At 47.4% G+C, this 71,425-nt stretch overlaps 4 protein-coding genes across 6 annotated transcripts; 2 read left to right on the forward strand and 2 right to left on the reverse strand.

Moving 5' to 3' along the window:
• The first annotated feature begins 4,033 nt into the window (after window positions 1–4,033).
• Window positions 4,034–19,805, forward strand: LOC135822543 (protein Wnt-4-like). 3 transcript variants are annotated; one of them, XM_065335336.1, is made up of 8 exons: window positions 4,034–4,468; window positions 5,235–5,427; window positions 13,148–13,236; window positions 14,894–15,058; window positions 16,487–16,665; window positions 17,404–17,550; window positions 18,016–18,105; window positions 18,559–19,805. In XM_065335336.1, the coding sequence occupies exons 2-8, from the start codon at window positions 5,366–5,368 to the stop codon at window positions 18,976–18,978; spliced, it is 1,152 nt and encodes a 383-aa protein (XP_065191408.1). In that variant the 5' UTR covers window positions 4,034–4,468; window positions 5,235–5,365; the 3' UTR covers window positions 18,979–19,805. The 3 variants fall into 3 exon arrangements, with proteins under 3 accessions (XP_065191408.1, XP_065191409.1, XP_065191410.1); XM_065335337.1 differs by lacking the exon at window positions 4,034–4,468 and adding an exon at window positions 4,523–5,021; XM_065335338.1 differs by lacking the exon at window positions 4,034–4,468 and adding an exon at window positions 4,523–5,017.
• Window positions 19,806–27,844: 8,039 nt separating this feature from the next.
• Window positions 27,845–38,610, reverse strand: LOC135822544 (formylglycine-generating enzyme-like). Its single transcript, XM_065335340.1, has 10 exons — window positions 38,257–38,610; window positions 36,879–37,036; window positions 35,512–35,586; window positions 34,719–34,801; window positions 33,585–33,707; window positions 32,745–32,805; window positions 32,143–32,196; window positions 30,709–30,822; window positions 30,523–30,582; window positions 27,845–28,367 (listed from the first exon to the last, which is right to left on the reverse strand). Exons 1-10 carry the CDS (start codon window positions 38,582–38,584, stop codon window positions 28,266–28,268), a joined length of 1,158 nt encoding a protein of 385 aa, XP_065191412.1. The 5' UTR covers window positions 38,585–38,610; the 3' UTR covers window positions 27,845–28,265.
• A 434-nt stretch (window positions 38,611–39,044) lies between these two features.
• LOC135822545 (uncharacterized) lies at window positions 39,045–50,304 on the forward strand. Its single transcript, XM_065335341.1, has 9 exons — window positions 39,045–39,239; window positions 39,339–39,428; window positions 42,044–42,147; window positions 42,849–42,981; window positions 43,452–43,528; window positions 43,755–43,853; window positions 45,194–45,378; window positions 48,651–48,708; window positions 49,269–50,304. Exons 1-9 carry the CDS (start codon window positions 39,209–39,211, stop codon window positions 49,509–49,511), a joined length of 1,020 nt encoding a protein of 339 aa, XP_065191413.1. The 5' UTR covers window positions 39,045–39,208; the 3' UTR covers window positions 49,512–50,304.
• Window positions 50,305–52,774: 2,470 nt separating this feature from the next.
• Window positions 52,775–55,087, reverse strand: LOC135823669 (dentin sialophosphoprotein-like). The gene has a single exon (XM_065336518.1). It carries the CDS (start codon window positions 55,085–55,087, stop codon window positions 52,775–52,777), a length of 2,313 nt encoding a protein of 770 aa, XP_065192590.1.
• Between the last annotated feature and the right edge of the window lie 16,338 nt (window positions 55,088–71,425).

Below are 71,425 nucleotides of genomic sequence, written 5' to 3' on the forward strand. Positions count from 1 at the left end.
GCAGGCAGGATGTTCGACGGTAATGTAGTGAGGTAACGGTGGCTGGTACCACAAACGACAGTTTGCGCACCTGTAAATGACCTCATAGCATTAGCAAATACGTTACATGTACAGTGTATGTACATTATTGCATTTACTGCGCAATATGCTGGTCCACACTTTCCGAAGTTTCGTAATGGGACAGGCACTACTCAATTAGGCCCCGACGAGGACTACAGCACTCAGTCAACAGTGAATTATCTGCACAGCGGGCGGGTGGAATTCACTTCACTCGCCTGACTATACCAGTGTGGCATTGGTGTTGTGCAGCCACGACCAGGCATGTCACACCAGTGTTGCTGTGCATGATGTTTGGCACGATGACCAAGCAGTGAAGCAGTGAAGCAGTGGTGTAGCACCAACAGGAAGACTAACACTGTGAAGAGGGATAGGCATTTCACGTTACTACTACTAGTAATACTACAAATGTTGCTAGTTATACAGTAGTTATACAGTATACACCAGGGAGGTATTTTACGACTCCCTGGTATACACCTTAGCTCAGTGGTTAGAGCATCGCTGGCCTCAAGAGAAGGTCCCTGGTTCGAGTCCTGGTGGGGACAGTCACTTTTTTTCTTCAAACATTTCCCCTTTTCCGTTGCCTCAACTAGTGAATGAGTTATACCGTATAAATTAGACATGATTGTTACTTGTGGTTGGAGTGCTTTATGATGCTGTTCACGCACAGTTATTAGTTTCAGTCTCTGTTATACCGTCAGTTTTGTCCTACCACTACCAGCACTGCTACTGGTACATGTAAGTACAAGAAAGTAGAGAACAAGACGAGAGTCCAAGCGAGAAGTGAAGCTATCCTCCATCGAGCCTTCCTTCCGGGGAGCCTAGGCACAGGCTAGCGTTATTGCCTACTGGCTACTGAGAATGTACACTTGAGCAGGGAGTAGTACAATGCCTGTTGGAAGTTTTGGTATTGTACTACTCCCTTCGCTTGACCCACAGTACGGTTCAGCACGCAATGGAATCATCCATGCAGCCATTGTAGGGGTCACGTTTATAAATCTCACTAAATCGGCTAATTAACCGTTACCCCTCGTGTCACTTTGACGACAGCACCTGTATTGTTGGCGTCAATGAAACAAATTGGACTTCTATATTGGCTGTCTGAGGAAGAGTACAATGTACTTGTTGTACATGTAAGTACATAACAAGTTACATGCATGTAAAATTAATACTAGTAAATACCACAACGGGTAGGTGATGTACATGTACACGACTGTACAAGTTCTGCCGGCAATAATCACTCCTAACAAAGCCATGAGGAAATTCAACTTCATCATGCGGTAGTGGGTATTTTAGTGTGGGACGTACCGACGTATTACCAGTGTGACAGTCGTTCATTATCAAAGGGTTGTCGGAATTGTGCCGATACTTTTCGTGCCAAATACGAGAGAGATTCGAGGGGTAACAACCATGCTGTCATCACCATGGACTATACTATTATGATGCAGAGCTGTTACACACATGTACAGCTGTACATGTATAGGCAGAAGTGCCAGGATACACGGCACCCAAGGCCCTGTCCATCACATCTCAAGAAAGGATCCACTGGAATAACTATAGTTTCCTGTAAAACCAAGCAACCATCGGACAACTGATAACAAGCAACACTAACTGTTGAAGCAGGGAGTACCCCCTATTTTTGAAGTACTGGTATACCTACCATCTACACCCTGTACCCTGTCTATAGATAACACCAAAAAGAGTACAGAACTCCATAACTGAGCAAGTCCTGGAGTATACATGTATGATTGTACTCTTGGTTACACTAACTGTCTTGCTCTTGCAGACGGAACGCTAGGAAAGGTTGATTACTGGGACATTCATTTAACAATGTACATGACATGTAATTGTAAGGTCCCTGTTTACTCGCCCTACTCCACACGACTCTTCACGGCACCTATCGGTGATACGTGTTGAGTATACGTTCTACAAGTGCACACAATGAAAACTAGATTTGCATGTCCCCAGAACACCTTGTCGTCACTCGGCCCATTGTTCAAAAAGTAACTTTGTCACCATCTGGAGCGGACGGGTGCAACTGGCTATTGAACTTACTGCAATCGGCGTTTGGAGAGTTGTGAACACACTACATGTACTTCGAAGCATAATAGTCGATTGAATAATACTACAATGTAGTACATTGTAGTCGATTGTTCACTTTACTGGTTTCCATGTGTTACGAGTACAATGGAACGGGGTTTCAAACTTTCAATACAATAGAGTGGCACATGTACTCAAAAAGAATTCTGCGACTCTAATCTCGAGCGATGTCTTGTCTTGTAAACCCTATAGTGGCCGTACAATGTACTGGCGTTAGCACGTTGTATTTGTACTTCATGGGCTCATGTGTGGAGGCTGCAGGGGCTGATAATATCAAAGACTTCCAAAGTACATGTACTGATGTAGGTGACTGAGGTTGACCAGTACTGTACCAGTATATGCATATTATTATGTACATGATTGTTCTCGCATCATATCAACTTTGTCTTCAATGTGAGTTAGAGCTCTGTACTAGTAAGTCCTGACCACTCTGGGTCATGTTCTATTCTATTTTATAAAAAATATAATCACGCTCACAAGCAGAGACAAAAATTGCATAATGAGAGCATAGTGATGGTGAGGCAGGCGCGTTGCCCTCGACCGCCGTGGGGTCTGGGTATCCTGGGAACATGTGCTTTATAACTAACTTCATTGCGCTGACTTCGCAGTTTTGCCCGAACATCTGGTCGCATCAGGCCTTTCGGCTGGGCACATCACGAAAGTGACGGCGTCATGTTAAATGTGGCGGTCGAGTGCGACAGTGACGGACAGCTGCAGACAGTCGACAGCCAGTTGCTGCCAGCGTCCCATGACTGCTATTTGCCGTCTTATCGAGATTCTGAGTGCTACCTTCCCGCATTGCAGAACCCAGTATTTCAATATCAGAGGAATGCTAAAACTCCCGGGATAGGTCGCAGGATGCCTGCATGTCCAATGTACATCATATAAGCACTGAAACAGTGAAAGCATTTGAGAATACGAATGACAGGGGCATCACAAGCGCAAATGCCCTATGCAGTCAGGACGGAATGTCAATGCGAGCAAATTAAGTCTTCTGTCTTCTGCGCAGGCAAGATGTCAGCACATCCGCTGCTCGTCCAGCCTAAAGGACATCTACAAGGCAGAGAGGACCTGAGACTTAACCGATCGTCTCTCCCAGCATGGCGCTTCGCATCTCCCCATGCAAGCTCAGCTGTCTCCGCAACCTTCAGTGTATTCTGTATGAACCGCTGAACGTCGTTATAATGTTGATCATAGCTATCGCATACAGAATGACGAGCATCGTCAGAATTGATGGCACCGGCATCCGCAGTCTATATGGCCACTGCAAATAGGTCGCGCAGAGTTGTACCTCATTCACGTCCAGCAGAAACCTCGCTGGGCAGTAGAGAATGCTCGGTGTCGATGCACCAGTGCACACACCCCACGATGCGGATGGAATGAATCTCAACTCGCCCTGGCCTTGCCAAGGCTATTAGTATTACTAGGCTAGGGACAGCTCTCGCTCTCTCATCATCGGGACACCACTCCCCATGCTCCAAGCACACATCGATCTCTCACTGCATACCTCATAGCTCCTCGACCACCTCTGCAGTACAGTCTACCGTGGAGTGGAGATGTGTAAGCTACACTGTCATTGTTTGAAGGTTCAGATCTACTGTCACTGTGTCACTGGTACTGATACCAGACTAGATGGTTGAGGCCTGGGTCATTCATACACCCCTCCTCCCTGGCCTGGGTCCCCTTCCCGTATGCACTTCCAAACCAGGCTCTCGCTGAACACCCTTATCTCAGCGACAACGCACTGTACAACCACTGGCAGCACGGTCTCAGCAGATCACCAGCAAGGCTGGTGGCATAAAACGGTGCGATAAAGTGTTGGCGATGGGAATTTGCCACCATGTTACACTAGCACCTAGCCTACACGTCCCTAGCCCTGGCGCATGGCCTTGCTGACCTCAAGTAGTACTGTCGCTCTCAGCGCAAGCACTTTATAGGGGCTCAATCAGTCTCGGAAAATTTCATTTCCTATATGCATGCAGGCACTGGAGCTTAGTAAGAACAGCTCAGGTGAAGCGCAGCCTGTGAACGGTGTCGTGGCCGCACTGTGGTATTGAACCAGTAGGCAGTACTAGTATCAACATCCATCACCATAAAAACCGTTGAAGGTGTCGTTCATCGTTGGGAATGAGTTGTCACATTTATTAGTATTAGCATTGAGTTGTGCTGGTGGCCGTGGGGTGGTGTGCAAGTGCCACTATCTGTGCAGAGTGTGCGCGTCTGACAATCACGCCGCAGACTGCTAACGCCTGCAGGCGAAATCGTCCTTCGGAGCAGCATCCACAAGCCAAACGGCTGGGATCATCAGAAGGTGAGTTGGTCCCGTGGGGCAGCCAGGTGAAGTTCATTATTTATATTCTGAAGTAGCCCCTTCTCTCGGGCAATCTCCAGTTGATTTCTAGGTGTTGGCTGACTCCAATTCTACGCCTTATTAATCAGGACCGTCAACTGTCGACCTGTCCAGAACATCGAATAGTTTCCTCTGGGACGTGTCACGGAGCTCGAAAGGTTTTAGCTAGCGCCACGGTTATGAGGACTCGGCTCGGCAGGGAAACGTACTTGATTCATTTCTCTTGCTTATAACGCTGGTGAAGAGGGGAGCAAATTGCAATATAACCCGACCGTGGCTACTCTCGCAGGACAAAAGTTAGTTTGGAGTCTTACTCTTAGTCGTGTCATCGTGCCCCCTATCAGGATATCCCCGTGTACTGCCCTTCTGCCACGTTTGGACAACGGAAGGCGCCACGGGCCGCCCATACACGCAGCACTGGCTGTGGGCTACCAGCACATACAGACAGGCGGTTACCCACAACACTGCCGCGGGCTGCTAGTACTAGTAGTAAGCGCCATCGACCCAACAGTAGGTACGAGGCGACATTACCACCGTGTGCGCATGAGGCCAACGCTTGTATTTGGTGACCCTCCCAGTCAGTTGACCACCAACCACCACACTGCTTTTCTCTGAACGCCTGCGTGTAGAGTGTTTCAAGTCTAGGCTCTGACGAAATCTTATAACTACTTACAATAAGAGAGACGGGGTGGTTATTCTGGCAAGGTGTTTGTTGGTGTTGGTGCAGCCTTGCCTATCAGAACGTGGACATCTGCAGAGGAACAAGGACAGCACCTCGGACACATTGTTGCCGAGCACCATTGGTAGAACGTGTCGTCGCTGTAGGGTTGTGAGAAAGTTCTCTTCAAGACCAACGCCATGGATCGGCTGTGTGTCATTTACTTTGCTTTCTTGAGCTGGATGATGAGCGGGACAGAGAGGTGAGCGGAATGTATAATTATGATCATGGCATGTTAAATGGTGCATCCCTGGACGGGTGCATTAGAACACACACGCACACACGCGCGCGCACACGCATGCACACACACGCACACGTACGCACACACATACATCAAGAGCGTGAAGCCTGTGTGTATCAACATTGAGATCCGCGCGTAGAAATAGTAAGAAAGGGAACAACTGTCTGTGCTGAAACTGTGTTGCACACGACCGCATCGTGCAGAACAGGTACAGTAATGCACTTTACTAGGTAATTAGTAACTAACTTACTGGGTGACCTTGCCTAAAGCTCACTACAATAGGCCCATGTACAATGTACATGTACTGTGATCCGCGCTTATTATGTTCTACATAATTCCTTGCAGCGCACGAAATTCCACGACTTCTGTGCGCTGAATCACCAGAACCCGTGATCGGCACTGTACAAAGACGCAGGAGAGGAAGTCAATGCAGATTACATCGAAAAGACCACATGCGTGTCATTGCCCCAGTTCCTTATTACGACCGAAGGAGGCAATTGTGAACTGGATCACGACTTCCCCAAACATCTTTTCTGGGCCGAGCAGGTGCGGGACAGAGTGGAAACTCGTCAGTGAACATCCAGCCCACCACCAAAACACTGCGTGAATGATCTATTTTCAGGAGTAGTTTACTGGGGGACATTGTGTACATGTGTGGCGTTCGGCTGACATTCATGGCTGACAGTCATGTCGAAATATCTCACACCAGCAGATGAAACATTGATCGAATCGTGGAGGTCCTGGCTCCAGGCAAATTGGATTGGTAGCGCGAGCATGCGACTCCAGTTGGACTAATAGGGATGAAAGCAAGATGAATGGTGGTATAGCCACCCGCAAAGATACATTGTCCTCTCCTCAGTCAATTCCACGAACTCCCTGTGGATGCTACCGGTATTGCTACTTGTAGTATAATGGAAAACGTTAGAAACGTACTACGTAGCGTTGGTCGTAGCGCATAGCTGCCTCCATGCGTGTAGAATTGAGACCTGTACCAGGCAGTGTCAGTACTCGCTCGTATGTACTGATGGGAAACCAGCGATTGTGTGTTTGAGCTAGCATGTGCTAGAATGATTACATCCAGATGTCTACACATCTACCGGTACATAATCATTGACACACAATACATACACATAATGATGTATTAGTAGAACACTCTAGATCTTCTCAAGTGAGATGGAGTCCGAGTGGCTGAATCGGTGAGAGAGAAATGCGTTCCAACTTTTAAGTTTTAAGGCGAAAGGAAGCTGCGATGTCGCCGGAATGCACGTGTTTCCTGAAGGCACACACCCGCCTACAGCGCTGCTGTCTGCTACGAAGCCCACCAGTACAACTCGCAGAATGTTGTAGCAGGAAGGGGAGAGGGGAAACAAGTTTATGCCCTCGAGGAGAAGTCTCCTCGTGACACAGTCAGGATTTGGAAATACAATGTATGTGTGGAGGGGTCGATCGCTGGTCGGAATCAAAATAAACCTGCATGATCCATGCATGACCCCGTGTACTTATTCAGCGTGCCAGTCAAGCTTAGAGTTCGCCATGTTGTGCTCATCCAGGATTTAGAGCCCTCTTGATTTTTTCAAGTCCTCACTCTCCACTCTCTTCAGTGCTTGCTCACACCAGATTTGATTGACACGTGTGCATGTATGGGCGAGGAGTACTTGCGGAGGGAATGCTGGAAGGAGAAGCCTAAAAAAATGTTTGCCAACACTCCATAGTGGTGAGAGCTGAAGCAGTGCCACAACACGTGTGGTCACGTTGTATGTGGAAGAAATCCCTCTCAACAATTCTTCGTGATTGTAGCGTTACGTGAAACCCATTATCTTCTCTCCCTGCTACCAGTGTAATGCACAATGTCATGTACTGTACATACTCCTGAAACCGGTATGCTTGCATGTGTCATCGGCTGGAGCAGAGGGTGACGGAATCACCGCCCCTTGTTTGGATCTTGGCTCGGAGAAGTGAGCAGTTGAACAAATTCACTGTGTCTGCTGATTCTAAGAGAGGACTATTGGGTAATTTGCATCGACAGTACACCTACATTGACACAACTAATTGCTTTATTATACCGATCGGTTACTGGTAATCGGGCGCCACTGAATCATAAATCAGAAATATTTGCTGCCAGGGACAGAGAAACATGCGACACAAGTGATAATTGATGCGAAACCGATAACTTAGCAGGGCAGTTAGAAGGTGGGGCTTCTCCTGGATCCCTAGTTTTTACAGTAAAAATGCACTGGTCCAGTCTGCTATCGAGCCGTTTTGCAGAGGTATGTAGATCTACACAGCTGAGCACCCGAGCCAGCCCCAAGATGGCGTTAGAAACACGATACCCAGTGTCACGAACATGATGATCAACCTCCGGTCTGGGTCCGTAATCCATCCATCTTTTGGTTGGGATTTCACTTGCAGGCCAAAGTGGGAGGTAGATTCTGCCGATAGTCACACGATGCGAGCTATCAGACACCAAGTGGAGCCTCTTTAGAAACCTAGAATCTTGAATATTCTATACCCCGGCATAGTCAAGTATGTGTAGCTGTAAACGCTGTTGAGAGTTTGCACGCCGCGCGGGCTACACCAAGAAAAACTTAGATTTAGTTAGAAGGCAGCAACGTAGTTTTTCGGTTCATGGTGCCATTGGTGGCCTTTATACCCCCTCCCCTCCCTCCCCCCCCCCCCCCCCTAATTATTCTCAGAGGTTTTCGGTTGCTGGATCGAGTCACACAGTCAGTCTGGCACATGTCTTCGTGGTCTGGTTGCTTAGTTATTGTGTGATGGGAGAGGCCATACAGCTCAGTCTCCCAATACAAATCCTATGACTATGAGTAGGACTACAATGCAGGGAGTCGAAGGCATTCATTTTGATGACTCCCTCACTCACGGCCTGACTACATGTAACCGTTACAATGACTATGTAGACTATTATAATAATTATAAGCATGGCCCAGATATGGCCTGTTCGCCACGGAACTACAGTGCCTTGTGCTTGGTATCCAAAAGCGGACGCGAGCACTCCAGAGCGCGCCACGGCGCTTTGTCTTCGCTGGAATGTAGGAAATGCCGTAGCAACGAGAGAACAACGCCAAGAAAGACACTGCTCTGAACAAGCACCGGCGCACGGGGGACTCGGAAACAAGTCGACAATACTTCCTAATCTTGTCACAAACAATAAATTCAATAAATAGCGACAAATGATAGGAAGAGCCCAGTCACTTCATTCCTGGCCTTGAGTTTTGTTGTGATGAGCTCCTACTACTCAAGCCGAGCCTTGTTGATAATCAGAGAAAGAGCTTTTTCTGAAGTAAATCTACTACGCGTGGGTGTTGCTAATCCTGACGGTGGCAACACTGGTGTCCACAGTGCAGGGCTCTGCCGCATCTCCAGCATAATTATTGTAATTTGCATTGACCTATTGCCTGTTGCCAGTGTTGGACCAGTTGGTGAACGCCATGCACATCTGGAATCGCAATGGTGTGTTGTGAAACATCCATGAAAGTAGAAGGCAAAGGCTTACGCCTACAACCGTAGATCTACGCCGAAACGAATCTCTTGAGCAATCGCGCCTTGTGCCACAATCCCGAAACCAGTGCTTGAGAAGTAACGTCGGAAATACTGCTGTATGCTACCCGCATGCTTCACGTCACACTCACAGTGGCACAAGAACGGTTGACACTGACAGGGACATGATGTCGACAGCTCTCACGCCTAAGCAGAAGAGCCTAAGCTAAGAGGGATTTCAATCTCACAGTTCATTGTACAGCGTCCTGCAACGATGCAAAACCGTAAAAGAGTGTTGGCCGTCACAATGGCGATGCATGGTCGTAGTGACTAACGATTACAAAATGGCGAACAAGGTACAGGAAATAGTCAGTCCCAGGCTTATGTAGAGCCAAATCATGTCATAGTCACACAGCGCCCGTGAGAAGTGGCCACAAGATGGAAAGAAGACGGAGAACGGGTCCATTTCAGCGTCCACGAGGTGTGAGCAAGTCGTGGTCGACGAAGGGTGTGAGCGCTGCAGCGATAATTGAATTTGTCACACACGAGAGAACGCCTGTAGCGCCTCAGGACACACCAAAGTCATTGTAGTCCGTAGTACACCACTCCAGCACTGTGGCCATAGGCATAGGGTTCACAAACATGGTGCACCCGGTCGAGGTGATGGTGCTACATCTGCCGATTGCCTGAAACCGCACTACACTACTCGTGCAGTCCCTATAATTATTATGGCTACATGATCCTAGTGAGCTCGGGTCCTGTCATGGCACTGGGTTAGGACTTTAGGATGGTCACAGCGACATTCAGGTTCTCCTATGGCGTATCAAAAGTAAATTAATTAGTTCGCCGGGGCTGTGAAGCCACCGTGCTAGCCATGGACGGGAAATAGCATTGGCAGCGAGTCGAGAGGTGATGCACAAGGACTTAGGTATACGGTGGATCTACATGTACATGCATATCACGCGCGGGGAGTAGTAGATGGTAGGCTTGTAGTTGTACCGTACCAAGAGTACGTTACCCGAGTGGGTTATAATTCTCTTGCTTGTACTTGAAGATAGTCCCTCGCCTTGTGTGATCAAATGACCAGGGCCGAAGAGATTCAGAGGAAGTGCTTGAGCAGCGCGATTGGTAATCATCTCAACTCCAAACCTAGAGTTCTGGACCCACTGCTATTGTAAACAAGGAGGTATCCGCACTGCATGGCAGCTCACGGTACGGTGCCTTGATCAAGTAACTCTCATTCTTCCCCAGCAACAAGACCCTGAGTATGTATGCTGCTTACTATAAGAGTCATACTCACACCAGTCTGTAGTCTAAGTCATGCTCTACGAGACAGAGAGACTGAGAAGTGAGAGGTTGTGGCGTGACCCAGCGGACGACGTCGCTGCATGTATCACATTCCGGGTGCTGACAACTTCCATCTGGCCTACCATCTGGTCAGGTCAAGAGGTCGGTGCCATGCAGCCAATCCTCGACCCTGTCAGTGGAGTGTGCATGCTCAAGTACTGCTCCAATCTCTCAGTGACTGATGGCCTAGACCAGGGACTGGCAGAGAACACATACCACGGCTCCCTGGCCTGGACCCATTGGATTCAGCCGGGCTCTGAATCCTGAAAGGGTCCAAGACACTGTACATCCGGCACATGCAACACATCGCGTGAAAACATTGGAAACCATGTCTGACTCTCCCTGCCAGTACAACACCTGGCCCTGTGCCTGGTGGATTTGTCTGACAGGAATCTCAGTAGGTCTACAGTACACTACAGATCACCATGATCACTGCTTTAATGCGTGGACAGGTCATACCAAGTGTTTTTATAATTAGTTCCCAGTTTATTTACACTTCGTCACATGTATGCAGAGATGGAGAGCATTCGAAACTGTAGAAACCGCCCAGACTGTAGTGTAGTGAATTGGCAGCATACCGGTATGCAATATGTCGACACTGTCATTGTCCAGTCACCTGGCACTGGTAGGAATACCATCACATAGCCCATAGCCTATACTAGGCTATAGGCATAGGGAGTACACAACATTCCTGTGTGCTGAGGACACTAGTGTCCATTCTGATTGAATTACTGTTCCCCCGCCTAAAGTATAATGCACCAATATGATTGACGCTCTCACAAGTTGGTGCCACTGGCTATAGTTATCACAAGGGGCTGAACCAGATACTAAAACAAAACCAAGTCTGGAGGATTGAGAGCAACTCTGGTCCTCATTGTTCCCACCAATTAATTAGGACACCAGTCGCCCTGATCATGTTCAGGCAGGTCACTGCATGCTGAGATAGGCACATGCCCGGGCTGAGCCATGTGCACAACAAGATCACAACACTCACACAATACATGTCCTATTGTGGATAGCTATAGTTATTGTACCCGGCATAGCACACACACACACACCACTATGATCATCCATCACTTCCTGCACACATTGCAAAGTGCGAAAAGCTTGTACATGTCTAACATGCGACTTGGCATTCATCACTGAACACACATAATTATTATCCTCTCCTGGGAAGGTACTACAATTGCAGAACCTGGGGGTATTGTTCAAGTACTGTTGATGTTAGGCATGCTGGCCCGGACAATCATTTGGGCAATACCAGTTGTGCAAGAGTGGGTGCACCTCACGGCTCCACAGCACACATGCGTTTTGCTCAGGCAATAACCATAACCAATTACATGTACATGCATGTAGGTGCAACAGATCATGTGTGCGTCCATGTGAGCTGTGTTTGTATAGGACGACTAACCAAGATTTGTTTGTTTCTCTTAATTTGCTAAATCCTATATAGGATTTTGGTCATATTTTTCAACTCAAAATGGGTGTGGCATGAGAATAGCAAAACGTATGTGACCAATTCTTCCTTGCTAGGTCTTAGTAGATATCGAGAGTTGAATAAGATAATTTGTTCAAACACTACCATCTCAGGCTCATCTCCTTGCCCAATATTACTAAGGCCTGTGCCCTATTTTTCGAATCCTATATATAGGAATGAAAAATATCAATTGTGCACTCATAACCATGTATAAACAATTAAAATGAAACAATTCCAGAACGTTTTCGTGTGACCATCATCATTTGGTGTCCAGTCCGGATTGTCGTAAGTTGTTTGACGATTCCTGGTTTAGTGTTATTTGTCGCGCGCGTTTCTTTAAGCAGTTGCAGGTGTTGGAAGCTGTATATATTCGCACACGTGACCCTGTTCTATGCAAGCAAAAAGAAAATGTTGTAGCACTCACACTTTTTAAATAATACGCACTCACCAGTTTTTGTTCACACGCACTCACAGCTGCCACATTCATCTACTGCTACCATTCTCAGATACACTGCAAAGGTTCACACTACACGCGTTATGCATAACCGCTAGCTGTGCTGCATTCTCACGCTTCTTTTCATATTACTCTAGCTATATAACTGGTTGTTTTAGTGATTCTTACTATGTGACGATGTTCCACTGATGATGGTCACACGAAAACGTTCTGGAATTGTTTCATTTTAATTGTTTATACATGGTTATGAGTGCACAATTGATATTTTTCATTGCTATTTTACGACTGTTGTCTCCTCGTCGGTTATTTAAATACCTATATATAGGATTTGAGATTTTATTGGACCTTGTTTTATCCTTAAAACTGGTAGTTTCATGACGGCATGTGCGATATGTCGTCATGAAACCACCCCGTGCCACACCTGCAATGTTCTTCTGCACATTCACTGCTTCAGTCCTTTCCATGACAGCAGCTGAACAATTATGCTCAAATTTCCAATTATTGCTGAAAATGGGTATTCATCAGAAATATTATCGCCCTATGAATCTAAAATGTAAACATTCATGCCTCAAACATATTAACAACTTCCATGAAAACCATTATGTCGTTGTTATTGGTCGTGATGACCAATAACAACGGCATAAAAGGCACACATTTTCAAATCCTATATATAGGATTTTCGGCCAGCAAATTAAGAGATAGGACGACTTACCAAGATTTGTTTGCGTGTGTGTACTTACCAAGATCATACGCGTACTTCAAATAATGAAGAATTCGATCTCACAGTGCTGTACCGTCCATGATATGTTAAGTGTGTGTGCGTGCGTGCGTGCGTGTGTGTGTGTGTGTGTGCGTGTGTGTGTGTATGCGTGCATGCGCGCGCAATTGTTCTTATCTGTCATGTGCAGTCGGTTACTACCCAGTGCCATAGACAGAATCATGGGATCACTGGAGACGAAGGCGATAACGCAGACCAGGTTCTGCGATAAACTGAACGGTGAGTCGGTGTGGAAGTCATGTACTAGTCAGCATTCATAGGAACTCGGAGAGCAGATGCAAAGCATGCACTGAAGTATGCTATTAAGCCCCGTGCACACAATGGGTCATATCACCAAGAGTACACAGCTGTACTGTTGGTATGATTTCTAAATTAGAAGGCATCATTCTTCCATGACCATGACCATGCGGTGTACAGCAAATCACCCAATGTTCAAAAACATAGGCTGAAACCTCCAATTCGTAAACAGTCGACTTTCCTAGAATTCCACAAACCAGCTCTGATCTGTGCAATGCTGTGTAGCGTTTTACGGGCAGACAAATTCTGGAAAGGCCGCAGCTGCTTGTGGAATTTACGACAGTTCAATAGGCACGGAAACCTGTTGATCTGCAGCAGCTGACAACTGTGGTGTATCGATGGCTAGTGTGAAATGGGAACTTGATAGCATAGCCTCACACTTGACATTCCATCATAGTCTGCACAAGTACCCATGGCAGGCATTGCATTGCATTGAGCTCAGCCATCAGTCACACAGAGCAGGTTGAGATGTCAACCGTGACTGGATTAACAAATGAGTCAGTTCAGATCTCGGATTACAGTCCGAAAATTCCGATCCTCTTGCATCACTCTCAATTTAAAACAGCAGACACTAAACAGCATGAACAAGTGGCTGTGTTAATTAAACCAACACAGAGCCAGTACTTGAAAACCACTGAAACCGAACACCAGAGAGCGTGTTTGGCTAATTAGTTGGATGGGTATCAAACAACCATCGAAAGTTGTCTAGGTAAAAATGGCCAAAATGCAGTTTCGCAGAGTGGATCGTGTCAGTGACACTTAACCCTGGTTGCAAGAACATCAGATACGTGTTGTACAAGATGCAGAACACCCGGAATAATGCCTAAGAAGTCAACGCAGCTCAGCTGGATATTTCACAGCTAGTCTCACACGTGCACACTTGTACAGCCCAAGGTTGCATATACCAATGCCTTTGTCGAAGACTTTCTTTTTCATATCCATGATAGATCCATGCGAATATGCTGCATACACAGAACAGGTGACTCGACCGATGTCTAACACTGACACTGATACATGCGACCAATTTGCATGACTCCTTGGTGAGCAGCAACAAAGTAGTATACGTGTAGCTACTTCCGTGTCCGCACTCACGCACGGACACTTGCACAACTTACACCGCAGACACTACTCTAAAGATGTGTTGTCACAGAGATAATATCTGTGTCACCTCCTGTAAAGAGCACTTAGGGTTCCCTGTAAGGGGCTATCCGGCTTTATCGATAATTTTCACGAAACGAAAAAGTTTAGTTAGGACCCTCCACCCCCCCCCCCCCCCCTGAACAAAAAATAGATTGACTTGATTGCAAGAATGCCTTGATGTCTCACATATCAATATTTTTCAAAACGAAACTCCCCTTGACCCACCCACCCGGTGCACCCATAGACGAAACTTTTTTTCTCTTCGTGTAAAAGATCGATAATTAAGGATGGCCCCTAACAAGACGGCAACGCTTTTCCTATCAAACATTTTTTTCAATAACGCATTCTACTGACTATTACTCTGCTATGTCCTCAGTCATGCCTGCCCGCCGCCGCTTGTTTGCTTGCTGCCTACGCCTATGTTGTTATCTCCATGTAGGCCTAACACAGCTGCAGAAGGAGTGGTGTCACAAGTACACGCCGTTCGTCCCCGCCATCGGCATGGGAGCCAACCTGGCGCTGAAGGAGTGCCGCAAGGCGTTCCAGTACGAGCGCTGGAACTGCACGATGGACGACTCCAGCTTCCAGCACGTCTCCTCATTCCGTAAGAAATCAATACATATGTGACTACATGTGCATGTTTAGAGGGCTTTACGTCGGCCATACACGACGGCCGCAATGACCAGCCAGACAACAATCGCTACACACGTACTCTGCATTACCCAATAATCAGTCAGACAGGGCCATTCTTCCTGCAACTCCAGGATCCATGGCAAGGCATAAATCCAGCATCGTCACTGTCTCGCGATAGCAGTGCTCAGCTGAACACACTTGCTCACAGGGATCACACGCACACACACACACACAGCATCGACAGTCAACCTTGCAAATACCGACCCTCGATGGTGCGTGAGAAAAGCGTCATGTTGTTCGCAAGGCGAGCAGTATGCAGTAGTCACATGGCCACTACATTGTAGGTCTGAAGATGTTGTCGTTATTTGCGAGTTAGTGTTACCAGTATACCCAAGGTCGTTATACACGAGGTTAACTATACGCAATTTCTAAAGCATTGGATTTTCACTTCACAAGAAATGACACATTGAGTGCTCAGTTACACGGATTCTGACTCCTTCCGACACCTGATCAACGATTCTGATTCCTTCCGACACCTGATCAATGACATCCAATGACCAATGCAGCGCTCCATAACAGTACCAGCCCGATGTTGCCAAAAGATAGACCGCACTGTTTGCGATACTACTCCAAAACACAATTTCTGGAGAGCTAAATGAAGAGGGTGTCCAGCTCAGAAATAGCTTACCAACTTGCTAGAGGCCCGGGGGGGGGGGGGGGGATGAATGACAGGATTTATACCAGGGCAATGAATCCCTGATGAGCGGCTGGCACCTTTGAGTTTCTGATGCTATCTACACACCAGCACTGCGGAAGTAAAGTATTTGAGAGGGCACTGCCCGAGGGCAAGAAGTGCCAAAAGCCACACGCTGACCAGTAACTGCATTCCAGTAGCAATATTACTTGGTGTTAGGTATCTACCGGCTCACTGGGGAATGCTCAGTATTGCCTTGTGGCTGTTGTGCAATATGTGTACAATGTACAATGCACATGCTACGTATGTACATTGTCCATGTCCCTGTCAGCACTGTGCCGTTCATCGATGCCTATACTATACTACCATGAGAAAACAATGCCGTACAGCAAATCTAGAAACACGCACGGGCGGTCTGACAGCGAGGCCGTGTGAGCAATGACTGAAAACCAGTGAATAGATATTTTACTACTCCCTGATACCAATCTTATTGTTATTATCACTGACAACTTGCTGAAGAACAACTCCACGTAACCAAATTCTTTCAGCTAATAGAAGTTTTCAAACTGCTGTTGCCGAATGGACAGAAAGATGCCCACCAAAACCCTGCTGCTGACGTTTAGCACGGTGCACACATACACACTACAAAATACATTGGATGTTGTCATCATCGCCGCTTCTGTCTGTGTGTTTCCTTCAACGCAGAGAGCAAAGAGACGGCGTTCGTGGACGCCATCGTCTCGGCTGGCGTGATGATGGCGATATCGCGGACATGCAGTCGCGGTAAGCTGACCAAGTACTGCGGCTGCGACAAATCAGTGTTGGACGAGGAAACTACCGAGGAAGAGTTCGAGTGGGGTGGCTGCGGGGACAACTTTCTAAAGGTGAGTCGAGCAGCACGATAAGAAGACAGTGGAGTGAGATGGACATGTCAGAAAGTATTCACATTGCAACCTCCATGTTTAGAAGAAGTCCTCAGTATTCAGTATTCCGAAGGAACCATCTTGCTGTTGTGGGAAGTGTGTGTGTGTGTGTGTGTGTGTGTGTGGTTGGCAACCGAGCTCTGCGATGGCGGTGGTGTAGTCAATTTACGCAGAAACTGTACATTTCTATACTTAAATAGCGCTTTGCCAGGCAGAAAAACCCATGAATTCAATTCCCAATAGTATTGGGAGGAAATGTGCCTCACGTCAGTGAGCTGTGCTGAACAGGCCTACCCTGGGCACATTAGTTGCTCTATGAAGATACCACATATACGATAATGGATGATACACGAGGCTGGGAATGGTCAAGAGCCAGAATCAGCAGCTCACTCTAAACTACATGTACTTTCGAAGTAGTCCAATAGATACCAATAGAGCAGACTTGGTTTGGCAATGCGTCTGGATACCACCATAACATCACAGACAGGACCACCACCAATGCCTCTGCTGGAAATTCCTCGTTACACCGGGAGGTCTTCTTATCAACTGTGCACACACTGAGCGTGCAGCGATTAGCCAACAGGGTTTAGTGCGCTTTTATCTCCTCAAGTTTATTCATAGCAAGTTTTCACTGCATCCGGTATCTAAACTGACAAGTGCCGCTTGGTTTTTGTTGACTGCTCTTGGTGTGCAACCCAGGGTCAGCAATACAGCCAACAGTTCCTGGATCTTGCCGCCAAGGACCTGCCAGCTCCTAGCGAGACAACCACGGAAACTGTCGCTGGCACGCCTCAGTCCAGCGTAGTGGAGGAATACCACAAGTGGAACAACCGGCGAGGCCGATTGGTAAGAGATAATGGGAGGAATGCGACTGCGTGTACGTGTATCACATGCACCGTGGGAACTATGGACTGACGTGGAAAGCCATGATGAAAAAACATGAACCATAACGAAATCAGCTCCTAAAGGTGTCGAGGTAACTAATAGCAAGTCACCACGGCATAGAAAATAATGAGAAACATCCCTGCCGGGTACACAGTGCACAACCCAACTGGCAAGCCTAGCAACAGCGGCATTCCTCGCACTAGTGGGAGCTTTGGCATGAGCAAGCAGTGTCCCATTTTATCAAATACAATAGCGGATCAGTAGTGGTTCTTCAGAGCAAAAAGAAAATGATCAGCGCGATCATTTCGAACTGTCTGCCACAAGGTCCGAAAAGAACAGATAAAAACCCACCAGTTTAAATTGCCATTGCGTTCATGCAGTGTTGCTTTCTCTCCGCTTTACTTCGTCACTGCTTTCCGTGTACAGGCCGTGGCTGACAACCTGGCAACGGTTTGCAAGTGCCACGGGCTCTGTGGCGACTGCACGGTCAAGATCTGCTGGAAGGAAGTGCGATCGGTAAGACAGCGAATTGTTCTCGTACACAACTCTGGCTTACTACAATGTAGTACACTGCAGTACACTGTAGTACAATGTAGTACACTGTAGTACAATGTAGTACACTGTACTGAGTACTACCAATAAGAGATCTCTGCAGTACATACAAGTACACAATGGCAAAGAGCTACTGAGAAAAGCAGAGCACCTCCTAGTCTCATACTAGATACAGGCCTCAGACAACAACTGAGCACACTCATAGTATGCTCACTTGCAAACGTTTCAATACACAACCGTTAGCACCCAGCATCTACCATTAAAAAATGTACTACTGAATATTCACTACGCCATGCTTCAATGCCACCCTGGTTAACGACAGAGAGTCTCCAGATCCGTGCTCTGCAGCCCAACCAAAGCAGAAACACTAAACTCACAAGTGCAACCCTTCGCTTCTTTGCATCCCCCTGTTCACAGGTGCAAATCGGCGAAGTGCTCAAGGAATCGTACCGCGAGGCCAAGCAAGTGCGCCTAGCTCATCCACTGTCACCCGCCCTGGTGCCCGCCAACGTAGAAAACAACGCGATTGCTGCCAGTGCTCCGAACCCCATCCTCACCACCAACGCTCTCGTCTACGTCAAGGAATCGCCAGACTTCTGCGTAGCAAACGGGACCATCGGCGTGGCTGGCACTGCCCGACGACGCTGCAAGGAGAACTCCAAGGCCAGCGACGGTTGCGAGCTGCTGTGCTGCGGAAACGGCTACTTTGAAACGCGAGCAGTGAAGCGAGAGCAGTGCGAGTGCAAGTTCGTCTGGTGCTGCGAGGTCAAGTGCCAGTGGTGCCACAAGGTCTATCGCTACTTCCACTGCAAAATGCCGCGTCCCCAGGTGGCGTAGAGTCGCTCGCGGCGCACTCCAGACCCAGCCATCGTGACCCTCTCACGCGTACTTGACACTTGACTGTCTCATCGCCTGCTTTCTCACGCCAATACTTGATCTGGACAGAACGTGTGGTGGTAGTAGTAGTAGTATGTGTGTATACGTTACAGCCATGGTCTGTATCAGGGAGTAGTAAAATACCGGTGTTTTACTACTCCCTGGCCTGTATCATACAATCCCAACAGAGCTAGATAACAGCCTTGAAACACATCCATTTTCAGGACAACTATTACAATATATGTACTGCTCATGTAAGTCGAGCACAGTCCTGTTTACGCTACTAGTACCCATTTCAGTCAAGATTAGATCTCATATGTGCACGTAACTTATGCCCTGGCCTGATACTGCACAAAACACCTGGCTTCAGATCAGAAAGTAGTAAAATGCCGGTACTTTACTACTTACTGCCTCAGATATTAGTGTTTTTTTTCTTCACAAGATTGCTCGTGTATTCTACATTTCTATTTCAGCTGCGCTATGCCTCGCCCCCCCCCGATTTCGGAGATTTGATATAAGGTGCGCGCCTGCTGTCGAGCTGGCAACACAGGTGGCAGCCAGATGCTCCCTACACCAGTTGATTTCCCTGCAACAACATATTCCTTAACCCGCTTAGAGGCCACCAAGGCTTACTGTACATGTAGTTAGAATGGAGATTTGAGGATGGACGTTCATTTAACTATATTATTCACAAAACATAGTGACATGTTCTCTGTATTGTCTACTGCCTTGCTTTCAACAATTCAGCGATGACAACTGCCGACTTGACATACCGAGCTACAGCCTTATTTTTTCGATGTCTGTGGCGAGTATCGAGATATCCACCCTCCATGGGGGAGGGGGGGGGGGGGAGCGTGGTGTTCGATTTTCCGCAGTTCGCAGATGTAGCTGCATGATATAATGAAGGCAGCGTGCCGTGCATCTGATCCATAGAATAGAGATCACAGCTGCATCGTCTTGGTTACGGACTCTTAACGCTGATAGTGGTCGTGCCAGGAATGCCTATGGCAAGCAGGGTGTGTGTGTGTGGGGGGGGGGGGGGGCAGACTTTAAATCAACACGCCAACAACAGAAAATCTAAACTATTAACCCTAGGCCTCTCCCTCCTGCTGGAAGTGACTGTCCTGGAGTGCTATCACTGGTCGGCCGGCAGTCGGGGAATAACTCACTTGACTTTCTTGTCCATGTTGGGCTGTACCGCACTCCTATCTGCCTAAACAGAGCAGATCTGAGCGGTCTGAATACACACACTGTAGTGCTACCCATGCACTTTGGAGCACATACTAGTACTAGTATATACAGAAGCCTTGCTTGGTAGTTTAACATGTTTTTTTGATTTTGACAGCATGTTACAAGGCGAGGACGCGTAGTGCTCCTGACTACAACCATAGCCCGGTTGGCAGAGTCCCGGTCTTGCGACCATTTGAACCGTATTGGGAAAACCCAGGTTCGGACCCTCGTTACTCTAGGGGTTGGTAGGATTTAGAAAATTTCGTTTTTTTTGTGTTGTAGAAGTCGTCGTGTTGCCGCCGCAGTATTGTTCACGTTGTCGCGTTGCTGCCGCTGCAGGGATCACGTCTGGAAAGGATTTTGTGATGTTATTTTCTTGTCTTCCTCTGTAATTTGTAATTTATCTTTCTTTTTTCTTTTTTTGTCTTTTTCCAACTTCTGCCCATGGCGTCCTTCTCTCAGCTCGTCAGCTGTAACAGTCATAGTCATCACCATGACGACTGTTGTGAGAAGGTGCTCGCTGCCGACGAGGTTGGTGATGTTCCGACGAGGCCATGGGTAGGCCTTCACCACGTCGGAACACCCCGTCTGCACGTTGGTGTTGTGGTCTGGGTGTTGATGGACGTTGATGTTGTTGTAGTAGTAGTTGTTGTTGTTGTTGTTGATTGTTGTTGTTCTCCTTAGTGTTGTTCTCGTTGTTGCTGTTGGTCTTGGTAATACTAATAGTCTTGTTCACGGACCTCATGATTCCACATATAAAACAGAGTCATATTTCTTTAATCAGCTTCAGGGGTACTTTTTTGAGCGATTTGTGGAATGTTGCAATTGGTAACATGGGAACATAAGTTCAGTGCAGCGCCCAGGATGTTGTTCAGGTGAGGTACGCTGGTTTTTTTGGGATCAAATGTCGGAGTCAGCATAGCTTACCTCGGCTGTTGCGCTGGACCGTCTTGGGTTCACTCGTAGTTAATTAATTGTGCGTCCCCCCCCCCCCCCCCCCCCAGGGGGCTGGGCTCTCCGGTATTAATCCTTTGTTGAACGAGAAATTGTTTACTAATTAATTATTGATGAAGGGGTTAGTGTTGTATCACGTTCCTCGTGGCGTGGGCTGAGTCTTCTGTCAGGTGGACGGAGCTATAAAACACATAGACAGGATGGCGGTTATTGGTGTATCGAGGGAGAAAAGAAGTCTCATTGGTGGGTCTCTGGGAGAGACACGTGTTGACTTTTGGACTTAGGCCACCCTTTCTTTTTTCGTTGTTTAACGTCCGCGCCCGCGTACCTTTTTGCCTCCGACCGGAAAAAAAAACAAGAAAGTAGTACACTCATACCTCGGTTATCCGGACTTCGAAGTTACGGGCACTTCGGTCTACCGGGCACTATTTGGGCGAGTTTCAGGGGAAATATTACTACTCTTTTGTCACTTTTCGTAGAAATATTGACGTCATATGCCATATCGATGGCCTTTTCCCCATCAAGATGTATATGATTCGGAGTTACGGGCACCCTCGAAGTTACGGGCAGTGTCCGGTCCCGAAGCGCCCGGATAAGAGAGGTATGAGTGTAGTACCAATAATATGCGAAGTTGTAAATACATGATTGTGTAGTTTCACAGTGTGCCGATCATGACCTTCAACTTATAATCTTGCCTCCCGGGCATGCCTTTGTCTTGTGTTCTTTTTCTTTTTTTGTTGGCTTTTAAATATCGTACGGTGTGTGTCCTAGTAAAAATCCAGATGTAATGAATTCATGACATGCTAACTCCATGCTATGTACCTGTTTTGTTGGATTCATCAGGCATGTGCTCCAATGTACCATCAAAGAGTGTTGTTCTATGCCTGCAAGTGCCGTTAGACCCAGAAATATTGTATATATAACATGCTTTACTGGTCAAAATGTTTGATTGGGGTTTCCAGTTTTTGGAATGGGCTTTTGTTTTTTTCCCGCCCTCCCGCGTACCTTTTCGCGAAAAAAAGGACGTTAAACAATGAATTAACAAAGGGTGGCCTTACCGTGAGAACTCTCCAGGTTGTCCGAGGAGCTGGTAAGATGGTCGCCGACGTGGAAGGTGAACGTAGGCTGAGGAAGATATGTGGAGTGTAGTCGGACACGACGTGATGGCTTCTTGTTGTCTTCGCGAGTTGTGTTCTGGAGACGTCGATCTTGCATGGTGTCGTAGGTCGCGCGCGGGGATCGCGCATAGATCTGCGTGCGGTGATGTTGGCGCGCGTGGTGCTCCGGAGCGTTTGTCGTCCTCGTCGTTCCGACAATTGCGAGTCGTAATTGCGGACTTGCTTCTTTCGTGATTGTGCGTTGCATCTCCGCCGTTGGGGTCAGTATTTGACCGGGGCGTTGTCCATACTGCTTGTTTTGGATATGGTGCACGGTGAGGTGAGTGCGCGGTCTCCGTTGATCTGGGTTTGTGGTGCCCAGGTCCGAGTACGAGTCCATTGAATCTACCGTGTGTGTTGGATTAATTATTTTTGTGGAGAGCGAAAATGATCTCCGATCCGAGGAAAACGGCTCGATCGGGCCGGTGGTCGAGTGTGCCTGTTGTGTATAGCGAGAGCTGCAGAGTGCAGTAAATATTGGCGCCCCTATTGTAACTGTCTAGTCTCTAGGTGAATGGATGCTGTAATCTGCTCGCGCGTGGTACTGCATGCTGAGCGCTGTGCTGTTCGGAACAGGAGTCGAAGAGAAGGTAGATGGATCCAGAGCTGGTAAGTTGGTAACTGTTACTTGTGAGTGATTGCAGTCGCCTGTAGTGCTGATACTGATACTGATACATGGAGGAATCTTCGGTTGTTGGTTCAATTTTATCAGTAGTGTCCTTATGGAGGGTGAATGAGGGTGGTGAGCTGTCCTTGTGGTAGATTCACCCCTATTGTCTGTGGCCATGGGAAGCACTGCGTGAAGGAAACTGCAAGTGAAAATTGTTGCGGATTCTATTCAGACTTGGTTTTCAGTCTATGGAAGAGGTATCTTATTTTATTTTTTAGGGAGGTTGAAATTTCCAGTCGACATAGTGACGCAATTGAATAGTTGTGATTAGGTGGTATGATTGCGTAAGAAGGAGGAAGGAAATTGGATCAATTAGGAAAAATCGATAAAAAAAGAGGGCAAAAAGGGGGAGGGGGGAGGTTTTGAGGGATTGCTGTATTCTCGTAATGTAAGAAATTGTATGTAATTATGTGGAAAATATGGACGGGTAATTGCCATTGATTTATGTTATTATTATGACGGATGACCTAGACTAACGGCAATGTTACCTAATCATGTAATTATATGTAAGTGTGTGTAACGTGTACTAGAACTAGGGAATATTATAAATATGTAATTATATTATGTAGGTTATATGTACTTAGAAGTTGCGACTTCGGCGGTAATAGTCATGAAGTTGATTGTTCCAACTAGGAACACACGCTTCTTGCCGAACTTGACACTTGACTGACTCACGACTGCCATCCGGAGCACACGAGGAGCACGTCGCACCTTCCACTCGGCAAACCCGCAAGAAAGCACCACTCCCTGCTCAATACACGGTGTTTCGGGGAATTCACCCCTCATCAGTTGAGCTTGAGTAGGCTGAGGAAGACTGTGCCTGAAAAGCACCACTTATATACTGCTCTCCAGGCCAAACCATCACCAGGGAAACAAAGCGTCTCTGTAAGTTTGTATCCCTGGTGATGGTTTGGCCTGGAGAGCAGTATATAAGTGGTGCTTTTCAGGCACAATCTTCCTCAGCCTACTCAAGCTCAACTGATGAGGGGTGAATTCCCCCAAACACCGTGTATTGAGCAGGGAGTGGTGCTTTCTTGCGGGTTTGCCGAGTGGAAGGTGCGACGTGCTTCTCGTGTGCTCCGGATGGCAGTCGTGAGTCAGTCAAGTGTCAAGTTCGGCAAGAAGCGTGTGTTCCTAGTTGGAACAATCAACTTCAGGTTATATGTAGTTGTATGTATTTATATGTAAATTATGTGTGAATTATAATTATATTTTGTGACATATGGGGAATAGGGTTTTGTGCGGTTGGTGAGTGTATCGTTGCGAGTGTGTGTTGGTCAGGGGGCATGCCAGGAAAGGAGTGTTCTCCCTAAGTGTCACAGCCATTCGTATGTGTACGTTACTCCAGCATCAAGGTTCATACTTGGCTGTCTTCCTTTGATCAGGAATGCCTCTATGTACTTCCGTAATGCAAGTTGGGGTATTCGGCGAAGGATGACGGGATTTGCCCAATGAATTGCATGTCCAGTATCCAGGACGTGTTTGGCCACACCATTGTCTGCTTTCCTGTTGTGGACGTCTCTTTGGTGCTCCTCCAGTCGTTTTTTAACCGCCTTCCTGTTTCTCCCACGTACTCAGCTCCACAGGTGGCGCAGTTCCGGGCATAGACTACACCGTATTGGTCCTTGATGGATGGAGGCGGGGTTTTTCCTTGTGAGCAGGTTCTTCAGGGTGGTCGATCGCCGGTAAACCATACGGAACGGTGCGTTCTTCGTTTTTCTTTTGATTTTCTCCGATAGCCCACGGACATAGGGTAGTGAGAGCGGTCGGTATGTATAACTGGAAGCCGGTCTTGGTTGATGTTGTTGTTGTTGTTGTTGCTGTTGTTGGTGTTGTTGTTGTTGTTGTTGTTGCTGCTGCGGTTTCAAATCTTTATTCTCACGATAGCCAGTGGCCAATAAGAGATAATAGTGTAAGAAAGGAGAAAGAGTGAGGAAGAATTGGGTGGGCAGGGCCTAGGGGTTAATGACTACTTAAGTGTACAGGCAGGGGTGGTCGCCACACGAGCATACAGTTGCGTACTTAAGTGTACGGGCAGCGGTTGTTGTTGTTGTTGTTGTTGTTGTTGTCGGTCTTGCTGTTGCTGGTGTTGACGGTGTCGGCGATGAACCTGTTGTATTACCCCTTCGATGGTCTCCAGCGGGTAGCCGTTGGAAAGGAATACAGTGCGGAGAATTTCTCGCTCTTTGGCTTTCAACAGGTTAGTGCTGCAATGCGATTCAATCCTCTGTGCCAGGCACGATAATGTAGCACATTTCGTGGCATTAGGATGGTGGGAGGCGAAATTGATGTATTTTCCCGTGTGGGTTGGCTTCCTGTACACTTGTGTTGACAGATTGGTCTCAGATCTTTGGACCCAGACGTCCAGGAAAGCAATTCCTCCATTTTTTTCTTCTTCTACCGTGAATTGGATATGTGGTGATATGGCGTTGGCGGCTGCGAGTACGTGGGGTAGTTCTCCCTTCTTGATGATGGTGAAGGTGTCGTCCACGTACCGCAGCCAGGCCTTGATCCTTTCACCACATATTGCCAGAAGTTGTCCTTCCAGCCACTCCATGAAAATGTCAGCTAACACGGGAGAGAGTGGTGAACCCATGGCCGCACCTCTTGTTTGTCGGTAAAAGGTCCGGTCGTATTGGAGGTATGCGTTGTTGACACAAAATTCCACCAGTTTTACGATGCTGGTCACCGAGAGCAAGGTGTCCCTGTCTGCAGGGTTCTGGGTGTCGAGTTTCTCTTTTAGGATCTCCAGAGTCTTGGCCATCGGGACGTTGGTAAAAAGGCTTTTAACATCAAAACTAGCCATCTCGTGGTCGTCGATATGAAGGTCTGGTATCGTCGTGATGAAATGCCTGGAATTTGCGATGTACGTGTCTGTCTGTCCAGTGAGGGTTCGGAGGATCTTGGCCAGGTGGCGAGCTAGGCGGTGCGTCGGTGAGCCTATCGCAGCCACTATTGACCGTAGTGGGATTCCTTCTTTGTGAATTTTTGGCAATCCATAAAGATGTGGTGCGGAGCAGGTCCACGGATTGAGGGAAAGCTTTTTGTTAAGGTCTCGTCCCGTGTGAGTGGTTGAAGAAGTGAGTTTAGTTTCCGTATTGTCCGGTCTGTGGGGTCTGTCGTCAAGGTGGTGTAGGTGGTAGTGTCGTTGAGATGTTGTTGTATTTTTTGGTCATAATCGTCGGTGTCTACGAGAACCACTGCATTTCCCTTGTCCGCTGGCAAGATCTTGATGTTTGTCACCTTGCGTAAACTGGAGAGCGCCCGAGCGTGAACCTTGGAGAGGTTGGAGCCTGGGGGAGGAGAGGAGTCCAAAGTTTGGTGCACTATCCTGCACGTGGCTAGGGCGAGACCTCGGCGGTCGTCAGGCAGTGTGTTGGCCCACATTTCTGTGCGCGTGATGATCTCTTCTATTGGGAGGGATCTTGGAGGTATAGCGAAGTCCAAACCCAGTTCCAATAGACTCGTTTGTTCTGTTGTAAGCACATGCGAGGAGAGGTTGATCACGCTTGGTTTGGCCGGAGCGGTAGTCTGTGGTGTGTGCGGTTTCAGTTTCTTGAGCTCCTTGTTGTATAACTTGCTAGCGCGCAACAACGAGAACAACACTAAGGAGAACAACAACAACAAGAACAGCAACAACAACAACAACAACAACAACAACAACAACAACAACAACAACAACAACAACAACAACAACAACAACAACAACAACAACAACAACAACAACAACAACAACAACAACAATCAACAACAACAACAACAATCAACAACAACAACAACAATCAACAACAACAACAACAACAACAACAACTACTACAACAACATCATCGTCCATCAACACCCAGACCACAACACCAACGTGCAGACGGGGTGTTCCGACGTGGTGAAGGCCTACCCATGGCCTCGTCGGAACATCACCAACCTCGTCGGCAGCGAGCACCTTCTCACAACAGTCGTCATGGTGATGACTATGACTGTTACAGCTGACGAGCTGAGAGAAGGACGCCATGGGCAGAAGTTGGAAAAAGACAAAAAAAGAAAAGAACAAAAGAAAAATAGCAATGAAAAATATCAATTGTGCACTCATAACCATGTATAAACAATTAAAATGAAACAATTCCAGAACGTTTTCGTGTGACCATCATCAGTGGAACACTTCTTTTCATATTACTCTAGCTATATTACTGGTTGTTTTAGTGATTCTTACTATGTGACGATGTTCCACTGATGATGGTCACACGAAAACGTTCTGGAATTGTTTCATTTTAATTGTTTATACATGGTTATGAGTGCACAATTGATATTTTTCATTGCTATTTTACGACTGTTGTCTCCTCGTCGGTTATTTACAAAAGAAAAAAGAAAGATAAATTACAAATTACAGAGGAAGACAAGAAAATAACATCACAAAAATCCTTTCCGGACGTGATCCCTGCAGCAGCAGCAACGCGACAACGTGAACAATACTGCGGCGGCAACACGACGACTTCTACAACACAAAAAACGAAATTTTCTAAATCCTACCAACCCCTAGAGTAACGAGGGTCCGAACCTGGGTTTTCCCAATACAGTTCAAACGGTCGCAAGACCGGGACTCTGCCAACCGGGCTATGGTTGAAGTCAGGAGCACTACGCGTCCTCGCCTTGTAACATGCTGTCAAAATCGAAAAACATGTTATACTAGTACTAGTAAGTAACCTGGCAGCGCAATGGTCCGGTCTGCAATGCCCATGCCACCCCAAAGCTATATCACTCACTATCCACTCGCTAAACTACGCTTGAACCTACCGCATTACAATCGGCATTTCCAGATTAGTATCAATATGGCAAAATCTCTTTGCCTTTCCTTGATTTTTGGATCTTTTCACAGCATGTAACAATATAAATGTTGAACTCAAGCCAGCAGAGCACAAAGAGTAGAGAATGGAAATAGGGGGGGGGGGGGGGGGGAGAAGAACTGGGATGACCTTGGTGAAATCAGTGCAATCGCTTTTGGTGCATGTGCAAATGACGCCACGGCCATCTTCTATCGATGATGGACTGCCCAAGACTAAGCTCAAGATGTGGAGGGTCGATAAGCAGAACATATACTTCTGCAGGGTTGAGTAAAAGTCATAAAAAGGTACAAACAGCACCGTGTGTTTACCTCTGTGCAATGCTTGCGGTACCGTAAGACCAGCTTGATACGGTGGCAGCAGAAATCAAAGGCAGCAGAAGAGAAGGGGACGTACGCGGGGCTACGTTTCGACGGGCCGGCTGCAGCGGAATCCCAGGTTACTTGCTGAGCTGTCTGGTGTGTTCTGGCTTCGTGCAGCATTGCGATATCGATAGCAGTAGGACTGTAGGAAACCGGAATAACATAATTACACACACACACACACACACACACACACACAAGCACAACCACACACAAGCACAACCACACACACACACACATACACACACACACACACACAAACATACACACACACACACACACACACACACAAACACAATTACACACACGGTTACACACCAAATGAGATAGTAGAAAGAGGAACTGAACTCTAAGCAAGCAGAAACCATCAATCAAGTGTATTATTCTTCGTACCCATGAGCAGCCTTTCACCGTGAGTACCTACGGGCACCAATGATGCACATAAAATAATTGCAAATAGAGAGAGAGAGAGAGAGAGAGAGAGAGAGAGAGAGAGAGAGAGAGAGAGAGAGAGAGCTGAAGAGAACAGGGGGGGGGGGGGGGGGGGGGGGGGTGCACAATAGCTACATTGTGCTGTCCAGCAGAGACTAAGTGTGTACACACCGCCCGGTTATGCACCCAGCTGAACAATTGTTTCTACCTCTCGTCTTGATTCACCATTCCACAAACGTAACGTCGTTACTGTACTATAAGAAGACTGTGTTATTACTCTTTCATTCTCGTGCCAAACAGCTAACTCAACTAAAACAAGTCCAATAACCTGCACCACCGAAGCAGGAACCTAAAACTCACACACCAAGGAAAACAAGCCCCTCTACGCCTATGGATCACGGACTACAATCCCGATCCTAGCGTAGCGGCAAATGATACATACTAGTACTTGGTCCGCCCAGTTAAAATTGGCGCTTATCTTCACACTTGTCTCCGGAAAGAAATACTAATATTTGAAGCAACCCACGATCACAAAGCAATATTTTTTACATGTCAGTAAGCAACTCAGTCGAAAATTCAAGCAAGTTACACATCCTCCTCGCCACTATCGTCGCTGGAGGAAGAGCTTAAAACGTACGATCCGGACAGCTGCTGCACGGGTCATTTCATAGCTTGTTCCACTTCTCCTCGTCTCGAATCACGCTCAAAGGCAGTGCGTGCCTGTGACCTTCCCAACAGAAGCTGAGTGAGACTGCCCGCATGTTGACTGTAAGTGTTATCCCCGTTCGTCGCAATAATGCGACTTTGTTTGAGACAAAAAGGCAACGCCATATCAGTGTCCTTTTTTCAAATCGCCTCTTGCGCTTGTCGTACTTGCTGATCAGCACCCGTACCCACGCGAGCCGCTGGTGCTTGTACTTGCAGCGCAGTGATAGCTTCCGCTTGATGTAGCACCTGTGCGTACTGCACCTACAACGCCGTGCACCAGGCTTTTCGGCTAGTTTCCTGAAAGTCCTTTGCACGAGTGTTTCTCTCAGGACTTGGTGTTTCCTTTGATTAGCTCCTTTGCCCTGTCCTCTGTGAGCTTCAAAGTGTGTCCGCCGGATTGGTCTCACTTACTGGAGACATCGACATGAGCTGCAGTTTCTTCGTCAGCGATTTGCTGGTGATAGCCCTTCACTAGGCGCTGTACTGTGCAAGCACTGAAATTCAAGCTCGCGAAGCGCTTTTTCAGCTTTTCTAAACCTCCCCGGGGTAAACAATCCTTGCCATCAGACAGCTGGAAGTAGACAGAAACTGTATTCTCCATCGCTCTGAAATGCGAACATCCTGACCTATTTTACGGACTCGAGCGGAGGTTGCAGTGTTTTCTTGCGCTGACGGAAGTGTTCGTCGGCGGCAGCTCCGTCAAAAAGACTCAAACGAACCGATCGCAACTTCTGTGATGGTTTGTGCTGCCATGTCGTCGGATGCAATGGTCAATGGTCATGTTCGGAGGGTGAATCGGTGGTTCCATGCCGTGTGGCACAGGCGGAACACCAAAAAATCAAGTGAGAAGATAAGCGCCAATTTTAGCTGGGCGGACCAAGTACAAGTAGATGACAAAAGCGGTGCCGGTGTTAGGTGACAGCTGCATACGAATGCATGAAAGGGGTCAGACAGTTCACGTATCATGTGTACCGGCAGTTGTAACTGGAGCCGACTGAAAGTCAATACATCAATAGCAGTGTTAGTCATACATAAAACCCAGACTACAGAAAGTGTAGCAGTGAATACAAAGTATGTTGCATACGACGGGTGTTGCATGTCGCCAACGTCGCCTACGGGGGCAACAACAATCTATGAACACTGCAGTAAGTACTGACCTTATGACACATGTAGGATCCACCCTTCTTGACTTTATCCTTACCCGATGCTGGTCCAGTCTGTCAGCCATAGCAAGTACAAGAGCAAAGGAACACATTCACGGCCGGATCCACATCACCAGAATGGCATTGCAGAAGGGAAATGTTCACACTAACAGCTAGATTGGCTACAGTGCATGTACATACCGGGTTTGTTTTGCGCTCCGCTGTGTGCCGCGTCGTCCACCAGTCGTGCGTCCACTCCCACACGTTGCCTATCATGTTGTACAAGCCAAACTTGTTAGGAGGATAACTCTTCACCTGTACAGCAACAGCAGCGGTGGAAACACGAAATCAGCATCAAGAAATCCTCACATATGGAGAGTTTCCTGGCTAGTCCTTCCCACGTGCAAACTCAACCCTATCCGCACTCACATGGCGATGCTACACCTCATGCAAAAAGGGGTCCAGGGCCAGCCCCGTGACACAGTGCCACCTGTGATGTGACAGCATGTCAGCACTTGGCCATTCCTATTCCTCTCTTGGAATGAGTCAGGACACTTGCACATCACTCCCCGCTAAGCATGGTTAATAGTCTCGTGTATTTTGCACATGACAGGACAGGAGAGGTGTATACAATGAAGTTCTAAAACCTAAGAACGCAGAAGGCTCCACTGCCAGAAACTGTTCTATGCCTCAAGACAATGCCTATTCACAATGCAAGGAAAGAGAAAATCCGTTGAAACTCCAAATATCACGTTGATACGATCATCAGCCCGGTACGGTATGATCATCAAAACATGCACCTCGGGCTTGCATTGGTTTTTTTCTTTCTCTGTGCTGTGTGCAGTGAAGTTCATTCGTTCATGAAAGACCTCCCGGTATACTTTGATGTGTCTACTGCATACCGAAGATCACACTGTGAAGTTGAGACATGAGCTCCATGGATTCCAAGATCTCACCAGCATACAATGTACACCAGCATCGCCTGGTCTATTATCATTATGATAACATTTTAGACCCTACTGTATGAGAGAGAGAGAGAGAGAGAGAGAGAGAGAGAGAGAGAGAGAGAGAGAGAGAGAGAGAGAGAGAGAGAGAGAGAGAGAGAGAGGGAGGGAGGGAGGGAGGGAGGGAGGGAGGGAGAGAGAGAGAGAGAGAGAGAGAGAGAGAGAGAGAGAGAGAGAGAGAGAGAGAGAGAGAGAGAGAGAGAGAGAGAGAGAGAGAGAGAGAGAGAGAGAGAGAGAGAGAGAGAGAGAGAGAGAGAGAGAGAGAAAGAGAGAGAGAGAAAGAAAGAGAGAGAGAGAGAGGGAGGGAGAGAGAGAGAGAGAGAGAGAGAGAGAGAGAGAGAGAGAGAGAGAGAGAGAGAGAGAGAGAGAGAGAGAGAGAGAGAGAGAGAGAGAGAGAGAGAGAGAGAGAGAGAGAGGAGCTACAGTAGCTGCAGGAATAACACTGTGTGAAACCTACGTACACAAGCAAGCAAGCACACCCCATGTACACACACACACACACGTACACACACGCAAACACATACACACGCACACGCACACACACACGCACGCACACACACACACACACACACACACACATACACACACACACACACACACACACACACACACACAGTGATACATTGCTCACAGGTGATGTCGCTGTGTAGCCATCCTCAGCCGTGTTATTAGTCGGGAACACACCCTGTAAAACAGAGCACAGAGTGCATGCGTGGCATCAAGTAAAAGGACGGCAAACAATTCACTTTCAGATGATACTCGTCCAATTTTTTGAAGTTTTAAGCTCAAGACTGACTGCGTATGTGCAATAGCTGACTTTAAAATGCATGCTCAAAAGTTGAACAATGTCACTATATCTCCCATATTCTAGGTCTGAAACTGTGAGATGAAGGATGAACCAATATAACATCTGGAGAACTTTGAAGCAATAAAATATGGGCTCTTACTCTTTCACTTTTCCAAGTTTTTTTTCTCGGGGGGGGGGGGGGGAGCGCCCCCGGATCCCCACCTCTTCATATCCGCACCAATGTTGAATACCTTCCGATGCACTTGTGGGGTGCTGGTACTCAGCCAACCATCAAGGTCTCGATAGACTGCTCCACCGACCATCAAGGTCTCGATAGACTACTCCACCACCGACCATCAAGGTCTCGATAGACTACTCCACCGACCATCAAGGTCTCGGCAGACAGGGCGCACCAAACGCCCCATGGTAAGCTTTGCCAAACTTACCTGCCAGATATTCGTGCGATGCTCATCTTTCGGCAAGAGCTTGTTACCCCATGGGAACAGCCTGCACAGGATATGGACAAACATCCCAAGCAACAACCATGGCATTGAACAAAAATGATTAAACTTAAATCTGATGGAAGTGCGTTGGATGAAGACTCCACCAAACGATGCATGCAAGCAGGCAATTCCACCTGTCACAAATAACTATGAAGTACAGCACAATACTGGGCGCTACGATGGCAGAGAAGCCTGATCAACGCCAAGAGGCTTGACTTGCAAAAAACATGAAATTCAGAAACGCAATGCGCCTCACTCTCCCTCCCCGAACCCCCTCCCCCGTAGCACAGTCATCACCTCAGGTGGCAACTGGCCAATCACACTACTGCTTCCAACCCTCCACCACCGCTACACTCTGGCAAAGAAACTACAACAAGAACAGTCATTGGACTAGGAACTTTTAAAATGCAACTTCCTCTTTCAAGGAGAAGAAGAGGCAGTGAACATGAACAAGACATCAGAGGAAGACGGCTTCAAAATATAACAGCAAGACACATCCACACTTGAACACTGTAGCAACAAGCTGCACACAGCATGTGCCGCAAAAATCAAACTGGGTGCCGTATTTTCCAGAGTATAAGCTGCACTAGAGTGTAAGCAGCACTAGAGTATAAGCAGCACCCAGAATTTTTGTCACGAAATACAGACATCTACCCTGTATTTCGTGGCTCATTTGACCATTGTAGCATAAGCAGTGTCCACTTTTTTGGTGAATTACAACAGTTTAAAGTGCGGTTTATACTCCGGAGAATACAGTACCCAGCCAGTGTTTTGCCAGCATACCTGTTAGCCAGTCCACCGCGGGATGCGTACTCCCACTGCGCCTCCGTGGGCAGCAGGCGTCCGGCCCACTTGCAGTACGCCAGGGCGTCGTTCCACGAGATGTGCACGACGGGATGGTCCATTCTGTAGTGCACCAGACAAAAAGGAAGGATGCACGTACGCGTTCCGTTGAACTTTTGAAGATTCGACATGAGCAAATTAACATTCGAGCACACACCATTGTTCACGCAATGTGTACATGTGGTTGATTGCGGGTCGGTGAACATGAAGCGCAGAACATTGTACATGTACTGAGATTGGCTGTGAATAGAATTGAGTTGTGAATGTACTTCGAGATTATTGTGCTGGCCAGTTCAGTGAGCATGAGCAGGCTGTACTGGCCAGTTCAGTGTCCGCGTGATCTGTGTCTATGGTGCAAAGCGCACTTCTGCGTGACAATCCGTGCATTTCGAGTCGACATGCATGTGTTGTGGGTGGTACGCGTTTGGAAAATAAGAATGTACTAGGGCTGAAACGATTATACCGAATAATCGAGTACTCGTTTGATAACTCTAACGATCGAGCAATCGTTTAGATTACCGATTACGATTATTTTGCGTTTTTAAAATTTTTAATTTCTTATACGTGCAGTGCATGCATGCAGCGCAGAGTATATAGTACACAGGACTACACACTGCATGCATGCGCTGCGTCGCAGCCGCTCAGGACGCAGTGCATGCAGCATTAGTGGACAATCATGCCATATAGCATTTTTGTGCAAAAATTTGTACATATTTCCACTTTTGGCCATTCCACGTACATATTCCAGGTGCGGCCTCTTAAAGATTATAATCGAATAATCGATCGTTATGATAAAGAGTAATCGATTGGGCTAAATGGATGATCATTTCAGCCCTAGAATGTACGGATAATTAGAAGATTTTCCCTGGCATTTTGTGGGGTTCGAAGTGTCAGGATTCCAACTGTACTGCTAAGTACAGTTGCCCAAATAATATAAAAAAAATAATTATGGGAGTGAGGCTCATACACCTGTCAATGACATCCAACCCCAGTGTGCCACCATGAGCCTGGTTAAAGCATAGTCTCCCTCTAACAAATACCACCACTACATGCACGGACTGCCGAAAAACTCACAATCGCGAAATATTGGTGTCTGGCCCGAAGGGATGCCTCCAGTCGGCACCTTTCACTGGCAGCCACCATGGAGCTGCAGCAACCTTGACAGCACAACACAATCAGGACATTTAAAATAAGCCGTCAGTATACAGCACCTTGCATATGCTGTGTTTCCAGTAGTCTGCCCCCAGATATACAGGACAGTTTGGCCATATAATATGAACCTCGAAGGTATGATGCATAGGAGTCAAGAGCTTCACAACATGTACAATGCCACAATAACCTTGAGGGATGGGTGTAAGCTACAATAACCAGTCCTTACTAAAATTCGTCACATATGCAGAGTAAACAGACAGATAATAATTATATTAACTGTCATCATCAACCACAGAAATAACTGTTACACTATTGATGCGCACGTGTAGTGTGGTGCATGTTCACGTGCCCCACAGCTGTGCACACTGTCTGCCTGTCTGGCTGGTTGTCTTGGGGGTAGGCATTACCCGCGAATACAATGAAAGGAACCGTAACATGATGCAGCACTCTGTCTCCTAATACAAACAACTGGGATGAAACCGCGATACTCTAATTTCAGAAATTTTAGATGCTCAATATTTTCGGTATGAGGGCAAAAGGCCAGGTTAGGTGAACAGAAATTTAAGGTACAGAGAAGCAGTTCCCTATTGGATTATGTGTGTTAGTGTTTGTTCGGTGTATTGAAATTTTAGGTATGAAACAGATGCACCGAAAGTACCGAAAATTAAAGTACACCAAAAATTTGGGAAATTACAGTACCTGGAATAACACTTACCGCCGAATCAATGTCTTTCTTGATCTCCTCGCTGATCATGATCTCCAAGACAAACGAATCACCAAACGCCTCTGCCTACAGCAACCACAACATCATTACAGAGGCATGAAGTAAACGGGCAGACAGATGACACGGGGTATGAGACTGCGGACAATAGAAGAGGAATACAAGCACAACGATGATGACACCAGCAGCAGCAACAGCAGTAACAGTAACAGCAACAGCAGCAGCAGCAGCAGCATGCTAGCAACAGGAGCAGCAGCAGCAGCAGCATGCTAACAACAGGAGCAGCAGCAGCAGCAGCAGCAGCAGCAGCAACAGCAACAGCAGCAACAGCAGCAGCAGCAGCAGCAGCAGCAACAGCAGCAACAGTAACAGCAGCAGCAGCAGCAACAGCAGCACCATGCTAGCAACAGGAGCAGCAGCAGCAGCAGCAGCAGCAGCAGCAGCAGCAACAGCAGCAGCAACAGCAGCAGCAACAGCAACAGTAACAGCAATAGCAACAGCAGCAATACTTATAACCCCTCAACCGATATTGCGTACATGGACATTTAGTGGCCACAAAGACACGATTGAACCAAGTGATGACTGAACAATTCAGCAGCTCCCGGCACGGAACTCACGTTTCCTGCCAAATTGACTGACACATGACTGACTCACGAGTAACGACCATCATCGGAAGCACACAAGGAGCGTGTCGAACCTTCCACTCGGAAAACCTACAAGACAGCACTACTCACTTCTCAATACACAGTGTTTCAGGGGATTTAGACATCATCGTCACAAATTCACAATCATCAGCTGAGCTTGGGTAGGCTAATGAAAGTTGTTCTCCAAGAGCACTGAATACGGCTCCGGCAGCAAACTCATCGCAGTGACACTCTGTGTGTTGAGTAGAGAGTGGCGCTTTCTGGCAGGTTGGCCGAGTGGATGGCTTGGTGTGCTCCTGGTGTACTCAAGATGACAGTTGCGAGTCAGTCAAGCGTCAGTCAAGTCGGTGGGAAGCGTGAGCTCCACGTTGGAATCGGCTGACTCCTGCTATCAAGCCTCTTGTACGGGCAAAAGAAACACAATGGATGGAAATGCAATACAAATGCAAGCCCAGAAAACCAGAAAAGGAATAATATGTAACCCCAAAGCAAAAATAATCTGTGATTAACACTATGTATTTGATGTAATACCACTCCAAAACTACAGCAGCACCTAATACAGATTAAAAATACTGACTGACTCCTGACTCCGCTGACTCCTTCAACTATTACCGCTGAACTCGCTCCTTCTTAGTTTCAATGGATAACTTTTATAAGAGAAGTTGCAGAACCCGGTCCAATCCGAATACAACTGATAATGGCGCCGCAACAACTCACCTCCGTTTTATATCCGGTGTCATTGACGAACAGCTCAAACTCTGCGTTGCTGACCTCATACACGTCGAGCCAGAACGGATCGAGCTCTACCTGCCGAGCAGGTGACTCCCCGTCAACAGGAATCTCGGGCTTATCGGTTCCCATCGTGAACACTCCGCCTGCACAGCAACAGTCACAACAAGAACAACATCAATAAGCACTGCGCCTGTGCAACGACAGTCACGACTCATGATGACAACATTATCGACACGGCTGTATTCATGAATGACCATTACCTAGAACGAGAGAGAAGCAGAGAAAGCAGAAAACTATGAGACGAATCCCAGTTCCAGCCAGGGCCTGGATAGTGGAATAGTGGAATTGTCCCAACGGAATAGGTGAAAGAAAAAATGCTTCAATTTGGTAAATCACATGCCATTACCTGAATGATAAGGAACGAAACTGCACATTGACTCATAAGTTTGTATGTTCCTATAACGACCTGGGGAGTTGGATATGGTATACTAGTATCATATGCATATTGCAATACCTAATCAAAATGTACAGATCGGATTATCACTCCCCCCCCCCCTCCCCTCCCCCAAAACGTAAGAAATATTAACTGCATGTACCAGAGTACGCATAGCGCATCTTGACCAGCACAAGCACAACTGCACTGTCAGCGATGCTTCCTAAAACGAGACCAGCCAACGCCCTCCCGCCGCATGAGCAGTTTTGCGAGCACCGACTCTCTCTCTCAAATCAGGTTTGTACAGGCAAGCACACACCAGAAAGCACATCGCACTCAGAGCGCGATATTCCATGGGCGTCGGAACCAGTGCGGCAGGTGCGGCCAAAGCCGCACCAATAATTTCATCTTGTGGCTTTTGATTTGAAGCAATGGAATATGGGCTATTTGGGCCCAATTTTCCTAACATTTTCCCGCGGGAGGACCCCGGACCCCACTCACCTATACATGCGGCCACACCAATGCCGAATACCTTCCGACGCCCCTGTATTCAGTCACACTCTACGTAAGTCGTGAGTGCAAGCAGTAGCTTCCTGGCCACTGATTCATCACTCAGCACTGACAGCAGGATTTACAAACTCCATAGCACGAGAGGTCTCCGGCCGACCTCGTGCATCACACTGGCTACTGGACTCCAAGTTCTCGCACATGCTGATCCGTCTAAGCTTATTATATAGTTATAGCTGTTTTAATCACCCAGATCTCATCAGTGAAGGTTGTGAAGTCCGATTAAATGACATTACCATGTAAGGCAAAATTAATAGTTATTATTTACTGCCCCAATTACTGTCACCACATGCACAACGTCCATAGGGCATACGGCTTTTCTTGTAATAATTATTACGTTTTTAAATAGGGAGGTGTTTTTACCTTCTAATTGAACCATTTGATTGGTCCTTGGGTAGGGCGACTCCAGAAACTTCTCTGAAGACGGAAGTTCTGGATGTTTCTCGTCCTGAGACTTTTTGTAGCGTTCTGAAGTCTCAGCATCTCTGTTCGTTGCGCTGCAGCCACAAGATGAAGATGACGACGCCTCATCTCCACCATTCTGGCTTTTCGCACATGAGCCTGGCGACTCGGTCTCCCCACTCCTCGCGATGGGTGAATTGGTAATGGTGAGGAGAAGCAAAGACATGCAGAACAGTAACCACTTCATCATGCAATGCCGTGAATGAAACAAAACTGCACTTGTGCACATAACTAAGCCATAACAATGCTCCACTATTTTTATCAGGGAGTCGTATTTTACGACTCCCTGATTTTTATCATAATTATTTGATGTCAAAATTTAATAATTTGCAAATCATGGCCCAAATCAAATCCATGAATCTTATCTCGAGAAAATGCTACACATGGATCACGTGGCCGTGGAAAATATCAAAACAGCTGCGCGCAGCAGCCGCAGCTCCTGCTGCGCGTGCAAGCGCAAGCGGTCGCAAAGGCGCCAAAATGGAACACGATTTCGCCAAGGGGTTTCGAGGGTTTTCAAGGTTTTCCCTTTCCTCGGTTCAAACCGTTAAAAATCATCCGAATCAACGCAGTTTGGGATCGATATGCGGCCAGTTTGAACAAAAATCCAAAGACATGACGTCACAAGAAGGCACAAGCATCATCCAAAAACCAGGCAGAAAAACCCGGATATGGAGAGCTGTTGAGAATTTTTGTGGTGCTGTAGTTGAGAAGAAGCTCTGCTAGCTCGTCTTTCCGAACAACAAACTGACTTTGCACTTTGGCGTCTAATTTATGTGTGAGGTTTCCTTCAGTTCAGTACTTCGCGACACTTTCGTGCGTAGCGCTAGTCGTGTTTATATTTTTGTCCATCATGGGTGAGCCGAATCCGAAGCGAGCGAACGGTAAAAGCCTGTCCCTGCGCATATCGTGCGTTCTTCAATTGGGTAGAAAATAAATTGTGACTGTCGGTCGTTTCGTATGTTCTGCCTGCACAATCATAGGTGGACCAGGTCCAATCGATGAAAATGCAAATGTCGTGTACAAATTTTTGGTGGATAGCAACGAAGCTGGACATCTAATCGGTTCGAAAGGTAATAAAACGAGCGTGTGCGTGCGTGCGTGCGAAAACAAACTTTGCAGTTTGATTCAACGTTCTACGACGATATGCGTCGGAGTATTGTTAGCATAGCCGACCACGGAAGTACCTATTACACTATCGGTATTCGAAATCGTGGGTTTGTTCTTTGTCTCATTCTTATTCGCAAGTGATTTCATCCTTGAAAAGGGTTTCTGCCATTAAAATTAAAAAACATTTTCAATTTTTTAAATTCTCAAACTTACATATTACTACATATACATCCCTGACCGTCAGAACCAAGAAACGCTCTGTATGACGAGGTCGTTACTTGCGGATTCTTTCCACATGAAATGTCAGTGCTTGCTGCTCGGGGTATGATACGTGCACTAGATGGTGGTCGCTTTTGTCCCTGCTGTATGCTTCACCAAGTGCACCTGCGAATGGTGCCGTTGTGGACTTTGAAATCCAGCCGAAAGTGTGCACAGAATTTTTGGCCTTTCAGCCATAGATGCGTACCGTATTATCTCTAATATAAGCACAGTCTCCATTATAAGCACACTGTGTAAATTCATTATCTGTACTGGCGAAAAAACCCTGAAATGTGTGTGTCTGACATGAATTTGGCATGGCAACAAGCCTCTGAAATGAGGTTGAAATTATAATGGAACAGTCTCCAATAAAGGAACGTCTCCAATAATAGCACGGGGCGGAGGTACATTGAAAAAAATAAAGGACCGTGCTTATATTGGAGATAATGCGGTATGTGGTACACAGACTAAACACACTCGAATTTGTGTGTACCCAGCCCAAATCTCTCCCCCCCCCCCCCCCCCCCCCCAGACAAGGAATGTTCTGCCGCACATGTACGGTTTGTTTTCATTCATACATACAGTCCGTAACTGTAGCTTTCTAGTATGAATAGGGGGGGATCCGAGCAAGGCCAAGGGCGGCTCATTGGCTGGTAGTCCCAAGAACAACCAGTCATTCCATTCCCACTGGCAAGGGTAGCGAGTCGCCGTTAATCAGATCCTGGAGCAAGACCACCTCCATCAACATAGGCGATTATAGGGCAGCGACCATCACTGCGGCCATTGTAGCATGGGTTGCTCTTGTACCATTCTGGACAATGAAGCAAACAACAAGACGGAAGAAAGAGTTCCAGATCAGCAGCATTTCTTCAAAGTACCTTGAAGAGAAGTTGCTGGTCTGGGTACGTCGCCTCATTGCCACTCGGCGCCGTTCTGAGCAAGAGTAGTGAAATGAGGGGTCAGGGTCCTCGCGTTGGCCTGGGGTATAGCATTCAAATGAGAACACGGAAGGTTTGAAGTCTGTTCACTGTGTCGAATGTCAAACGGCCATAGACGAGGAAAGTCTGGTGTAGAGCCAAACTTTGCTGTTCAAGCCGTAGCTCTCTCTCTCTCTGTCTGTCTGCTGGCCTGTTGACTCACGCTTTCATGCACAGTCCATGCATCTGCATCAGTGGTAGTCTCTTGGCGTGGGTAGTGTCACTGAACGCCGATATGGCTGGGCACTGTTGCTGTTTGTACATGTAACAACAAAAGTACATGAAAGTTTCATGTACTCACGCTGTTACAGACTAACAGTGGCTTTAGATGGCTGGCATGCACGATAACGGGGGATCCACCTATCAACGTTCCTATACCAAAGGTTGCGTATGCTGTCGGCATCATAACAGTATAGTGTATGCGGGTATCAGTTGTGTAGGCTTGTGTCATCGATCTACTGTCCCGGGTCTGGCTTATTTCAATGCAATCCAATGACAGTACCTCAACGTGCCGCAGTCCCATACGGCATTATTATTATTATTATTTTGCTTGTTCGCGTTGGCATCAACCTGCATAAAGCAGGTATATAGCCTTCGCTTAAGCTGCCATAAAAAAAGAAAGCTCATCCTAGGCGAGAGGGCTAGAGGAAAAGATAACGGTAACGAGATACAGAATACAAAGAAATACAATGAGTTAAACATACGTATACAGTTCAAAACAAAACAGAGCAGAGCCGAAGTTACTAATCGGAGTGACGAATGCGTTGGTTCCGATTGATCCATCAATCGACAAAGGGGTCTAATCCGTTAATATTGCAAAGTAGAAACCGATTGCAGTTGCAGATCTCCAGGCCAGGGCCAGCATATTGCCGATTCTGGATAGGTCTCTGCAGCATTTGATGTGGTAATTATCATCATAATTAGTGATAAAATTGTTAGAGTATCTAGTGTAATTGTATCCGATATTATTGTTAGAGTATCTAGTGTAATTGTATAACTTCAGCCACTACACACAGCACACATTAGTTCCTTCCACTTTCGACGATCCTGGGCGAACTGCCTCAGTGCAACTAGATCCTCGTGTGATGTGAGGGAGTTTGTGGATCTGGAATTTTTCAGGTCAGCATTGGATAATCAGCTTCAATTGCCCAATGAAACAGCGTATGCGGATGACGTAGACTTCATCAGCACCAGCCTACAATATTTGCACGACAATCAACCCATACTATCATCCTCGTTAGCGGAATACAATTTAAAAATGAATGAAGCCAAAACCGTACACCAGTGTTTAACCCTGCTGCCTGCCAGAGCCTGATGTTTACACTCTGTGTTGCTGTTTTTAGGCTCATCCGTCGATGCTATTCAGAATGAGTGTGGCTCAAAGATCCGCATTGCTTCCAACGGCCAGCACTTTCCCGGTACACAGCGTCGTACCCTCATGATCCAGGTATGTGGACTATTTCGAAATACAATATACTGTCTACAGTTAATGACCATGTACTAGCCAGTGTATCTGCTCAGTGGTCACGACTCTCTAGATCGCTCTGGGGCACTGGTAAATTGCCAATATGTACCCGTGCTTTTGCAAGCTGCAAGCATTGACGGTGTGCGATGTGTGTCACAATGCCTTTATCACGTTACACCCTTTCGTTTGCAGGCACATACGCCAATGCATGGGATAGCTGTACACACCTTCTCCTGATAGTATGAGTATTTTACCAACAAGCCGTCTTCCACGCCAGGAACTACTGCCGTTAACACATGCCGTCATGAAGAGTAGTGCACACTGGACTTTACTCAAGTACATTCACGTATGCAGTTTATGTGGACATTTTCAGGACAAACATACGAAAGAGAATAATCATTGTTGCCTGATGATTGTGACCACGTGAAACTCGGAGTTGCAACACGGCTTCCTCTCTCCCTCTCTCTCTCTCTCTCTCTCTCTCTCTCTCTCTCTCTCTCTCTCTCTTGTGTGTGAAAGGCTCTGCCCTATATGGGTATTGAGCACTCTTCGAGCAGTGGAGCACGCTACTTGATTACAAATAATCAGTGTACGCATGGGGCTGTATGCATGAGCAAATAGTTGCTAAGCGTCAGCAACCATCTCTGTGATTACATGTGTGTTTCTGGGTGGATACCCCTCAGGGCGTTTACACGTCAGTGCAGCGGGGCATCGACATTCTGCTGGACCGTGTGTACGACGAAAGACTGCGCAACAGGCAGACAGTGGAGACTGGCCTACTGGGAATGGAAGTCATAGTGCCGAACAGTACAGCAGGTTAGTGGGTCAATTGTGAAACCTTACGCTACCTTCTTCAGATGCCTAGTTGTTATAGATACTCGACCACACTGTATCAATATCAGGTTTGAGATAATCTGAATTGAATAAGGCCAAGCCTCACAGTCGGAAACCCGGATTTTATTGCACTGATTTTACGCTACATATACTTGTGAGCCATTGACAGGAAAGTCGCACTTTCACGATCTCTCATAAGATGGAGAAGTTTCTATATTGTGCGTCTCGGATAGGTATTCCACAAAGAAATGATTTCCTGCGTTTTCTGCCAAGCGTACTATTAGTATTACATGTACACCCCTCTTGACATTTCCACTGTCTGCGTGTTGTGTGGGTGTGTGTGTGTGGTATGGGTGGGTGGGGGTGGGTGGGGTATGTGGGTGGTGGTGGGTGTGTGTGCGTGTGCGTGCGTGCACGCTCGCACATGTGGGTGTTCTCTTGCACTTCTGTAGGTAAAATCATTGGCCGTGGTGGTGAGAACATCGCCAAGGTTCAGGCGGAGTGCAACGTTCAGATTACAGTTCACAAGGTATGGCACTGCCCTTGCTGCGCGTGTCATTACAACACCGGCACGTTTTCACCAGATGCAGACATGTGCAGCTCCGTCAGAAATTCCTTCCACTTGTGACCAGATTGTATACCTGTTCTTTCTCAACGACCCAGCTATAATCAGTTATCACTGAGTGTACACTGCACAGCAGTTCTGACATTTCGTTGTGCTTCTGTTGCTTATTTGTCCTGTGTCTGCTCTGCAGCACGGTACAGGTGAGTATAATCAGGAGCGAAGAGTCACCATGCAGGCCAATAACAGCGTTGATGACCTGCGCAAGGCCATGCATAACCTCCTCGACTGGGTGAGTAAGCGTGTGCGTATGTGTGTGTGTGTGTTTTGGATTTCGGAAACCCCGACACAACACACTTTCTTCAAACAGTTCTATTAAAGTTATAAAATTCATTTTTATCTAACTAGTTTCTGCTCTGTAGAGCTTCATCAGAGATATGAATGTGAATAAAATTAGAACTGTGGTTTTGTACCAGTAACAAAGCAAAAATGAAACTATGCAATGCAGTTGATACAATGTAAACTTTGTACAAGTGCAGCTGAGTACGGCATAATATTGCAAAAAAAGGGGGGGGGTCGATTTTTGCAAGGGGTACTGTGGTGCAGCGATATTGCTTGCGGGTGCGTACAGCAGTGCAGCACTATTGCAGGTGTGTACAGAAGTGCAATAATGTTGCATGTGGAAACAGCAGTACGTTGGTACTATATTCTATAGGTCAGTAATATAGTGTGTTGCACTATGAAGGTCATTATTGCAAGCGGGAAAAAAGAGATTTTTGGTGGGAAATGAAATTTCATTTCCCACCAAAATGTGTGTGTCTTGATCTGTCTCATTCAGATCTTGTCCGCTACCGTTGCCGTAAGAGAAAACCTGTGGGTGCACATCCAGTGCATTTGCAGATGTGCATGCTTGAAGCAGCTTCTCTTGCGACGGGCGTATAGATGATGCTTGGTGTGTGTGTGTGTTGTGGGGGGAGGGGATGTGTGTGTGATGGTACATGGTGTTGGGGAGAAGGGGGGGGGGGGGGGGGGGCTGATGTGTGATGATGAGATTAGCGACATAATTGATGTTTATTGTAGGCGTGAAATTTGGCACTGAGATTCCGAGTTCGAGTAATCTGATTTTGTCCGATCGAATAATCAAGTATTCGAGTATTCTTCGTCTCCTGAAAATTGCACAACAAGAGCCTTAAAAAATCATATGATACAACCCTGATCGAACCGATTGGCTTTCATTTTTCTCAGGTTTATTGGTTTGCGGGTCCATTGGGGCTCTCTCTGCTCGTGTACAAATGTTCACCACACATTCTGCACATCAATATCTGCCAACTGCTGCTCAGAAACTGCAGATTTCTGTGGTAAATAAATGTACGATGTTTGAAAGGGTATTCCGAGTACGATTATTTTTGAAAAACCGAGCAAGTACTCGAATATTCGGTACAATTGTTTCACCCCTAGTTTATCGACCACTAGGTCAGATGTCCATTAGATTGACACTCCTCAGTCTTGATCATCTCATCACCTACTCCGACTTATTTTATGTACTGATAACATCATCATGAGACCACGCCTAGCTTCCTGGGTATGTCAAGGCTTCTGTTTTGCTTTGTATTTTCGTCTCTTTGCCGGTAGGTGTCTAAGGACGGGCAGTCACTTAACTTCCCTAACGTCCGCTACGGCGAGGATGCTGAGCAATTTGCTGCTGCCGGTACACCAGCACGTGGTGGCAGCAGCAGTGGATATGACGAGTATAGTCGACGGGGATCGTCCTCAGGTCACCCTGACCAGGCCTGGGCTACTCCGGGTCCTGACAGAAGGTAGGCTCGCGTGTGCGTGTGTGTGTTTGTGTGTTTCGTACTTCAAGACCTGCCATTGCCATGTCTTTGTGCTGTGTTGTTCCGCGTGGCGTGGTCTCGCTTACAATGCCTGCCTGCTCCAAGTGCTGGACTACGAGGTACTAGTACTAGTGGTTCTTTGTTGCTACCACCTTTGAATACTTGACACCTTTAGCGAAGAACTAGAACACTTATCTGTTCATGAACCGTAAAGTTTGGCGAAAGTGCCCCACCGCCCTCGCCCGCGGTCATGGTTTGGAGGTTGCGTCCTGTCTGTAGGTCGTACACGACACCCTTGCACCCACATTGCACATTGTGCAGTCAATCCAAACTCAGTTTACCTTTGAGCTGATGCTAGCTCCACAAAGAACATCCTAGCTGTGAGCTTAGTCTACTAAGGCCGTGTTCGAATTGTCTTCATCAACTGTTCAAACAAATTTTTTAAAGAGATTAGTTAAAGTGTCCCATTAAGGGCCGGGTTCCACTGCGGCTCCGCTGCTCATCATCCGCGGCTTGAAACGTCATCATTACCATAGTGACCGCTGCTCACCGCGAACTTTTGCTACGATTCTTGATCAAAAACTGCGAGCCGCGGTCGCGGCTCGACCTGTTTCCCGTGCTTTCCATTGTTTTGTACACGAGAATTTTAAAATTCAAATTTTATTTCGTTGTGTAGGCCAGAAGACGAGGATTTTTTTGATTTTGCGCGCGAGCACGCAGGTAGAACGTCATCAAAAAGCGTGAAGCATGACCGCGGTCCCGCGAGTGTCAGTGGAACCACGCTGCTCCGCTGCATGCAGCCAAGTGCCGCGGAGCAGCGGAGCCGCAGTTGAACCCGGCCCTTAGAACGGTTTCTATCATTTTAGAGTTTTTCAGCGGAATTGTCATGGCGATGATGACGTCCGATCAGATCGACCATCTCCACGTACTACTGTAAAAGCCATCATTCTAACGAGGCGCATTTATAACGATTTCCCAAAATTGACTAGTTTACGTGTACCAAAGGTAACGATTCTCACTCATTCTCAACGATGAATAGGACAATATATGTACAGTTGAACATCGATTATCCGCACATCGACTATCCGACCATTCGATTATCCGTAACAGTTTTTTTGGGCACACGTGCCGTAGAGTACGCACTGTGCATGTAGTGAGCCATTCAAAAAATACGAAAATTTTGAAGAGTAAAAAGGTCGTGCGGCTAGTAATAACCACTGAAAGTGTGCGAGTGACAGTTTTTTCTTATCCGGAACATTTGCTTTATCTGAACACCGCCTGACAGTTGTCTGCCCAGAGGTGGTCGGATAATCGATGTTCAACTGTATCGATTTCGGTATAACGATTTCTATTTTAACCCTTATCCGTCCGACCAGTCAAAAATCTACGACTATCCGTCGATCAGCAAATCCATCATATCTCAGTCATTTCTTGACCAAATTCCATGATCGAAGGGTCTATCGCCATTAGAAAAAAACCAGGCTATCGTCTCAAACAATCGCCGAAGAGCTACGACGCTCCCTTGCAACGATATCGTCCGCGGAATGTAAAATCACGGCAATGCGAATTTTCTGCGCTCGGGAACATTTCAAAGTCAGATTTTTCTTTTTTGCATGACAGTTACGTCACCAAGCACATGCTCATGACGTAAAAACCAAATAAATGTTCTGGTCACAAAAATTCAAAGTCCAGCGATGGAGGAGAGTGAAATGGCGAGACAATTTGGATTCTGCCCGCAGATCTGGCGCTGGGGCAAGTTTGGCAAGTGGCGGCGCTCGACTTGTGGCTTTATAGATGTCGAATGTGGGCTCTGTGCATTCGTCGCGGAAGGACCTTTCCAGGAAGCGCAAGATCATGGAATTCGGCCAATGGAGACTAAAGTTATGATAATTTGAAGGTAAAATATGTCGTGAAATTGCAATTTTGGCCTGCTCAGCGATTTTGTCGGATGGATAAGGGTTAACGAAAGATTTCTCCTCGTTAACTCGTTAGAGTTAGCACTTTGTTATATATATATGGCTTTTACAGTATGTGACGTAGCTATTCCAAACTCTTCGGAACTAATCCTCCCCTCCCATCGGATGAGGTTGTGGAGTTTCGAGGAGCTTCGTTTTTCTGAAGAGGCCAATAAGGCCACCTCTTCAGAAAAATGAAACTCCTCGAAAAGTCAAAGAGTGACAATTCGAACGCGCCCTTAGGATCTCACTCCGTATAAACTTCATTGCACTCTATTGCATACGAGTGTCCTTTCCCTGACTGTAAAATCAATTGGCTCGAAAAATATATTGACTCGACAGCTAAAATGGATTGATGTTTTTAATAACGAAACTCTCCCCTGTTATTATTATTATTATCATTATTCAAAGGATCAGTCGGGGAAGTGAACTGCCTGAAAAGAGAAAAAAAAAACGCCAGACCCACCAGGACTCGAACCTGGGACCCTGCTTGTCATGAGCAATGCTCTAACCACTGAGCTATGAGACCAGGCTGAACCTAGAAGGCGCTGAACCAAGTGCCATCAGTATGTGTGGCACGTGTTGTGAGCTGCCTTTGGAGTGAAAAACTTGTCAGCGCCTTCTAAGTTCAGCCTGGTCTCATAGCTCAGTGGTTAGAGCATTGCTCATGACAAGCAGGGTCCCAGGTTCGAGTCCTGGTGGGTCTGGCGTTTTTTTCTCTTTTCAGGCAGTTCACTTCCCCGACTGATCCTTTGAATTTGAAGTTCTCCCAATCCTTTCCAAATTATTATTATTATTATTATTATGCTTGTTCGCGTTGACATCACCAAGCAAGCTTGGCTAGTCTACCCACCCATAAACGAAATTTTTCGTTTTGTGTAAAAGATCGACTATTATGCACAGCCCCTTACTGCTTTCCGGCCCGCAAGAAACCCTACATATATGGCATGGTGTGTACGTCTTCCTGCACTAAAAGATGGTGCTGTGCAGCTTGCTAAACATCCGACTCTAATCCCAGTATCCTCCTACCAATATATACTGCTGTTCAAGAATACTGTTTTTGCTAAGTTCGTCAACCGACCTCTTTCTACTGTGTATACCTCTTTCGTTAATCTCTTGACTTTCTGTTGTGCAATGTGTGTGTGTGCGTGTGCGTGTGTCTCTCTCTCTCTCTTTCTCTCTATCTCTCCTCTCTCTCTCTCTCTTTCTCTCTCTCTCTCTCTCTCTCTCTCTCTCTCTCTCTCTCTCTCTCTCTCTCTCTCTACCGTGTGGGCACTTTTGTCCTTGCGGTGTTCTCAGATTCTCGGCAAGTGCTACCGGGCCACCGCCCCGTCAAGCTGGGTCATGTCACGTACAGGTGAGCCGAGATACCAGCTTGGCTTGTTTGTTTCCCTGGAGTACCGTGAGAGCTTGGCTTGTTTGTTTCCCTGGAGTACCGTGAGAGCTTGGCTTGTTTGTTTCCCTGGAGTACCGTGAGAGCTTGGCTTGTTTTTCCCTGAATTACATGTACCATGAGAGCTTGGCTTGGGTTTTTCCCTGGAATACAGTGAGAGCTCCTCACTGTAGTTAACATCTTGTGACAGGAAAGTTGTATGACCGAGCGCACTAAAGGCGTATGCTGTAAATGTGCTTCAAAGTAAGTCCGTCAGTGTACAAGGTCCTATAGCAGCTCACTACTCTGTTGTGAATCTCGCTGCCATTTGAAGATGAAGTGAGTACAGATGGACGGCGGCACAACGTGCAATGCCTAATCATGTGTGTGTTTGTGTGTGTGCACGTGTGTGTGTGTGTGTGTGTGTGTGTGTGTGTGTGTGTGTGTGTGTGTGTGTGTGTGTGTGCACATGTGTGCACATGTGTGTGTGTACATGGTTCATGTGTGTGTATCTGTATGTGCATGTGTGTGTGGTGCGTGTGCAGGTGAAGGCAACTCTTGAAGCACCCATCCCCGACTCACTGTGCTGGTCACTGCTTCGCGACAATGGCGTCCGTCTGGACATGCTGGGCCGTGAAACCGGTGCTAGCGTGAGTGTGCAACACAGCGGTGAGCTAGACGATGGCCAGCTGATACGCAACTCCCTCGCAATCATCAAGGGAACCTTGAGACAGGCGCAGGCAGCGCTGCTGGAGGTTGAGCGTCTCATTTTGACGAACCCTCAGTAGGGAGACTGGCCTGGCCTGCTTCGCTCTTCTACTTCCATTCCTGCAAGGTTTATGCAGGTTTTCTGGTGCAAACTGATGCAGATCTGATGATTCCCAGGACTAGAACGGATCCATATTGTCCTGTTATTGGGATTAGACATGTGGTGGGGGCAGAGGTGTTACATTTCGCTGAACAAACACTCTCGTACTGCTGTTGCTTTGTTGTGGCCAGCCTCTACCAGACAGACATTCTTCTCTGGCTCTTACACTGCCTCTCATCATCCTGCTGCATGCTTCAGTGTCCTCTGATTCTCGCTTTGAGATTTCCGCTTTTTGCTGTGCTCGTACGTTTGTGTGAGTGTTTTTGTTTGTGTGTGTGGTTGTGTGCGCGTGCCTGCTTACGCGAGCATGCGACTGTTGTGTTTTCATTTAGCCCGTTTATGCGTGAACTGCATGCCAGCCCTGCCTCCTCTCCCCCACGTATGTTGTACTTCAGTACACTACTATGGTGCATTCCCTAGCGTCAGTTTCATATTGCAATCTCTCTTCCCTTCGTCCGAACTGCGTCTTGAGTTATGTGCAGTTTGCCCTCAAATTTAGATGCCGCGAGGTAACTGTCTGCCTGACAATGGTGTTACTCGTGCCTCGCTGCCTTATCTCATGGCTTCCTTTCATGTCTGTGTGTGTGTTTTTTGTCAGGTTTTTGAGAGTGATGCTGCTGATCGTATTCATTTTTGCAGCTTCATGTTCATGAACACTGTCACTGTACACGATCTTGGTAGCCATGTTTGGATGCTCTCATCTCATTACTATACCGGCACAGTAGCGTTGTTGCGGTGGTGGTGGTGGTGGTGGTGGTGGTGGTGGTGGTGGTGGTGGTGGTGGTGGTGGTGGTGGTGGTGGTGGTGGTGGTTGTGGTGTGCTTGATCAAAATCTGGCCAGAGAAATCCAATCTCGTGAACATAGTTTTTAAACTTTGTTCACGAGATTGGATTTCTCTACTTAAAAGTAGCACCAGGCTCTACGCAGCCCTAGCACCACACACACACACACACACACACACACACACACACACACACACACACGGTTCTGTGCACTCGAACACGGCACATGATGTTGCTTTTCTCTAGCCAGGACTGTAGTTCTCATGGGGGTGGGGGGGATTTCCCTATTATGATGGCCTCTTGAAAATTGATAAGAAAATTTCGATGTTGCTTTTCTCTAGCCAGGACTGTAGTTCTCATGGGGGTGGGGGGGATTTCCCTATTATGATGGCCTCTTGAAAATTGATAAGAAATTTTTGAAATCTGAAATCTCCTGGCGAAATGTGATCTACACTTATTTTGTATACAACTGTTTACGTGTTCGGTTACAAACATACTTCGTTACTCGGTGCGAGTTCAGATATCTCTTACTTCTTAGCATGTCACCAGGAAACCCTATTATTTTACAATACAGGGTTTGACATAACGCTACAGTACATACATGTATAAGGACCCTATATAGCGTTAGGACCCCTAAAGAAAGGGTGTTGATCTGCAGACTGGGCACACAATACACACAGTTTCACTTGTTTTTTTTTTTGTTTTTTTGTTTTTTTTTGTATTTTCACTGCATTGATGTTAGCAGGAGCGCTCCTACGAAGTGTGCGAGTGTACATGAACCCCGTATGTGCCGGTAAATAATTATAAATCTGAAATCTCCTGGCGAAACATGATCTATACAACCAAGAGTTCATAACCCCCGGCCGGGGGGGGGGGGGTATGAACTCTTGATGCAACTGTTTACATGTTCGGTTACAAACATAATTCGTTACTACGGCACGGCACATTGGGCGCATTCGAATTGTCTTCATCAACTTCTCGAACAAATTAGAGAGATTAGTTGAAGTGTCCCAATAGAACGGCTTCTATCATTTTAGAGTTTTTTTTGTGAAACTGTCATGGCGATATTAACTAACGTCCGATCCGATTGACCACCTCGAAGTAGCTATTCCAAACTCTTCGGAACTAATCCATTTCTCCTATCGGATGAGGTTGTCGAGTTTCGAGGAGACTTTCGTTTTCTGAAGAGGCCGATAAACCACCTCTTCAGAAAAACGAAACTCCTTGAAAAGTCGAAGAGTGACAATTCAAACGCGCCCATAATCTACCGATAAAACCCGTTACAATGACCATTGGCCCATGTCCCTGGAGTGCCAAACTCTCAGTATCCAACAATTAACGAGTTGAAAAGCCAATAATTGATGTTGTACTCAGGGTACCCAATATCAAGAGTCCATAACCCTTGCCGATATAACTTATAAGTGTGGATTGGTACTTCTTGCATCTTTCGTTGAAAGTCTGTTCACCAGATAGGGTGTATTCTATTAAAGATTACTTATTTGACGGCCCAGAGATTATCTACAACGACAAAGGACCTGTATTACGACCAAGGAGCACCAGTCAAAGTGACAATCCAACACTTCCAGCAGGGATCGGGAATGGGGTTAAACAGATCTAGTGCATCAATGCTAAGTTACTAAAGAGAAACGGAAAAATAGACTAATAATATAGGATACCCATGACGCTGAGAGAGGCAAAGCAAAAATATGACTACGAGGAAAACGTTTCTAGGCACAATTCAACACAAACTACAAGAATAATAATTATTGAAATATAGAGGAATGAATGGAGTAGGTCTACTCTCAGATTGTACCTAGTTTAACATTTCATGGGCATGCATGATGCGGAGAGAGAATTCAGAATAGCATGCCAGCTACAATGGTCGAGTGAAACTACTGCAGGGACAGTAGTACGCCAATGCTGGGAGATAACTAAAGATTTATGGATGGCAAAGGAATAATATCGGACATGGGAAATGAAAAAAAGGAGATACACTATTGCTAGGGATGGAATAATATGTTCAAGCTGTTGCAGTAGAGTACTGCTAATGTGCTAGTGCTCAAATACAACTAGATGCACACATACAGATATCGGATAGAATGAAATACGGATAGAAAAGAAAAGAATGGTGCCAACATAAATAAGCCTTGGCACCACAGCAGGTAGAGTGACCCAGCGCTAGGGAGCATCACAGAACACATACTAATACACGAAACAAACAAGGTTCCCATGGCAACGCAGGGGATATGCCACGCCGCATGTTACCGTGCTGCACCCATATGTACCTGCACACGGGATGGCCGTCTAGTCAGTGCTGTGAGTGTAGTCTGCAGGAAGTGCTACGCAGTACGCACTGAGCTAACACAGGAGCATGCACGTGCAGCAGGTCACGCAGTGCACTCAACACTCACACGAAGACTGTAACGCATCGTGTATGGGTGACATGAGGCTGAACAGGACTGGCGTGCCGTAATAATCCAGCATGGGTGAGTTAGAGTAAGTCATGGCAGTGTCATCTGCTTCCACCCTAAACAAATTCATGTCCTTGTCAATGCTCGAAGAGCGATTGACGAGCTTGGCTTTCGCTGGACTTGCAGCCGACATGACGGGAAGTGATCGCTGACTCGTCACAATGTCATGCCACACATGTTCGGAATGTGGACGGTGAGGTATTGGGTCGGCAAGCGGCGATGCAACTAGGTTCTTGGCGAGTGGTTTATTAACCAACAGAGGCGGCCCACATCCTGCTGAAGACATGGCCAGTCGGTGGTCATGAGTGCTATTCATTTGTGATGCTTTGCGCCGAGACTTTCCGATTGTCCTGAATGTATTTTTGAAGACCTGCGTCACTCCAGAATGGTGGTGACTAGCTGGCTGACTGGGAGCTTGGCTACTCCTTTCACACGGCGTAGCAGTATTGCTAGCTTCTGCAACATCGACCAAAGCACTACCGGAAGGAGATGCACGAGTACGGAAGATGGCAGAGAAGCCGGATCGAGGCTTGGGCACTACAACGGAAGCAACACTGTTTGATCTCAGCGAATGACCATCCGGGCGCTGTATTGACGAAGCAGAGTGGGGCAGGAAGAACTTTCTAGCGACGCTCACTTTTGCACTTGGCTCACGCACCGCTTCACTGGGATTTCTTTCTGTAGTGACATCATTGGAATTGTGCTTTCCCACTGGCAGTATAGCGTGCACCTTTCTGAAACCTTTAGACCGATCTCCAATACCGATGACATTAAGAGAGGGCAAGGATCTGCTCAGCTTTTTCGAATGGGACGAGCCCAGCTTTCCCGAGCTGTATTCGGCCGAGGAGGGCTGTGACGACCCGCTAGTGTCCCAATTGCTATGCATGGACTCATTGCTGCGAGCCGCCTTGGCTGGGTCTGCACTGTCACTATCCAGGGGTGACGGTGAAGTAATTGAGTTGTCCAGGGGTGCACTGAGGAAACGCTTTACAGCAGTGAGAGGAGATCTGGTCATGCCTGCATTATGCATACTGAAACGCGAGCGAGCATCAGCCACCTGCCCTTTGTTGTCAACATTGCCATTATCCTGTGCACGGTCTTCCTTTGGACCTGCAAAAGCAGAACTGCTACTAGTGCTGTTGGAATGCACGGGATGCGGACTGCCGGGAGAGTGGACGGGTATGCTTCTCCTCTCTGTAGACTTAACCCACTGCTGGTGTCGTTGCTGTTGAGGCTGCTGCTGCTGCTTTTTCTCCTCATCTATTGTTTGTTTCATTTGCTGCCAGGCACGGTAGAGCATGATATTACGCGCTGAGTCCATTGGCAGTCCAGCGAGATCACACGGAGGTTGTATGCGACGCATTGGTGCTGCACCGGCGCCGGCTGGCCTCGCATAAGATGCGGACGTTCGCGTTTCCCCAGAACTACACGACGAGATGCCAGTGTCATTCTTGCTACTAGCGTGGCTATTAGCTGGCAGCGCAGAGTTGGAGTCGTCGGAGTGTGCTGACGAGCTGTCACACGTGTCATTCTCCGTCGTCTCAAAGGATTCTGGAGTGCTCTTGCCCGCACATGGGGGGTTAGCAGTCAAATCACCAGCAGCCTCACATGCACTATCTCCGGAGCTGGTCGATTGAGAGGACAGAGCTTGTAGGTCATTAGCAGAGATCTGGGAGGGTGCAAGGCAATAGCCAGGGTCTTCCCACACAGTCTGAGACTCCCTGCGCAGGTTTTGCGGCGTCGTGTTTGGTATTTCCGTCTTACTTATACTCCTGTCCCAGCCCTCCGTCAACGTGCGGCGGAGAGTCTTTTCTGACGGGCCTGACAATGGTGCAATAATATTGTTTGACCTCGAACGGAATGTGTGTCGATATTTGGGCTGGCTGCGGAAAAACTGTGGACTAGATTGGGATGACTGAATTTTTTTATGCAGTTGTTGTGCTTGTTTTCGCTCTGCATCCAGTTTCTTACTGAAACGATCCCACACGGCTTCCATCTCGATATTGGAAAGCTCATCCTCATCAAGCACGACATTTTCGGTATCTCTGCGACGATAGTATGAGATTGCACCAAAGATACTACATCCGGAGTCATCCTGAAGGTGGCTAGTACTGGATGTAATATTGTTCGCAGGAATCGGTGGTTCCTTCGTTTTGGGGTCGGATTGCTCCGATCCAGAGGAGTGCCGAGTCATCACGGCAGACGAAGAGGTTACCTGTTGTCCCGTTTCAGAAATGTCCATTGTCAATGTCATCATGGCAAGATGATCAGGTAGTCACAGAATTCACTAGAGCAAATATATTGCATCTTGCCTTTCTTGGTTTCTCTTGCCAAGGGTCATACCGCAACTGACACCAAACCAAGTTGGCTCGCAGGCGCCGCAGTTTCAGCTGTTGTTGCTCAAACGCCGGTGTAGTAACATAACAGACCTCCTTCGATTTCTCCCAGGTCTCAAACTTCCTACCAAAACAATCAAGACTCAGATCTACGATGTGCACAAGTCTTCACGGTTCTGTCATCCAAAGTCCGATAAAAAACAGAGCTAGTACTGCGAGCTTCTTCGTACAGACAGTGCTTGTGAGGCCACGGGCCTGACTACAAAGGAATCAAATCGTAACTGCACGACCACAAGGACAGGTGAAGCCTGAAGGCAAGAGTTACGTGCTCTTCTTGGTAACCAATTTTCTTGCCGGATTGACCATGTTGACGTACAGTCAGTAGATCATACAAATCCACCTCAAGGGCCAAGGGTCGAACTGTGGTTTCATCAGTGAGTCTGTACGGTACGCGCGCGGTACGGGTCCGGGTACGACCCCTTGTTTCCAGAGTCTGCGCATGCAGCGCAGCGATCGTGGTAGATCTACATGGTGCGGAACTGCGGAAGACTCTACCCCCGGCCCCCCTATTTGGAGGCCCTATATGGCCCTATATGGCCTTGATCCTTGAAGGGTGGTGGCGTTCCTACGGATGCGGAAAACCCGGCTTCCAGCCGAGTCTCACGCGAACCGTGAAATTTTTTTATATGGCCTACCATTGTATAGCCCGGGATGCGGAACATTCGAACATATACGGTAGATCTGCAAGGTACACGTACCGTATATGGTGTCGTCAAATACATAATAACAAGATTTATCTACTCTTGATAATAACAAGAGCACTCTGGCAAGGTACGTTCGGGCCTGATTGGAAATTTTTATTTGTTTCCATTGCTATCAGGCTCGGCCTCATTTCCTCTGTGCTGCGCTGACGAGTCCACAAAGGACGAAACAGTTCTGTCCGCAGATTGAGTATTTCGCTCCTGCTCTTGTAGCAGTTGAGCACTCTTGCGTGGGGTAGTGCCTTTGCTGTTTGCGTTATGCAGAGCTCACTGACGTGTCAGTTTGAGCACTCTGGCAAGGTACGTTCGGGCCTGATTGGAAATTTTTATTTCCATTGCTATCAGGTTCGGCCTCATTTCCTCTGTGCTGCGCTGACGAGTCCACAAAGGACGAAACAGTTCTGTCCGCAGATTGAGTAATAACAAGAGTAGAGAGAAAACACGACGAGATGCCAGTGTCATTCTTGCTACTACTACTACTACTAGCGTGGCTATTAGCTAGCTGGCAGCGCAGAGTTGGAGTTTATTGATTGATTGATTGATTGATTTTTATTTAAGGATTGTCCAAAGGCCGCAGAGGCCTATCGAGGGGCTCTCCTGTGTGCTGTGAAAGGGGTTTATCTACTCTTGATAATAATAATTATTATTTTTATTATTGTCTCTTTCCCTCAAACCAGTTAATATTTTTATTATTTAATATTATTATTATTATGAAATGACCCAAAGGCAATGTGCCTATCGAGGGGTTCATTTGATTGAAAGAACAGTAGATGTTATTATCTTCCTGTCAAGTTTGGCGGCTTGTATTGGCCATATGATACCGGATCCAGTGAGCAACCTCTAGATCTGCCCCATGGCCCAGCATTTGCTACAACTACAAGACGCTGCTGGACGCGATCAAGACTGGTGGCGCGTGGGTGAATGACCACAATGCACATTGTCGCCAGGTCACTCTCAACTCCAGCAGTCTGCAGTCTGCCCAGATCAGCCAGGAGCTTATCGCAGAACTTCCTCCCACTGAGCAGCGATCACTTTCACGCTTTGTGAAACGCTTAGCCATTGGCGGACTATGCTCGCCAATCGTCAAATTATGCTTTTGATTATGCCACAATTATGCCAACAAATATGTATGCCACGCAGAGTCCCAACAGTATGCTGACGATATCGCCTTTTATATACACTGTCAGTCTACTGGAGAACTTCAGCACAAGTTGACAAGTGAGTTGAACAGACTAAATACGTACCTTGGAAGCATTGGTCTCATCTTGAATGCCCAGAAAACGAAGTTCATGGTGCTTCGGAAGAAGGCTCTGCCTCTTCCGCCGGATCTTACCATTGCATGCGGTGGTGTCGATATTCGACCTTCTGCCACAGCGCGTTATCTTGGCCTCATTATTGACCAACACCTCACCTTTGAGGATCAAGTCAACCATGTATGTACATCTGTTTATAAGAAGATAGGAGCATTCCGCCGCTGCCGCCGTACGGTAGACCACACAACTAAGCGAATATTTTATTTATCCCTCATCCAATCCACTATTGAATACGCCAGCAACTCGTATGCTCACTGTCTTACACCATCTTTATACTCTCGCCTTGTTACTTTAAGTCATATCAGCATGAAACAGGTTTTTGGTCTCCCTCGCCGTACCCCGACTGTCTTTGTTTTGCGGCACGCTAAGTTATACTCCCTCGAATCTCGTCTCAACTTGAGGCTTTTTATTTTTGTTTTCCGCTGTATTCATCAGCTTACAAGTCCTCTTCTTTCCTCAATGTTCACCCTCCAGTCGGCTGCTACTTGCACCGAGAGGCGCACTAGAGGGCAATCATTCTCTTCACTTTCTTTGCCCGCTGCTACCACTAGATATGGCATGTTCTCCATTTCTTTCCTTGGCGCTGATAGGTGGAATTCTCTGCCTGTCTCGTGTCGTCAGGTTGAGCATCTATCCGTTTTTGTTTCGCTCTGTAAAGAGCACTTAGGGTTCCCTGTAACAAGACGGCAACGTCTGTAGGGCCTTCCCTATCAAAATAATAAATTCTACTACTACTACTACTAGCAATAGGGAACCTTGTTGAGTGTGCAATGAAAAAGTTTGTCCGGAAGATAACCACCCCCAGTAACGCTGGCCGTGAAAAGGGTGGCTCTTCACGCAGCTCATGTAGTAGTGATATTTCCGGGGAACCATCTGACTCGACGCCGAGGGCAAAGCCCACCAAACGAAAGCCTGAGAGCCCGAGCGAGAGTCTGTGCCCAAGCACTGAGAGCGTCGACCGGCCCATGTCAGGGACACGCAAGGCAGCCTGCAAGTCGGGCGCTACACTGGACCAAACCAGCGACAGTCCCAGTGCTAGTGATCGTGACAGCCAAGTAGTCGTGAGCCAGATGAAGGTAATGCTGGACAGTTTCCAAGCGCAGCTCCGGACCGAGCTGAAGTCTCTTGTAAAAGACACTTTGGCCGGCCTACTGAAGAAATTTGATGACCTTCACACGACAGTCAGCGAGCAGCGCCTTGACATCAACCGCCTGTCAGCGGAGAATCGTCGGCTCAGGACAGCTGTCGACAAATGTTCCGACGATGTAGTGAGGGTGGAGAACGGCGCCAAGACCGCCATTGCAGAGGTAAAGGAGACGTTCGCCACCATTACTGCCCGCCATCCTGTCGCCACAGCCACCTGCCAAAATCTGGTGGATACGCCCATACAAGGCACACCAGAAGCGACACTCCGTGACCTTGTGGCGGAAGCTACCGACAAGTGCAGCAGGGTTCACAATGTTGTGGTACGCGGCCTGACAGAGAGCAGCTCAGAGAACCTCCCGGCCATAATTGGAAGCCTCGCGCCAAACATAGCGCTGAGTGAGATCAAGTCTGCTACCCGCCTAGGCCAGCAACCGCGCCGTGACACTGCCAGCACAGCTAACACAAGTGCTACAGCCAGTACTACAGGCCAGCACACTGGCGTGAGACCGGCTCGCCTTGTACATGTTGTCCTGACGCCTCAAGCCAAGTCTCAGCTCATGCAACATAAAACGAAAGCTACTTACCGCGGTGAGAAAGTCTACATCCAGCATGACCTGACCCGGCAAGAGCAACAACGGCGGAGAGCACTTGTCCCTAAGCTCCGAGCTCTTAGGGACAAGGGAGTTCAGTGCCACCTGCCCCGGGATGTTATCATGCACAGCGGAAAACCTCTATCCACAGAGGACATTGCCCGTATGCTCAATACTTCCCAATAGGACTCAGCCCGGGCATCCCCAGCAACGCCAATAATAACCTCAAAGCTAAGTATTGCTCATATCAATGTATGTAGTCTTTTTCACAAGTTAAATGAAGTTCATTACCTAATGCATCACCATAAAGTAGATATTCTAGCCATAACGGAGACTTGGTTGACCAACACTGTGCCTAACAACTCCGTACACCTCCGTGGCTATAGCATTTATCGGCGAGACCGACAAGACAAGACTGGGGGAGGAGTATGCATCTATGTCCGTGATGGACTGCAGCACAGTCGAATAGGGATCACGAACGATATAGAAGCAGTGTCGATACATGTACGTCTTCAAGAAATCACACTAAACATTATTGCTGCATACAGATCGCCGTCCACGCCTGTCATATTCTGGCAGAAACTGACTGATACAGTGGACAACATCTCAGGATCCACAGCAGCAAAATCGCACACGATAGTCATTGGTGATTTCAATGTCAATGTTCAGAACCACAATCACCCACACTACACCCACCTCCAAACCTTCTGCAGCGATAACAGTTTACGAAACGTGGTACTCGCCCCCACGAGGCTGCCGAGCAACTCCACCATTGATCTCGCATTAGTACCTAACCTGCTTGCTCAGTTGCCAAACTCACAGCCGCGTGGAAACAATGTCAATTCCATCACATGCTCCGTTCAACCATGCGACGTATCTGACCACCAACTTGTCATTCTCGAGCTATCTACCATGCTACGAACATTCAAAGAAGAACGCATTACTATTCGTAAGCCTCCAGTTCGAGCGATAAACATTCAACAATTCCAAGACGACATTAGCTCCAGTTTGACTGCTCTCCATAATAACAACACTTCGCCATCTGAGATCACTCTAAACGAGCACATTGCCCTATTCCAAACCTCAATAGCTGACACCCTTGACAAGCATTGTCCGACCACGACCATCACCACGTCACCACGATACAAACCTTCTCTTTGGGTGGACGGTGAACTAAGGCAATTACTCTATCGCCGGAAAAGAGCACATAGGAAAATGATACAGAGACCGGATGATCAACGTCTAACTCAGGCTTTCCGTGCTCTAAGGCGCGAAAGTAAACTCCTCATGCGAAGAAAGAAAGCTGCGTATTTCCAAAACGAACTGACTCGAAACAATCGCAACCCAAGGCTACAGTGGAAAACAATCAACTCTTTGCTTGGGAGAACAACTGTGTACCATGAGCCCCATGCCTCAGTCAAAGACATTTCAGCAACGTTCGCCAGGATAGTCTCACCTCGAGCCCCTGCCCCAGCAACACCTGCAGGTGCAGCTAGCACCGTGACCTTTGGACACCTCAACGTATCACCGACCGCTCCACAGCGCGCTTCGAGTGCACCCTCACGATCAGGCACAGGTATCAAACTACCGATCGGACCAATGCCAGAGCCGTCCCTCACTGAGTTTGAACCGGTGTCAGCAGCAACCATAGTGTCCCATTTGAAACGCCTTGACAGCCACAAAGCAAGTGGTCCAGATAAAATACCTCCGTCCATCTACAAACTCCTCCAGAAACAAATCGCTCCCTCTCTTGCCCAGCTCTTCACCATCTCTTTCAGATCAGGTATTTTTCCCTCTTTATACAAGATTGCCAACGTTCGTCCAATTCACAAGCGCGGGAGTTCATCTGATCCCAGTAATTATCGACCTATTTCCCTCCTCCCGATCGCTTCCAAGCTGCTGGAGAGGTGCGCGTATGAGCAGATCATGTCGCACATACAAGGTGAATCATTTCCGAACGCGTTGCCGAATGAACAGTTCGCCTACCGCAAGCAGCATTCCTGCGAAGATCTTTTAGCCACGACAACAAACGACTGGCAAGCATGTCTAGACAAGGGCCAATTTGTTGTCGCTGCTTTTCTCGATCTCAGCAAAGCATTTGACACAGTCAATCATGCCTCCCTTCTTCAAGAACTCTTCTCTATTGGTGTCGGTGGTACTGCACTGCAATGGATAGCTAGTTTCCTATGTGACCGTCGCCAACGAGTAGTCACGAAGCATCAGGAAGGTGAACAGTACACACCTACAAGAGGTGTACCTCAAGGGTCAACATTGGGTCCTGCCCTCTTTAACCTATCTGTCCGAGCTCTGCCATCATGTACCATCACGAGCAAGGTTCGGCAATTTGCAGACGACGTGTCTATGTATAAGGCAGGCACAAACTTGCAGAAACTCACTGATGATCTCTCTGCTGACATATCTGTCATCAGAGAGTACCTACGTGACCGAGGTCTCAATCTTAATAACTCCAAGACTCAATTTATCATCATAAGACAAAAAACAAAATGTGTTCCTCCTAACATCTGCCTTCGGCTCGGCGATGTCCTCATATCCCCAACACCAACGGTGAAGTATCTTGGCCTCACCATTGACGAACATCTATCATTCTCCTCATATGTCACTGAAGTTGAGAAAAAGGTCGGAACAAAACTTGCCATGTTCCGGAAGATCAGGGACAATCTGACACCGGCTGCGAGAAAGACCTTCTACTGCTCATTTATTCAAGCACTCCTCGAATATGGTTCTAATGCGTTTGTACACTGCCTTCACACCACACAACATGATAGACTAACTCGTATTGCTAACCGCGCTGTTAGGATTGTTTTTGGTTTCCCTTGGCACTATGATGTTTCAGTCTTACACACCAGATATGGCCTTGCTCCTATTGCACTGCGCTATCAGCTTAAACTGTATATTCTTGTCTTTCGGGCCATACGTGGCATGTGTAGCACTCTGCTCTCTGATTGCTTCTGCCTTCGTTCTGCCACAACACGCACAGCTGCCCATACACGTTCCCAGTCCATAGATTCACTTGCTCTGCCTAAAGCACGCACTCGTTATGGCTTATTCGCTTTGAGCTTTCTGGCTTCTGACCGCTGGAATTCTCTTCCAGCTGACATTCGCTCTTGCTCCTCGCTTTCACTATTCCGCAAATCTATACGTGACCACATAGGGTACCCTGTAAAAAGGCCTTAGGCCTGTGGGGATTGCCCTATTCAAAATTTAAATAATAATAATAATAATAATACTACTATATAATACAACCCAACAGTACTAGGGGCATGTTCGTTTGGTAGGATCGGGATCCCGATCCACCAGATCCACTGGATTCGCACCCTTTCGATTGGTCGAATCCGGATCCGGATCCTTCGGATTTGGATCCGGTCAACCCACCTCGGGGAGCAGGGTTGACCGGATCCAACGGATCCAAATGTGACCTTTGTGCGTATATGGCGGGTAAAACTCGTTTTTGTACACATTGTGGTACGCACACGTGGATCGAGATAGAGCTTGCTGACTTTTTGTACAACTGGCGCTGTGAGTACGACTTTTTATTACTTCGTCCACATGGCAACAGTCAAGGCTCAAAAAAGTGTCCAGTACAGTTGACTCTGAAGGATCCGACGGATCTGAGATCTGGATCCCGATCCCGATCCTAACCAATCGAACCTGCCCCAGGCCTTGACGGATTATGCTAATATTTTCGTGAAATTATGCTTTTCGCATTGCTGAAAAAATTGCCGAATTATGCGCACACGTGATGCGACGCGATCTGCGACGGACGCGTGCAATGCGAACTCGCGAAATACCATTCACAGAAGAAGTCAGCGATGCGACAAATTTTTGCAAAGTCTTGCTGATTTGAGTACGTCGCCATGATATTTGCGCGGTTTGGTACAAATTTATAGGCAACTCGAACTCTTGCACCTTTGTACAACTTTGCTGTAGAAAAGGTCAAAATCGTACGCCAAATCGCTTGTCGCATCGCATCGCATCGCAAAAGTTGAGCCAAGCTCAACTTCTGCGATGGCCCAGTTATTATTATTATTTATTAAATGTTTAATAGGGCATTCCCACAGGCCTAAGGCCTTCTTACGGGGTACCCTATATGTTTTTGTATAGATGAGCGGAAGTCTGATAGCGTGGAGCAAATACGAACAGAAGCAGGGAGCGAATTCCAGCGATCTGCACCTAAGAAGCTTAATGCGTACAAGCCATAGCGGTTATTAGCCGGGGGAAGAGCAAGAGACAGAGTAACCTGCGAGCGGGTGATTGACGCTGTGTGTGTGGCATTGACTCTAGTCACAAAACAGTCTGTTAAGAGCGGGCTGCACACCTTATGTAATGATCTGTAAATAAGTACGAACAATTTGAATCTCAAACGTAAGGAGATAGAAGCTAGGTGGTATCTGGCTAGAATAGTAGAAATGTCACAGAACCTTGGATAACCAAAAACAGTTCTAACTGCACGGTTGCTGAGGCAAGTCAAGCGATCTTGTTGCCCAGCCTGCAGACTGTGATAAAAAGCATTGGAACCGTACTCCAGTTGAGCCTGTATGAACGCGCAGTAGAAGGTTCTCTTTGCATCAATTGTTAGACGGTCACGGATTCTACGAAACACAGCTAGCTTGTCGCCTACCTTTCGCTCAAGGGCACTGATGTGGTCAGCGAATGTCAGGTGCTGGTCAAAGGTCATACCAAGGTACTTGACGGTGGTCGCTGGTGGAATTAAGACATTGTCAATGGTTAGTCGGAGGGAGGAGCATACTTTTTTCGATCTGGAGTGGAACACAATGAACTGGGTCTTGCTGGCATTCAGGATTAGTCCTCGAATCCCGCTTCATGCTCACATATGCTGCTAATGCATAATGGTTCTGTGCAAAATAATTACAGGGGAATTTGCGGCAGTTGCGTAGGGTACGGGTGCGACATGGCTGCGATTTGGGGTTTTCCCGGTTTCGCGCCTGTCGCATCGCGTGTCGCATCGCAAAAAAGCTTCTGTGAATCCCGCTTCATGCTCACATATGCTGCTAATGCATAATGGTTCTGTGCAAAATAATTACAGGGGAATTTTTTGTAGAGGGCGTTGTACTGTAGTAGCAAAAGTTCAACGGGGTCAACGCACCGTCCGACCTAGCTACGACCATCACTGATTGTAGTAGACTGGACATGTTATCAAGGGAGTCGTAAACCTAGTACTAAGTAGTAGTAGTAGTAGTAGAATTTATTATTTTGATACCTACAACTTCCTAGTGCTTGTGCTTGTAGAACATGTACAAACTGTATGGGATTTGATGCGAGCAGGCGGATTATTACAATTTTATGCGATTCGTATGCAATTTGCCTCGAATTATGCGATTATTCGATTTTGGTAGGAATTATGCGAAAAATTATGCTAGCATAATCCGTCAAGGCCTAAACAGTACGCTTGTACGTGAAATATAAACCGACATACAAACCGAGGCGAAGCCGTTTATATTTCACGTACAAGCGTACTACAAATAGTGTAGTGGGATGTATTATACCAAGAGTACATAAACCTTTACTCTTGATTATACCAAGAGTACATAACCTCCGGGGGTTATGTACTCTTGAATATACTTATGTTGACCTTCATACAAACTGACAGTCAACTTCTTCCTGTTTCTATGGTGGCGGTCTATATGGGGTTTGTATTTGCATCTGCAGTGCTGTTCAAACCTGGCGCGAGATACGCACAGAAGTACGTTTGTACGATTTTCTTGACCCGGGTTGATTTCAACCCTCCCCTTGGGGGGAGGGTTGAAATCAACCCGGGGCGAAATTTCAACCCGGGTCAAGCGCAATGCGTCATGTAAACGCGCCATTCACTTTGTGCACATGGCGGGTTGAAATCTGACCCGGGTCGAACTCAACCCGGGTTGAAACGCTTCATGTAAACACAGCCTATGAGGTTTATATGCCCAGTATAAGGCTGTGTTTACATGAGAAATTTCAACCCGGGTCGAGTTCAGCCCGGGTTGAAAGTCTGTGCGATAGACAAAAGAGGTGAGCGTTTACATGAAGACAGTTGACCCGGGTCAAATACTGATATGCCGCCAAAAGTCCACTTCTACACTAATCTACAGTCCTATATGGTCACGTGAATCCGTTCGCGCGAAATTTGGATCTGCAGTGCCGTTCAAACCTGGTGCGAGATACGCACAGAAGTACGTTTGTACGATTTTTTTGACCCGGGTTGATTTCAACCCTCCCCTTGGGGGCAGGGAGTAGTACAATACTGTATTGTACTACTCCCTGCTTGGGGGGAGGGTTGAAATCAACCCGGGGCGAAATTTCAACCCGGGTCAAGCGCAATGCGTCATGAAAACGCGCCATTCATTTTTTGCACATATGGCGGGTTGAAAGCTGACCCGGGTCGAACTCAACCCGGGTTGAAACGCCTCATGTAAACACCGCCTCAGCCGCCAGCATGATGGGCAAGTTGACTGGAAGTTTGTATGAAAGGTCAGCATAAGCTGAATTATGCTGAATTATGCCCTCCATCAGACAGGACTCCCTATTTTCAAAGGAAAAGCAACGGCCTTTTTTTTGGTTTTCGCATGCGCATGCGTGGCTTCTGAGGTGACGACATCAGGAGTTCAGGACGCGACCTCTGTGCACTCTTGCACTTTTCTCCCATATTTCACTTTTTTTTACTATTGAACACTCACTGCATGATGAACTAAAATGAGGAGAAGAACTCGACACAAATAATTACACATGGTACATATCCAGCAGGACGGAGTGGGTGGGACCTGTGAAGCTCAGCCGACCAAGGGTCTCGGCATCACAGCTGCACATGTGCACCAAAGGAAACAAAATGGGGAGTGGAAGGGCGGGGAGGGGAGCAGGAGAGCAAGAACTCTAAGGGTAGGAAAGAGAGGAGGAAACCAGGAAACTTGTTATTCCAAGATATGAGTGCAAACAAGTACGCAAACAAGTACAAATATAGCAGTATCAAGATCATGATGCTGAGGCGAAAGTAGAGGCTGATTGCCGTGCACATAGTCATTTGACGAAAGATTAGAGTGAGAATGGAGGAGAGTTAGAGAGAGATAAAGACAGATGGATTGGGAGTTTGATGAGAAGGGAGTGCTCCGAGAACATGAACAGGGTCGTACTGGCAGTAGCCTAGGGGGCGATGTCCGTGGCCAATGACCAACCCGACCGTTTCAGGTAGCGGTAGGTGAGAACCTTGAACTGCTGCATCCCTTTGGCAGACGGTGCATCGCGGAGGAGAGTGGCTGGCAGTTCATTCCAGGCTTCGATGAGGCACTCCGGGAAAGAGCGCAGCGCAACATTGCACGATCTGGCAGGTAGGGCTGTCTGGAGTTGAAGCTCGTGCGCAAGGTTGGCTGCCAAGCGGCGACGTGTGGCAGGCGCGATGGCGGGTGCGATGGCTCTGGCTGGGCGTGTCGCTGCAAGAGCTGGCGGGCTTGCGATGTAATGGAGCTTGTACAGAGTTGTGAGGCCGGCCACACGGCGCCGCAGGGACAGAGTGTCCATTGCAGCCCCTGTCCCAATCAGGGTGAGGGCACGATGCTGGACTCGGTCCAGCTGTGAGAGATGAGTAGCCGCAGCTCCCATCCATACAAGTGGACAGTACTCCATTAGAGGCCGAATGAACCCCCGGTATGCTGTGGCCCGGCCCGGTGGGTCCAGGACATGGCACGCCTTCCGGAAGAAACCAATTCGCTGTGTGGCACGCACTGCAGTTCCTCGAAGATGCTCCGAGTATGTTAGATGGGCATCAAACGTCACTCCAAGGAGCTTCAGCGGCGAGCATTCCGGGACCGCTGTGCCGTTGAACTTGATGGGTGGTGTCTCCCAGGGTCTGCGGTGGCGGGACACAGTCATGGCCTGTGATTTCGTTGGCTCAAAAGTGACGCGCCACTGAGCACCCCATTCAGCAAGTGCATCCACACCAGCTTGGAGGTTGCGGCACACTTCTGTCACAGCATGTGGCGTTGGGATGTGGGCATAAAGCGTGGTGCCATCTGCGTAAACAGCCAGTGATCCCTTCCGGTAGGACGTCGCAGGGGTCATTCACGTACAGCAAAAACAGTGTGGGCCCAAGGATGCTTCCTTGTGGGACCCCAGCATCAATCTTGTATGGTTCTGAAGATGCTCCGCCGACTACTGCCTGCAACTTCCTGTCATACAGGTAGTCAGACAGCCAATTGAGGAGGGGACCAGTGATGCCGTATGACGCAGCCTTGTGGAGCACGCCTCGGTGTGACACTTTGTCGAATGCTCCTGCTATGTCTACAGCCAGCACGCGGACTGCGCCACCACGATTGACTTCGGAGACCCAGGAGTGGTTGAGAGACGTGAGAAGGTCAGATGTGCTGAGCCCCTGCCGGAAGCCGTACTGGTGGATGGACAGAGCCTTTTCATGCTCAAGATGATTGACAACAGATAACAAGGACACAGGTCGGTAGTTCTTAACAGCAGAATGAGATTGCTTCTTGTGGATCGGGACCACACGGGCTACTTTCCAGAGAGAGGGCTGGACATGGCACCGAAAACAGAGTGAGAACAGCTTGGCAAGTGGTGCAGCCAAAACTTTTGAGCACTGCTTCAGAACTCTGGCAGGGATGCCATCGGGTCCGGTAGCCTTGGTTGGATCCAGCTGGCGGAGATGGTGCTGGACTGTCGCTTCCCGAAATCGGACAGTTGTCAGGGCAGATGTACACCTAGGAGGAAGGTCAGGAAGGCCGGATCGCGGAGTGCTGTAGTACTTGCAGCAGCACACGTGCGCGCGGTACGACATTCATAAAGACTAGGGCTCAAACGGTTAGTCCGATTAACCGGTTGCAGACCGGTTACGAAGAATTAACGGTTAACCGATAAAGATAACGGTTACGCAGAAACTTTTCAGTCAATTTTTCAAGTATCATATCGTTGCAAAGTATGCACTTTCGCAGGCTGTCGCACGCGTACGCAATTTCTGGGCTGTCAACTCGGTCATATCTGGTCTCTTGGTGTGAGAGTATGTATGAATGAGCATGCAAGAGAATGTACATGTGTGTGTTGTACTGAATACTCAGAATAGGGTACATTTTTTGAATGAGTATAGTCAAATACATGTATAAGGTTAAAAAAGAGTCCGCAAGATTGCCGTGGCTTATAGGTTATAACCGTTAAACCGACCGTTAGCTTAGCAGCTAACCGTTAGGGGTAAAACCGTGACCGTTTGAGCCCTAATAAAGACTTGGACATGAAACTATTTACTATGGTAAAAAAAACATCTGCAGGCTTTCTGACAAAGCTGTATTATGCCTCAAATAAGCATAATTTTTGTCTAAACCGAAAGATTATGCCGACCTTACACGGTGGAATCCGCATATTTTTAAAAAAAGGTAAAAAAGTAAATTATCGTGTCCGTTCCCGAAGGGAACTCACGACGGCCGCTAACAGTAACACCGGGTAAACCCTAGCGGAAGATGCAGCGCCTAACGGTAAAATAAACGAGAGAGCTTGTAAGCTCAGGGCCCTACGCTATGCTTTTTATTATTATTATTATTATTATTTGAAACTCGGATGTTGAGCCATAAATAAATGTAAAAGAGAAAAGGACATATGGATACGAGTTTAGAGTAACTCTCCATCACTGTAACATGATACTATATACAGTCAGAAAGTGCAATAACTAGGCACAAAACTGACAGAGTACTGAGACATTCGACGTCCTGACACCTAACTTTTACACATCTCCGTAGCGCTAACCGACAGCCTTCCAACTTGGAAGGTTCAAGGTTATGGAAAGACCAAAGAGGGGAAGGCAAGCGCAACGAAAACGAGCAAAAGCTACAGTCCCAACGGAACAAAGAATGTCGATTGTTACTGGACGATGACGAGACCAGTACGATATTTGACAAAGCGGTCTAACTACAATTCGAAGCAGCAAAGCAGCACACCACCCAACTTGGGTGGGTCATAAATATCAAAGATAAGTAAAGAAAGGGAAGCTTTGCGAAAACGAATTGCACAAGCCGAAAGCCAAACTCCTACAGTACTCCTCATGCATGACATTGTGATGGACTAGTTGACTACAAAACAAGTTGTTTCACACGACGTACGTTTCGCCGTATGGTTCGTGACGGCTCATCAGGTGTGCAATTTGAAACTCGGATGTTGAGCCATAAATAAATGTAAAAGAGAAAAGGACATATGGATACGAGTTTAGAGTAACTCTCCATCACTGTAACATGATACTATATACAGTCAGAAAGTGCAATAACTAGGCACAAAACTGACAGAGTACTGAGACATTCGACGTCCTGACACCTAACTTTTACACATCTCCGTAGCGCTAACCGACAGCCTTCCAACTTGGAAGGTTCAAGGTTATGGAAAGACCAAAGAGGGGAAGGCAAGCGCAACGAAAACGAGCAAAAGCTACAGTCCCAACGGAACAAAGAATGTCGATTGTTACTGGACGATGACGAGACCAGTACGATATTTGACAAAGCGGTCTAACTACAATTCGAAGCAGCAAAGCAGCACACCACCCAACTTGGGTGGGTCATAAATATCAAAGATAAGTAAAGAAAGGGAAGCTTTGCGAAAACGAATTGCACAAGCCGAAAGCCAAACTCCTACAGTACTCCTCATGCATGACATTGTGATGGACTAGTTGACTACAAAACAAGTTGTTTCACACGACGTACGTTTCGCCGTTTCGCCGTTGGGACTGTAGCTTTTGCTCGTTTTCGTTGCGCTTGCCTTCCCCTCTTTGGTCTTTCCATAACCTTGAACCTTCCAAGTTGGAAGGCTGTCGGTTAGCGCTACGGAGATGTGTAAAAGTTAGGTGTCAGGACGTCGAATGTCTCAGTACTCTGTCAGTTTTGTGCCTAGTTATTGCACTTTCTGACTGTATATAGTATCATGTTACAGTGATGGAGAGTTACTCTAAACTCGTATCCATATGTCCTTTTCTCTTTTACATTATTATTATTATTAAATTTTTGATAGGGTTTGCCTTGATGACCTAGACAAAAAAGCATAGGGATGAGGTCTGTGGGAAACACCCTAGTAAAATAAAAGTTAATAATAATAATAATAATAATGTTTTAATTCTTTAAAAAAAATTTTTTAAGACATAACCTGGGATTCGAACCCGCACTATCGCGCCCCCTGCATGGAAAAACCGCTCCCAGGCAGGACTTGAACCAGGTACCTCTCGTATCTAAATCATGCCGTCGATCTCAGGCACTTGTAGGCTTAGGCGTGAGAACTCGGTGACATAGCTCTCCAAGCTTGAGTGCTGCCTGACAGCGAAGAGATCCAGTCGCACCCGCTCTTGATGATGCAACGGACCGTACACCTTGGCGAGGGCTTCACGCAGCGCTGGCCACGTCGAGAACTCCACACCCGTATCCAACGATGCGATGAGCCATAGCTTGGCGTTGCCGCTCAGGAAGCCCGCTGCGTAATCCACCATCACCGATGAGTCGGTGATTCCCAGTGACCGAATCGCCAGCTCAATGGAGAAAGCCCACTCCTTGAACTGCGAGGGCTTGCCATCGAAGATCGGCGGCTCCTTAGCGTGCCGAGGCTTCCCGGACGAATGAGCGGGCGGCACAGGGAGCGGTTGTTGTCGGTTGCTCAGACGGGCGCTGACTTGGCGAGTGGCTTCACGGACCTCGCTGGCCAACCTGAATAGCAACACAGAAAGAACAAGGATCGCCACGACAATGGCGAGCTCCAAGAACACCATGGTAACCATCCTCTGCTACCAGTGTAACCGTTTGAAGGTATTCTTGGAAAAGACAATGCTTGCTCAAGGCAACACAACTGATATAGGGCACTTCGTGCCCTAAGGTGATAACGCGAGTGCTGACAGGATTGAGAAAGGTGCAAGATACAGAGCTAGAGGGCAGATAAGGTTAGCGCTAACAGGGAACTGTTACAACGCCGGTATGCAGGTGCTGGTCTGCGGCTTCGTAAATTTGATCCACAGCCAACAAGACTGCGTCCTCTGTGGAGTGGTGGGCTCGGTAAGCGAATTGCTCGGCAGGAAGGAGGTCATGTTCGGTTAGGAGCACACAGAGCCTTTTATGCACAATCCTTTCCAGGATCTTTGAAACAACCGGGAGCAAAGATATAGGGCGGTAGTTCTTAGCAGTTTCGGGGTCTCCTGCCTTGAAAATGGGGCGAATATGGGCCAATTTCAGCATCATCGGAACCTTTCCCATGGCCAGTGACGCGTTCATCAAGATAGTCAGGGACGGGGCCAGGACCCGAGCGCAGTGTCGCAACACATAGCAGGGAATTCCGTCGCTACCCGTGTCCTTCCTCTCGTCTACCTTCAGTAGGAGAGCAAGCACTTCTTCGCATGTGGCTGGTTCGAAGCGGTTCAAGCCATCTGCTATGCCCGTCCTGAACAACTCTGTACCCCGCACGGTCCC

This window comes from Sycon ciliatum, chromosome 8 (assembly GCF_964019385.1).
Source record: "Sycon ciliatum chromosome 8, ocSycCili1.1, whole genome shotgun sequence".
NCBI classification, from domain to species: Eukaryota; Metazoa; Porifera; class Calcarea; order Leucosolenida; family Sycettidae; genus Sycon; species Sycon ciliatum.

Excerpts from the sequence above, each read along its gene's own strand:
- LOC135822544 (XM_065335340.1), bottom strand. The coding sequence starts at position 38,584 with ATGTGCACAAGTGCAGTTTTGTTTCATTCACGGCATTGCATGATGAAG. Across the intron at positions 37,037-38,256 it reads TCAAATGGTTCAATTAGAAG|GCGGAGTGTTCACGATGGGA; the intron begins GTAAAAACACCT and ends GTTGCTGTGCAG. Across the intron at positions 30,583-30,708 it reads CGGAGCGCAAAACAAACCCG|ACTGGACCAGCATCGGGTAA; the intron begins GTATGTACATGC and ends TATGGCTGACAG.
- LOC135823669 (XM_065336518.1), bottom strand. The coding sequence starts at position 55,087 with ATGGACATTTCTGAAACGGGACAACAGGTAACCTCTTCGTCTGCCGTG.
- LOC135822543 (XM_065335336.1), top strand. The coding sequence starts at position 5,366 with ATGGATCGGCTGTGTGTCATTTACTTTGCTTTCTTGAGCTGGATGATG. Across the intron at positions 16,666-17,403 it reads GCGGGGACAACTTTCTAAAG|GGTCAGCAATACAGCCAACA; the intron begins GTGAGTCGAGCA and ends TGTGCAACCCAG. Across the intron at positions 18,106-18,558 it reads GCTGGAAGGAAGTGCGATCG|GTGCAAATCGGCGAAGTGCT; the intron begins GTAAGACAGCGA and ends CCCTGTTCACAG.
- LOC135822545 (XM_065335341.1), top strand. The coding sequence starts at position 39,209 with ATGGGTGAGCCGAATCCGAAGCGAGCGAACG. Across the intron at positions 39,429-42,043 it reads ACATCTAATCGGTTCGAAAG|GCTCATCCGTCGATGCTATT; the intron begins GTAATAAAACGA and ends TGCTGTTTTTAG. Across the intron at positions 43,854-45,193 it reads TGCATAACCTCCTCGACTGG|GTGTCTAAGGACGGGCAGTC; the intron begins GTGAGTAAGCGT and ends CTTTGCCGGTAG.